Source organism: Ovis aries, chromosome 15, assembly GCF_016772045.2.
Source record: "Ovis aries strain OAR_USU_Benz2616 breed Rambouillet chromosome 15, ARS-UI_Ramb_v3.0, whole genome shotgun sequence".
NCBI classification, from domain to species: Eukaryota; Metazoa; Chordata; class Mammalia; order Artiodactyla; family Bovidae; genus Ovis; species Ovis aries.
In genome coordinates, this window is record NC_056068.1 from 45781095 (window position 1) to 45853183 (window position 72089).

General features: G+C 39.6%; 1 protein-coding gene across 4 annotated transcripts; it reads left to right on the plus strand.

The window, feature by feature from the left end:
* The first annotated feature begins 3018 nt into the window (after window positions 1-3018).
* Window positions 3019-56129, plus strand: LOC101109388 (interferon-induced very large GTPase 1-like). Of its 4 annotated transcripts, XM_060399967.1 has the most exons (4): window positions 3019-3117; window positions 20691-20792; window positions 27294-27474; window positions 48549-56129. In XM_060399967.1, exon 4 carries the CDS (start codon window positions 48857-48859, stop codon window positions 55823-55825), a length of 6969 nt encoding a protein of 2322 aa, XP_060255950.1. In that variant the 5' UTR covers window positions 3019-3117; window positions 20691-20792; window positions 27294-27474; window positions 48549-48856; the 3' UTR covers window positions 55826-56129. The 4 variants fall into 4 exon arrangements, with proteins under 4 accessions (XP_060255950.1, XP_060255951.1, XP_060255949.1 ...); XM_060399968.1 differs by lacking the exon at window positions 27294-27474; XM_060399966.1 differs by lacking the exon at window positions 20691-20792.
* Window positions 56130-72089: the final 15960 nt, after the last annotated feature.

Here is a 72089-nt window from a genome sequence, read left to right on the forward strand (position 1 = left end):
ATTCTGTCCAGATTGACCAGCAAACATTTGTTTAACAAACATTAAATCTCTGTTTTCCTGTGAATTACTTTACTTCCCTTTGAAGTACCAGACTCCTACCTCTTTCTCCTTAGTCCAGTATGATTTATAAATGTACATCACCTTGCCTTACTATCTTTCAAATTTCTTATGCCTATGTTAATTCTCAAGACATATATATTAAACTTGATTTTCTACTGTGGATGTCTTATGTCATTTTAATTATTTGACTAGCCAAAAGAAATAAAAGGGGAAAAAGAAAATACCACCACCCCTTTTTTGTTGACAAGTATCACCCACCTGATTTCAAAAGAAGCCAACAGAGTCCTTTAATGGACATTTTCTCTTAGTCAAAGAAGATCCTATTAGAAGGAAAGAATCAGGGGGAAATGTCAGACAAGAGAGACCCAGTGATCTCATTTGCCCTTTTCTCTGTAATCAGTGGGTTAGAGATGCATTGGTTCATGCCAGGATTTTTAGCTGAAGCTAAAAGAAGGGCTGAAATTAGGGTGAAGCAAGTGAGGCACCCAGACTACAAAATTTAAATCTCTCTCACTCTCAAGTTCCTAAACTCTTTTCTTGTCTCACCCTAGTTGCAGCCCTGCATGCTCTTCTCTCTCTAGTATCACTGTGGAGGACTGGATGATTTCCTTTTTCCTCAGTTTATTCAGAATAAGGCTATAATTTTTCAAAGAGAACTTAAGTTAAAAACTGGCAAAAAAAAAAAAGAAACAAAAAAGCCTGTATAAAACATCTTTCAAAAACATTCACTAGTCATTTAACCAAAGTTCATGTTAAATACAAACATTTCCTGAAATTGAGAGAGAACTGAAAAAGAAAGCAGAAGTCTGTTTCCTGTATTGGGCGTTGACACGGAGTAATGGAAGGTAAAAGTGTGGTGAAATAAACTTGGTTTCAAATCTGATTTTATTCTAAGGGATTGCTTTTACTCCTTCATTAATTTATACATTTACTGAAATCTTACATATACAGAAAGTTTACTCACTCTGTGAGAGAATCTGAGGTGCATCAGACAGACTCTCTGATCTCTAGACCCAAAGCATAGCAATAGAGAAGACACGGGCACTGACACAAAGCCCAGCACAAGAACACAAAAACACACAAGTACACAGAAACACTCAGAGGTGCAGGCTGAGCAGTGGAGGCGACTCTGCCGCTAAAGATGCTTCCCTTGATATTTCTTGCTCTGACAAATTTGATCATCAAACAAATTGTATGCTGGGGAAAAGAATTCATACGTGAACGTCTACTTCAGGCCAAGCACTGGGTGAGATTAACCTACCTCATTTTATCCTCATTAATATTCTGCGAGTGGATGGTGCTACTGACACAAATTCATTCCACTCCTCGACTGCTCGTCATTACTTAGGTCCCCCTCTCCACACTCATAAGCAAATATAGCTAGGAACTGCTGGATCCTGGACTCAAACTGATGGCTGACATTTACACTCTGGCCTACTAGAAAACACTTCCATTCCTATTCTAAAAGTAGGAAAAGCTAAGTGTGATGGAAGGGTACCACTTCAGCCCTTCTTATACCTTCTGTGTGTTTCATGTCACTCACTGAAATGCCTGTTAATATTCTCACGAATTACTGAAGACACAGGCTCAAACAGACCAACCATTTTCATATTCAATCATGAAATTTTGTTCATATGGTTCATGCACTACCTTTGGGATACAAAGATGAATAAGACAGATCCCCCACAACTGGGAAGAACAAAGGGAGGTGGGATGTTTGGTGTTGGGGGATGAGAGAAATGAGGCAGACAGGCAGCAGCTATAGTGCACACACTGTGATGGGGCATCGGCAGGTGGAGTCAGGGCTCTGAGAGCAGCACAGACAGCTCAGTCCAGGCCCGTGTAGGGAAGACGGACAGGGGCACCGGGAGTGGAAAGGGGAAATATGAGATGACCTGGGTAGCATTTCTAGAGGTCCTGGGGAAACTGAGTATGAGGTTCTCCTCCAAGAAGACATGTGCAGACATACACAGCTTGAAACAGAGGAACAATGGAGCAGGTGGTACTGTTTACAAGCAAAATTATAATGAATTAAATCATGGGATAAGATAATAATCTATGAAACAAAATGCTTTACATGAGATGTGTAAGGGAAAACAGATTTTTAACATTACTCAAAAGCTCTGCTTCCCTTGTAGCTCAGTCAAAGAATCCATCTGCAATGCAGGAGACCTGGGTTCAATTCCTTGGTTGGGAAGATCCCCTGGAGAAGGAAATGGCAACCCACTCCAGTATTCTTGCCTGGAGAATCCCACCGACAGAGGAGCCTGGCAGGCTACAGTTCATGGGGTTGCTAGTCCATGGGGTTGCAAAAGTCAGACACGACTTAGCAACTAAACTACTACAAAAGCTCTAATATAAAATTCAGTTCAGTTCAGTTCAGTCACTCAGTCGTTAGAAAACAGTAAAATTCTCTTTCTCACTATAAACACACAGTATGCTTTTAGCTCATGTTAGTGTTGAAGTATCCACATCAGCTAATACAATTTTGAAACTTTGTTATTTTCAAATCAATTACACAGGTAGAACAGTAAAGCAGTTAAAGCAAGTTTCCTGAGGAAGACATTCTAAGGTGCCCTTGTCTCTTTTCTGAAATTCTTTCCCTATCCTGCTTCTCCCATGTTCTTTATATGGTGCTCACCCCAGGCCACCATAAATAAACGTGCACACGCACCGCCCCCCCCCCCCGCCACATTAGTCTTCCATTTGCAATAACCTTAATACCCAGGAATCACAATGTAAACACAATTATAAATCACAATTATATAAATAAATATAAATCACAATTATAAATGAATGATTGAATTAATATAAATAAATAAATAAATGAGTAAGATTCCTTTAAATCAGCTGATTTTTTAAAGGAGGTTAAAAAATAAACCCAAAAGTGAAACCAGTTTTTCACTCCCTGCTTGCCATTTTACCACAGAAGGAGCTGAGGTCTAGGCTGGAGATTTCAGTAAGCAAATTGCCAGACTCAGAGAAGGAACCTACTCTGCTTTCTCGCTCATCTCTCTGGAGCAAACTGAAGACAGGAGCTTGGCCTCGGGGAGACAGGTAAGTGAAGGAAAAGGAGAGAATTGGGTAGACAGAGAGATACAACAACATACTCAGAGACTAAGAAAAAAAAAACACAGAAATTGATGGAAATGGAAATAGGGACAGTCAGAGATCAAGGCAGATTGAGGCACAATGAGAACACAAATATGAATCGAACATTCTCATTGTTCCAATAAACAGCTCCAAATCTGAGGGAAAGGGAGTACATTATCAAAAGAGACAAACAATTTGCTAACTTCTATTGTCAAATAAAAATAAATCTACACTGACATAAAAAGGGACTTCATTTGAAAGGATTATTGCAATCAAGGGAAAGAGACTATTGTAATTGAGAAAACAGTTCAAACAGAACTGCAAGCATCTCAAAGGAAAGGTAGAAAGCAATTTTCTTTTGTAGGGAAGGGTCAACAGGCTAGAATGAACACAGAATAGAAGGTGTGTATAAAAGGAAATATTTTTATTCTTAGGAGGGATCGTTAAGGAGGGGTTGTATGCTGGATCAGAACGAGGATGGGTCAACCTTAAGGGGGCTAAAAGGAAGAGAAGTTTAATTAATGTTTAGTTTCAAACACTTCAGTTGATCAGGGGGACAAACAGCTCAGTGAAAGCTTCATGAGGCAAAGAATGGAATTTAAAGGGTCTTTGTCTGATTTCATATTTAAAACAAGTAGCTGAGAAAGATCTGCAGTATAACAATAAAGAGAGAAAGAAAAGCAGTTAATTTTTAAATCTTGGGTCTGTGTCTGGCCTCCTTATAAGTAACAGGGGAACACACAAATGAGTCCTACCAAAGTCATATGCAAAACGGGGGCTCTTTGCAGTAAGTTAATTCTCAGAACACAAAAGGTTGCATGGAATTCTTTTAACCATCACTGCTTTCCAAGAGCAAAGGACTCATGAAAAGTTTACTTTATTATGACTCATGTAAGTAAGAGGTGCTATCGTAAATACAGAGAAGAGGGGAACTAACTGGACCTGGAAGAATAAAGGAAGGTTTCACAAATAAGGAGAATTGGGTTAGCAGTACAGTATCCTGGGAAATGCTCATCTAATATAATATTTTGCTAATCTAATATTTGAATTGATATAAAACAGATTAACAGGTCAAAGTTAAGTTTACTTACATACTTACAGAATCCCCACCAAGACTCAAAAATGGTCTGGCAATTGAGGCATATATACTATCTCAAGCTAAGGAGAAGGCAGTAGGGGTCTGGGGCTTCAAAGTGGAGGGGGACAGTTAAGCAGATGGGAAGAGCAAATGATTGGTAAGCAAATGTTTGCGATGCCGTGCAAATATGTCTTTTTTATAAAAAAAAAAAAAACCTGTCTCTGGTAATAGCACTTTCTTGTACAGTGTTAGTCACTCAGTCACTCCAGCTCTTTGCGCCCCGACAAACTGTAGCCCACCAGGCTCCTCTGTCCATGGAGTTCTCCAGGCAAGAATACTGGAGTGGGTTGCTATTTCCTTCTCCAAGACTTTCTGGTACAGGCCCTCTATATAATTCTTTTAGGCAGTTCAAGAAGAGGTAAAAAAGCTTTTCCTGAATCTGCTGTGTCTTAATTGCCTTCTGTTCAGAACAATCCACATGTCAAAGTGCCAGATTTGGAGGTGGCATATCCTGCTGCACCTCAACATACAGGGTTAAAAACACTATGAGATTGAGGAAAGATGACAGAGTACAGCTTTTAAGGGAAGAAAGTGAACTAAAAGTTCAGAAAAGGAAAAAGAGTGGTTGTAATAAGAATCGGTTGGGACTTCCCTGGTAGTCCAGTGGTTAAGACTTCGCTTTTTGAGGTTTGATCCCCAGTGGGAGAGCTAAGATGCCAACTGCTTTGCAGCCAGATAACCAAATCATAAGAGAGAAGTAATATTATAACAGGAGGCTCAGACAGTGAAGTGTCAGCCTACAATGCTGGAAACCCGGGTTCAATCCTTAGGTTGGGATGATCCTCTGGAGAAGGAAATGGCGACCCACTCCAGTACTCTTGCCTGGATAATCCCATGGACAGAGGAGCCTGGAAGGCTACAGCCCCTGGAGTCACAAAGAGTTGGACACAACTGAGCGACTTCATTTCACTTCATTTCAAAGAAGAAAAGGGGTGACTGGGTTGAGTGTTCCCAGATTGTGAGAGGGATTGAATGTTAAAACCAAGTAATTTGATCATATCATAAACCAATGAGGATTTTCGAGTTTTGTAAACAAGTTAATGACTTACCTATGAGTTTCAGGATGCACTGTGAAAGGTGGACCATACAAGGAAAGATATACAGATTCGAGAGCTTCTTATACAGAGCAGTCAGATAGCGCAAACTAATGCTCGGCATTTAGTAGGTAACTAACAGGGACATAGTTTAGGTGAAGAAATAGGAAAAAATGGCTTGCAAGAAATAAAAGGTGCCCACATCACCATTTGCCCATCAAAATAGAAAAATACTCCCAAAAGGCCAGAGTTAGGAATTCAAAATAAGTTTCTAACTGGATAAGCCATTCAATACCATAGATCCAAGTCCATGGAGGAGCTACAGAAATAGTAAAATCTACTGTAGGAGGTAGAGATTAAGAGGCAAGCTAACATTTTGTTACTTTTCTCTTTTTTATTAAGATATAATTCACATATAATATTAGTTAAGCTGTACAACATGATTCCATATGTGTATATATTGCAAAATGATAACCCATAGCAAGCCTAGTAAAATCCATTACCACACAGTTATACTTTACTTTTCCTTATGATGAAAAAATTTAAGGTCTTCTTAGAAACTTTCAAATCACAATAGTGTGCTATCCACTACAGTCATCATGCTGCACATAACATCCCCAGGACTCATTCCTTTTATAACTGGAAATTTCAGCCTGTATTCCTCCTTCACCCGTTTTCCATCCTTCTCCCCCACCCTCTGGCAGCCACCCATCTGTTCTCTGTATCATTTAGCTCGTGTTTGGTTATGTCATATTTTATCTTAGCTTCCATATCTAAGTGAGATTATATGGTATTTATCTTTGTCTGACGTTTTACTTAACATAATGCCCTCACGGTCAAAACATGTTGTCACAAATGGCAGGATTTCTCTCTCTCTCTCTCTCTCTCTCTCTCTCTCTCTCTCTCTCTTTTTTTTGCTGAATAATATTCCATTCGAAATGTACCACACTTTCTTTATCCATCCATCCATCAGTGGACATTTATGTTGCTTTCAACTTTGGTTATTGTAAATAATGCTGAAATGAACCTGTTCAGGGAAGGCGAGGATCTTTTCAAATTAGTATTTTCTTTTCCTTTAGATAAATACCCACTGGTGTCACTGGTGGATCATGACATTTGCTAGAAACTGGACAAGGCTAGACACTGCATAAAGAACCTAAAGCAGCTCACGATTAGCAGCAGACTCTTTGCACACATATTCTCTAACTACATGATCAAAAGCAGTCTCAGGTTACTCTCCATCCAGTTATCTGATTGTTTCTTTGCTAACACTTAACCTGAGATTATTTTCCTTCTTCAAATATTTTGAAGTTTATGGTCTGCTTCCCTCAGGTAGAGGTAAACACTGTAGAGGCAGGGATCTAACCTACCTTATTCATTAGTCAATAGTAGTACCTAAAACATTTCCTAGCATGCTGAAAGTCCTCAATAAATCTGTGTGAAATAAATGCTGACATTTAAAAAATATTTTCCAAACTTCCAATCAGCAGTACTTGTATGATCTCATTCACTCAAAGGTACATTATCATGATGGGTACAAGGGAGGAGAGATGGTCAACAAAGAGGAGCTCCCAGGTTTAACGGGATAGAAAGCTGGAAAGGCTCCCTGGACTGGATAATTAGAATGTGAATATCAGGCTTCTAGAGAACTTTTTCTAGAAAAAGGTGAGGGCAGAAGTGAAACTAAATAATAATAAGTGGATAGGATGCATTCAGCAATTTATTTCATCAAGAAATATTTACTGAGCCAGAAGTGCTAAATTTGAAATTCCTTTTAGAGAAATCTGGCAATAAAAGAAATATAAAGAAAAGCTTATGGAGGAGGCAAGATCCACTCTATATTTAAACATAATGGGAAGATGTGTGTTTTCTTATCCAAAGTGAAGCAACCACAAAAGTAAAATATTCAAGATATTTTAGACCCAAGATAAAGAAAAAGAAAGAAAAAGCCCAAGGAAGGTGAGTAGCAGCAGGATTTAGAGGACAGGGTTAGTATTGCAGTGAGGTTAGGGATGCCTCTTCCTTAGGGACCAGAGGGAAGAACACAAGAATGGATAATAGAGTCTTAATTTGAAGGTGACAACCTTTGAAGATGAGGAAGGTCTGACCACATAGCTTCTACACTCTGTAGAAATGCAAAGGGACATCACCAAATGTGAGAAGAGCCTCAACTAATGCTCTCTTTGATGTAATCTTTCCTGCATTCATAGACCCCTCTCAATGCTTCTGGACTGTTGGTTCAAAGGACCTACTCAGCCTTTTTCTTATTTATCTCTCTAACCCCATTGTCTCGAAAAGTGCCTGGCACTTAGGAGTAGACCAGTAAGTGTAAATTATGTGTAAACTTATGAAGATGAGTCATTTGATTGTGGGAAGTGAAGAAGAGAATGAAGAAGAATGAAACTAGACTCTTTTGGGGCCTGAGACGCTGGGAAGATGGCAATAGAATGGATGCGTTGAGAAAACAAAAGGCAGAAAGAGGTTTAAACAAGTTACTGGGTGCAAGCGGGGATGCACTTATGTTCCACCTCAAGGGTCTCACCTGCTGGTAAGAAGTACAGCTCTGACCTAGGCTGTTCCCATGCTGGTTTCACATTCCCTTGGGCCCCCAGGGATTCAACTTTTTTCTTCCATCTCCTCAGTTATCCAAAAACATCCTCTACACACTTGGCTGCTCCTGGCTCAGGTCCCAGTTCAGTTTCTTTCTGTCCTCAAGACAATGCCTCAGGTTTCAACTGTAGCTAGGGCATTTGCTACTAATCGCTAGGTACATGAACACAAAAACGTAAAAACCAAGGAAAGGGAAAAGTTCTTCTCTTGTTTTGTGGTTTTACAATGCTCCCAGAAGCCTCACTAGTCTAAAAGCAAATTAGAATATGGGAATAAAATGGTCTCACGGAAGTCACATCTAAGTGTAAGCATACACTCCCACATAAATGAGCCTGTGTTCTTGCACTTGAAAGGTCTCACAGAAGATGGAAACATGTGGCTTCCTCTATCCTAGTTTAAAATTATTTTCTAATTTTTATGTCAATTTTATTGAGAAATGACCTACGCACAAGAAAATGCATCCATTTCAGGTACACATTTTGATGAATTTTGGCAAGTTGAAACCACTAAATCCTTGAAACCATTCCCATGATCAAAACAGAAAATATTTGCATGATCCCCCAAAATTTACAGTGCCCCTTTGCAGTCTATTCCTCCCCTCTCCTCCAGTCCTGGGCAAGCAGATATGCTTTGGCTAACTATAAATTAGTTTGCATTTTATGTAAATGGAATAATACAATAAGTATTCTTTCGTTGATGCCTTCTTTCACACAGCATAATAAATTTTAAATTCAACCATGTTATTGCTTGTATGAGTAGTTATCCATTTCTATTATTAAGCAGTATTTTATTGTAGAGCATATTTTGTTTAGCTATTGGATTGGCCAGAAAGTTCATCCAGGGGATGTTACAAAAAACCCAAAAGAACTTCTTGGCCAACGCAGTATCTATCTATTTATGGACATTTAAAGTATTTCCAGTTTTTAACTATTATGCAAAAATCTACTATGAACATCTATACACAAATCATTGTGTGGACAAAAATTTTAATTCTCTTGGATAGATATCTAGAAGTGCAATGTCTGTGTCACATGGTGTGTGCATGTTCACAAGTGCCTAACAAGTTTCTGAAATGGTTACTACCAATAGTGAGGCTGTTCTAGCTGCTCTATATCCTCTCTGACACTTGATATTGTCAGTCTTCTTAATTGTAGCCTTTCTAATGAGTTTGTTCTGTTTTGCCATTGCAGTTTTAATTTGAATTTCATAATGACTAATGATGTTGACCATCTTTTCATGCACTTACTGACCACTCAACATCTTCTTTTATGAAATCAGCTATTCAAACACTTTGCCCTATTCTTACTACATTCTCTTACATATTATTGAACTGTAAGAGTCTTTATATAATTTGGATACAAGTTTTTTTGTCAGATATATTCATTGAAAATATCTCTTCCATTCTTTAGTTAGACTTTTAATTGTCTTAATGTAATTTTCATAGGGCCAAATTTTTCATTTTGATTCTCAAGTTGATCAGTTTTTTTATGGCTCATGATTTTAGTGTCCTAAGAAAGTTTTGCCCACTGTAAGGCCATGAATATTAATATTTTCACTCTTCTTTCATTCAGAAGTTTAATAGGTTAATTTTTACATTTAAGTTTTGGTCTATTTTGAGTTATTTTGGGTGCAGTGTGATGAGCTATTTTGGGGGTGGTATAAAGCAGGGTCGATCGATGATCAGGTTTTTTCCACATGGATGTCCAATTGTCCCAGCACAATTTGTTGAATAAATTTTCCATTCCTCTTTGCAAATCGGTGTAGCATATATGTATGAGTGTATTTCTAGATCCATTTCCATTGACCTATATCTGTCTTCATTAATACCATCTTGTTCTTGGTACCTATATGCAAGTCTAAAATGAGACAATGTAATGACCTCTTTCTTTTTATATATACACCCAAACCACAAACACATGTGCAATTTACTTAGGACAAAAGAGTCAAAAAAAATTCCTAGTTCTGAGAGAAGACATCTTGAGTTTGAATAGCTCAAAGCTTCTTGACAACCTCAGCATGTTGGAATTAATAGTATTCATGAACTTTAACAAGCTAGAGATCAATATAGATTAGAAAAATGAACAAATATCTGAACTTTTATAATATCTGTGTCATCAACTATATCCCTTCTACTGAATTTCTTCTAAATATGGCTGAGAGGCCTATTCTCCACAGTCTTCCTCTTTAGAACCTGAGGTGTGATAGAAAGGAAACTTTCAGTTAGGGGATGTCACAGAAGATCTTGGAATACAAGTTATCTGATGTTATTTTTCTGTCACATAGATGTCCAGAAAACTTTATCTGTGTTTTTCTTAGACAACAGGAAATTAAACAAAGCATTACGCTCTCCTTTTTTACAGGGGACAAGTCATTTAATAATAACCCTAAGTTTACCTGCTAGTCTCTGAAAATCACCATTTCCCAGTGGCCTGAACCTTACCCTAAAGAACTACCAGTCTTCCTCTAGTCCTGTCCAACTGTACCCTCAAATCTGTCTCAGACCGACCATGTTCAGGCTTTTTAGCTCAGGAAATAACAAACAGGTTCTCAGGGGATTTTCCATAGAAGGTCTGAGACTCTCTGCTTTCTGTTTATGCGACTATGAAAGATTTGAGCCCAATAACCATAAAACATATGCCTGTGACTTTACCCTAATTAGGAACAACACAGATTAACTTGACAGTCCTCCTGGCATGGAACAAAGACTGCTTTGGTCTTTTCTCCTGGTCTCTTTGATCCTTCCTCCACTGACCAATGACTTCTCAAACCATACAGAAGATGATGCCATGAGATTAGAGTCTACCAGTATCTATAGTTTAATGAAGTATCCCAAATTGACCACATAAGCATGGCCAGATGGAGTATTAGAACACTGCCCATATTCCAGAACAATCTCTCATACTCTTAGCTACTTCTTATCATTAATCTCTCTACTTCCTAACAGTTTACACTAGTCATTACTCAGACTTGTGATATTACAAATTCGTTTGGCAGGTACTTATCTTTCTGTATATGGAACCATATTATACGTATTCTTTTGTATTTGGCTTGTTTCAAAACTTAAAATTGTGAGATTTACCCATATTGTTGCGTATCACCATGATATCATTTTTATTATTGTATCAATAAGTCACTTTTTATTTACCATGTGACTGTGAAAGGACATCAGGATTGTTTCCAAGTTTTTACTTTTATGAATAGTGGTGCTATGAACATTCTGGTGGATATGTCTTGATGTATGTTTACACACAGTTCTACTGGCATATACATAAGGATGAAAAACTTGACTTATTCCTGTCACTTAGTTATATGTACCTATAATTTCTTCTTTTGAATTTTTTTCTTGTCTACTTTTGTGATACCAATTGAGATTTCTTTATTTCATTTTATGATTTCATTAGTTAGGATGATGGACAGAGAAGCCTGGGGGACTACATTCCATGTGGTCACAAAAAGTGGGACATGACTGAGCATGCACACACACAGAGAGAGAAAGGAATCACCCTTTTATGTCATTACTAACTTTCATTTTTATATGTCACATTCAAAAGTAAATTTTTACCAGCTTGGTACATTTTCACTCTCATTACCACCAAACACACACACACACACAGTATCCTCACCTATACCACCTCGTGCTTTACTGAGCTAGGTGGAATTTTTAAAGTTTTTATTGAAGTATAGTTGCTTTATAATATTGTGTTAGTTGCTACTCTACAGCAAAGTGAATCAGCTCTACAAATACATATATCCTCTCTTTTTTAGATTTCCTTCCAATTCAGGTTACCACAGAGCACTGAGTACAGTCTCCTGTGCTATACAGTAGGCTCTCATTTGTTATCTATTTTATACATAGTATGTATATGTCTGTCCCAACCTCCCAATTCATCCCATCCTCCTTTCCCCCTTGATACCTATCTATGTTTTTTTCCTCTACATCTGTGTCACTATTTCTGCTTTATAAAGAAGATCATCTATGGCAATTCTTTCTAATTCCACATATATGCATTAATATATGATATTTGTTTTTCTTTTTTTTTAACTTAATTCACTCTGTATAAAAGTCTCTAGGTCCATCCACATCTCTACAAATAACCCAATTTCATTCCTTTTTATGACTGAGTAATGTTCCGTTGTATATATGTACCACTTGTTCTTTATCCATTTCTCTGTTGATGGACATTTAGTTTGTTTTCATATCCTGATTATTGTAAATGGTGCTGCAATGAACACACGGATGCATGTGTCTTTTTGAAATATGATTTTCTTTGGGTAATTGCCCAGTAGTGGGACTGCTGGGTCACATTTTAGATCTCTTTTTAGTTTTTTAAGGAATCTGTATACTGTTCTCCTTAATGGCTATATCAATTTACATTCCCACCAACAGTGCTAGGGATTTCCCTTTTCTCCATACCCTCTCAAGCATTCATTGCTTGTATGAATCAGCTAGAATTTTCATTAGAACTGTTTTTAATTTTTACCTTATACAATAAAAATCATTTACACTAGTAGCTTTACTTTTTCCTTTGCTAATTTGGTTGACAGATAATCTTAGGATCCAAATCATATACCTTAAGAATATTGAAAATAGTGCTATAATATCATGTAGCAATACCATGCTTATACTGGGAACTCTGACATCAGACTGCTTTTATTAATAACATATCTGTAAATAACCAAGATTGTTCATTTGCTTAATATTCAAACTCCTTACTATCTATTCTACAAATAGAAGAGTATTTCCATGATATAGTAAACAGAGTTGTTTCTGTTGTTGTTAACTTCATACAACATTTGATCTAAATTTTCATTATGGACAATCAGGCCTACTACAGCTCTGGGAAATATCTATTTTTTTCTTTGATAATTTCTGAAATTATCAGAAATTTCAGGTAATTTTTCTGACCATATTAGACTCAGTCACATGTCAGCAGCATTTTGTATCTAGCCTCTGCACAGGCCTTTCCATTTCTTTATCCTTTGAAGTTAAACTCTTAAAAAATTTAACTCAGTTGAACATTCTACCAAGGTAGTTGAATTTTAGTGTGTATTCATTCAAATGCTGAGATAGAAACAGTACTTCAACTGGAAACTAAGAAGTAAAGAGAGTTAAATGATACATCATCATGTTCAGGCCAACAGAAATGGAAAATTTATTTTTTACACTCCCACCTTTTCTCCACTAAAAAATGTTTTCCTAGAAGAGAGTTGTTTTTTTTTTAATGTGATTTATCACTTGGCAGCATTTGTAAAATGAAAGTTGAGGTGTTTATAAAAACCATAGTTCCTGAGCAATAAGCTAGACTCTCCATGTCAGATTCTCTGTGAGTGGGGCTGGGAATCCACATTTTTCAGATGTCCTCAGGTAATCATTATGCAATATAAAGTCTGAGGACAACTTCTTTGAAAGATTAATTCATGTTTTAAACTTTAAATTGGTTTAAAACCAAGTCAAATTCAATCAGTCAGAAGAGTGCTGCTGCTGCTGCTAGGTCATTTCAGTCATGTCCAACTCTGTGCGACCCCAGAGATGGCAGCCCACCAGGCTCCCCAGTCTGTGGGATTCTCCAGGCAAGAACACTGGAGTGGGTTGCCATCTCTTTCTCCATAGCATGAAAGTGAGAAGTGAAAGTGAAGTTCCTCAGTCGCATCCAACTCTCAGTGACCCCATGGACTGCAGCCTACCAGGCTCCTCCATCCATGGATTCTCGAGGCAAATGTACTGGAGTGGGTTGCCATTACCTTCTCCAACTCAGAAGAGTGAGGACATTACAATCCTTAACACCTGCATTAATTTGCTGCAATTTCTGCCTTTTGCTGAAGAGTCCTGCCTTCTTTAAATCTATCTCTATAATTTGGCATGCAAATAGACCAAAACTATACACGTCCCTGGTGACTCAGATGGTAAAGAAACTGCCTGAAATGCAGGAGACCTGGGTTTGATCTCTGGGTTTGGAAGACTTCCTGGAGAAGGGAACAGAAACCCACTCCAGTATTCTTGCCTGGAGAATTCCAAGGACAGAGGAGCCTGGCAGGTTACAGCCCACAGTGTCGCTAAGAGTGGGACAAAACTGAGAGACTAACATTTCACTTCATTTTCATATGATAAGCAAGGTAGAGAAACCATTGATAAAATCTTTCCAGCACTACAAAGAATGGGTAAATAATCTACCTCTAGCACAAAAGTGATTCACTGTAGGCAAAAGCAAATTAGACAAGAATTAAAAGAATCTTTTCTTCTCCTCATCCTTCTTCCTACTATACATACCTCTACTTCTCTTTCATTGACACAACACCAGTATCAGCTCTGACGCACACAAAGCTACAAAGAATAACTCTTTGACATTGGAAACTATTAGAACAAGTGCCTTGTACACAAGTGCTCAAATATACACACTATTTTATTGTATTTTTCTTAGAGAATAAGTCAGTGAAAGACAAAGTGGGATCTTCAAAAATGTTATTGTTCTATGACTATTACTATTACTAGATCCCTGCTGGAACTGACAAACGTGATTTTTATGTGACTTCAGACGATTTCTTCCCAGACATTCTAGTTGGAGGTGGAAAGAAGGGATCCTGGTATACAACTTAACTGTAAAACTGATTTACTCTTGAGGAAAATACTAGTGTTTTCTGGACCTACATATACCTAGTAAAGGCCTCTGCATTCATCTTCAGCAGAGATCATTTTGTTAGGTTACAATAGATACCAAGGATTCAGTCTTTAGCAAGAATTGAACATATGGATTGATTTCCACATTACACTTTCTGTAGTCAGTATAAAATCTTACTTTTACCATGCTGCTTGATGATCAAAGGTTGTGTCCATTGGGGTATAAACCAATGCTTTCAAATCACAGGCAGATCATCTCCTAATGTGGGGATATATGCAAAGTGTGCCAGTTCCCTTCAGGGAAGGTAATCTTGAAAAATGTCTTCTGACACATTCAACTCATACCCAACACTCAGCTCAGTTACTCATGCAGAATGAAGAATGACAGGAGCCTGACAGTGTAACAGGACAGACAGACTCTCCAGCTTTCCAGTGTCACAACAATATCTGTCCAAATCTGAACCAGACCATCCAGTGGAGACAGTCATCGAGAAGTCTACCCTCCTCCCTATGTGTCTTTGTGCTCTCGAACTGACAACTCTGAGAATTCTAGGTCAGTAGGCTTAGTCTTAGAGTCTTAGAAGGAAAAAGCAGCTACAGCTACTGTTCTACACTTTTTCTTCTTTCCTAACCTATATGGAGGTCAATGACTATGGGATTTTAAATGCTGAAGAGGCCTTCTTTGGGTTACAGTTTCCCACATCTCCTAAAGGAAAGCATCTCCTCATTTTGAGACAACAAGAAAATAATAGAATTGCTAAAACATTAGCAGAAAAGACAAACAGCATCTCCATTAACTTTCAGTCTATACCAAAATTTTGAAAATTACTTTCCATGTTCCAATATTCATATAGCTATTTCCTATTATTTCCTAACTGGAAATTGGAAATTTCCAAATGGCTATTTCCTAATATTTCCTATTATCTCATGGCTGAAGCTTCAGGGGATGGGAAGTCCCTTGTGAAAGAAAACCTACAGGATCAGTGTTCCTGACTTCAGTTGTGGTATGTAGTTTCTAGTTAAAGTAAAGATCAAATGAACAAAAAACCTTGGCCTTAATTTAGAACCTTAAGTCTTGATCTTTCCTTTCATTCTCCACTGTATGTAAGCTTCCCAATCTTTATTGGACTTGACATATTATCATTAAACCCTATATTTATTCTCCCTGGAGTGGTGTGGGTCTGACATTCTACTTTCTGTCTTCATGGTCTCCTGGAGATTGGAACCTGCTTCTACCTTGGGGAGCTTCTCTTTTTCCTACATTTCCATTCTTGGTCCCATAAGGATTCTCTAGTCCTTGAAATTTACTCATTCCATTTAAACAGCCTTTGTCTCTTTTCATGATGTTTTCCCTGATACACTTGCCACTTTTCAGGTTACTGTAGTTCATAGGCCAATCTTAACTGAATATCATCTCTTAAAATTTGCCTATACTACCTGAAATAGGTATAGGCACCAAATGAATTCCATGTACAGAATAGCTCAGTTATAATCCTAAACCACCTAAACTCCAAGTCCCTTTGGTCAACTAAAAGGGTATCTTGAAGGTTATATGTATCTCCATATAACAGCCATTTTACTTGTTTGGATGGCATACACTCCCTAGGCTATGCTTCTCTCTTAATTCCTTTCTATACTTTACCTTGATGCACTGAAAAATTTCCTGGAACCTGATGTAAATGAATTCCTTCCAAGTTCTCTGGTTTAGATCTTCAAGTCTCCACTAACAGTTCCTTTCTCCAGATTTTCCTAAACTGTGAAGCATGATCTTATAAGTCAGAGAATCTGATTCTCCTTTGGCTAAGTGGTGGCAAACTCCTTTATATCCTCCTCCTCTTCAGTGGGATTTACCTCATTGAGTCCCACATCCCTCTGGGCACTGAGACTGTGATTCCAACAGAGACTTTAGAAAAATCAAAAGATAAGAGGTGTTAACATTTATTGAGCTCTTAGTAAATGTCAAATACTGGACTGAAGACTTCACATACTTTACCATTTGGCACCCAGATGAGGGTAGCTCCATGATTCAAGGCCTACCTAATTACTTCCCTTTGCTGCTAAACAATAGAATGTAGCAGAGATGAAGAAATTTTCAGATAAAATTAAGGACCCATACCAACTGATTCTGCTTTAACCAAAAGGAAGATTATCCTGGATAGGCTCACCTTAATCAGGCAAAAGGCCTTAAAGAGAGACTCAGCCCTTCTCTAGAGATAATTTTCCTTCCTGCTGACTTACAGAAGTAAGCTATCATGTAGAAGGAAGACCTATGGAAAAGATAATGTGGCCAGGAACTGTGAACAGTCCTAAAATCACAAGAAAATTAATTCTGTCAATATGTGTAAGCTAAGAGCAGCTTTTCTAGTTGAAACTCTAGATGAAAATACAGCTCAGTCAACACCTGGAGTGCTGCCTTATTAACCTTGAATACAGCACCCAGCTAACTCATGCCAGACTCCTGACAGACTCCTAACTGGGATATATCTGTGTTTCGAGATACTAAGTTTGTAGTAATCCATTATAAAACAATATAAAAATAATACAGATTTTAATGCCTAGAAATGGTACCTAAAAACTTGGAAATAGCTTTGATATTGGGAATCCCTCAGAAGAAATGGAGTAGCCATCATGGTCAACAAAAGAGTCCGAAATGCAGTACTTGGATGCAATCTCAAAAAAGACAGAATGATCTCTGTTCATCTCCAAGGCAAACCATTCAATATCACAGTTATCCAAGTCTATGCCCCAACCAGTAATGCTGAAGAAGCTGAAGTTGAACGGTTTTATGAAGACCTACAAGACCTTTTAGAACTAACACCCAAAAAAGATGTCCTTTTCATTATACGGGACTGGAATGCAAAAAGGAAGTCAAGAAACACCGGGAGTAATGGCAAACTTGGCCTTGGAATGCAGAATGAAGCAGGGCAAAGACTAATAGAGTTTTGTCAAGAAAATACACTGGTCATAGCAAACACCCTCTTCCAACAACACAAGAGAAGACTCTACACATGGACATCACCAGATGGTCAACACCGAAATCAGATTGATTATATTCTATGCAGCCAAAGATGGAGAAGCTGTATACAGTCAACAAAAACAAGACCAGGAGCTGACTGTGGTTCAGATCATGAACTCCTTATTACCAAATTCAGACTTCAATTGATGAAAGTAGGGAAAATTGCTAGACCATTCAGGTATGACCTAAATCAAATCCCTTATGATTATACAGTGGAAGTGAGAAATAGATTTAAGGGCCTAGATCTGATAGATAGAGTGCCTAATGCACTTGGAATGAGGTTCCTGACATTGTACAGGAGACAGGGATCAAGACCGTTCCCATGGAAAAGAAATGCAAAAAAAGCAAAATGGCTGTCTGGGGAGGCCTAACAAATAGCTGTGAAAAGAAGAGAGGCGAAAAGCAAAGGAGAAAAGGAAAGATATAAGCATCTGAATGCAGAATTACAAAGAATAGCAAGAAGAGATAAGAAAGATGTCTTTAGCGATCAATGTAAAGAAATAGAGGAAAACAACAGAATGGGAAAGACTAGAGATCTCTTCAAGAAAATTAGAGATACCAAGGGAAAATTTCATGCAAAAATGGGCTCGATAAAGGACAGAAATTGTATGGACCTAACAGAAGAGAAGATATTAAGAAGAGGTGGCAAGAATACGGAAGAACTGTACAAAAAGATCTTCACAACCCAGGTAATCATGATGATGTGTTCACAAATCTAGAGCCAGACATCCTGGAATGTGAAGTCAAGTGGGCCTTAGAAAGCATCACTACGAACAAAGCTAGTGGAGGTGATGAAATTCCAGTCGAGCTATTTCAAATCCTGAAAGATGATTCTGTGAAAGTGCTGCACTCAATATGCCAGCAAATGTGGAAAACTCAGCAGTGGCCACAGGACTGGAAAAGGTCAGTTTTCATTCCAATCCCAAAGAAAGGCAATGCCAAAGAATGCTCAAGCTACTGCACAACTGCACTCATTTCACATGCTAGTAAAGTAATGCTTAAAATTCTCCAAGCCAGGCTTCAGCAATATGTAAACCATGAACTCCCTGACGTTCAAGCTGGTTTTAGAAAAGGGAAAGGAACCAGAGATCAAATTGCCAACATCCGCTGGATCATGGAAAAGCAAGAGTTCCAGAAAAATATCTATTTCTGCTTTATTGACTATGCCAAAGCCTTTGACTGTGTGGATCACAATAAACTGTGGAAAATTCTGACAGGGATGGGAATACCAGACCACCTAACCTGCCTCTTGAGAAATCTGTGTGCAGGTCAGGAAGCAACAGTTAGAACTGGACATGGAACAACAGACTGGTTCCAAATAGGAAAAGGTGTGTGTCCAGGCTTTATATTGTCACCCTGCTTATTTAACTTATATGTAGGATACATAATGAGAAACACTGGACTGGAAGAAACACAAGCTGGAATCAAGAATGCCAGGAGAAATATCAATAACCTCAGATATGCAGATGACAACACCCTTATGGCAGAAAGTGAAGAGGATCTAAAAATCCTCTTGATGAAAGTGAAAGAGGAGAGCGAAAAAGTTGGCTTAAAGCTCAACATTCAGAAAACGAAGATCACGGCATCCGGTCCCATCACTTCATGGGAAATAAATGGGGAAACAGTGGAAACAGTGTCAGACTTTATTTTTTTGGTCTCCAAAATCAGTGCAGATGGTGACTGCAGCCATGAAATTAAAAGACACTTACTCCTTGGAAGAAAAGTTATGACCAACCTAGATAGTATATTCAAAAGCAGAGACATTACTCTGCTGACTAAGGTCCGTCTAGTCAAGGCTATGTTTTTTGCTATGGTCATGTATGGATGTGAGAGTTGGACTGTGAAGAAGGCTGAGCGCCGAAGAATTGATGCTTTTGAACTGTGGTGTTGGAGAAGACTCTTGAGAGTCCCTTGGACTGCAAGGAGATCCATTCAGTCCATTCTGAAGGTAATCAACCCTGGGATTTCTTTGGAAGGAATGATGCTAAAGCTGAAACTCCAGTACTTTGGCCACCTCATGCGAAGAGCTGACTCATTGGAAAAGACTCTGATGCTGGGAGGGATTGGGGGCAGGAGGAGAAGGGGACGACAGAGGATGAGATGGCTGGATGGCATCACTGACTTGATGGACGTGAGTCTGAGTGAACTCCGGGAGATGGTGATGGACAGGGAGGCCTGGCGTGCTGCGATTCATGGGGTCACAAAGAGTCGGACACGACTGAGCGACTGAACTGAACTGAACTGAGCAGAGACTAGAAGAACTTTGAGAGAAAGCCTATATGTTTTCAACAGACTGTTGATAAAAATCTAATCTTTAAGTATGCCACAGTAAGAGTTCAGAAGAAATTGAGAAACGTTATTAGAAACAGAAGGAGGAAGATTCTTGTTACAAAGTGATAAAAAACTTAGCAAAATTATATCCTGAAATTATGTTCAAGAAAATACTTAAAAGCTGGTTTTATACTTAGGGAGACTTCCAAGGAAAGGGTTAAAAGTGACTCTTGAATTATTTTTTCTATTTATGATAGTATGTGAGAGGAGAATGATAAATTGAGGAAAGAACTGTTAAAAAGAAATCAAGACCTTATGATTTTGAAACTTCTCACCATCTGTAAGAATTAAGAGATTCACAGTCTCAATCTCTGTTTAGTATGATTGTACAACTTTTCCCTAAATCTTCAGAAAGATTAAAAGGTAAAGGATTCAGGCACTAAAATAGGCCTTCCTATTATTTTAAGGAGAAAGATTCCTTATAAAACTAGAAATAAAACTACCATATGAGCCAACAATCCTTCTAGTTGGCTATATATACCCTGAGAAAACTGTATTTAGAAGAGACACCCATACCCCAATATTCACTGCACCACTATTTATAATGGCTAGGACATGGAAGCAAACTAGATGTCTATTGACAGATGAATGGATAGAGAAGCTGTGGTATATATATGTAACAGAATATTACTCAGCCATTAAAAGAAATGCATTTGAGCTAGTTCTAATGAGGTGGGTGAACTTAGAGACTATTATACAGAGTTAAGTAAGTCAGAAAGGTAAAAACAAATATGGTATATTAACACATATATATGGAATCTAGAAAGATAGTATTGATGAATCTATTTACAGGGCAGCAGTGGAAACAATCCTAAAAGTTGATGCTGTGAAAGTGCTTCACTCAGTATGCCAGCAAATTTGGAAAACTCAGCAGTGGCCACAGGAATGAAAAAGGTCAGTTTTCATTCCAATCCCAAAGAAAGGTAGTGCCAAAGAATCCTCAAACTACCACACAATTGCACTCATCTCACATGTTAGCAAAGTAATGCTCAAAATTCTCCAAGCTAGGCTTCAACAGTACATGAACCATGAACTTCCAGATGTTCAGGCTGGTTTTAGAAAAGGCAAGGGACCAAAGATCAAATCGCCAACAACCGTTGGATCATCAATAACAGCAAGAGAGTTCCAGAAAAATATCTACTTCTGCTTCATTGACTATGCCAAAGCCTTTGACTGTGTGGATGACAATAACTGTGAAAACTGTGAAAGAGATGGGAATACCAGACCATCTGATCTGCCTCCTGAGAAACCTGTATGCAGGTCAAGAAGCAACAGTTAGAAATGGACATTGACAATGGACTGGTTCAAAACTGGCAAAGGAGTACATCAGGGCTGTATACTGTCACCCTGCATATTTAACTTATATGCAGAGTACATCATGCAAAATTCCAGGCTGGATGAAGCACAAGCTGGAATCAAGATTGCCGGGAGAAATATCATAACCTCAGTTATGCATATGACACCACCCTTATAGCAGAAAGCGAGGAAGAACTAAAGAGCCTTTTGATGAAAGTGAAAAAGTTGAGGAGAGTGAAAAAGTTGGCTTAAAACTCAACATTCAGAAAGCTAACATTATGCCATCTGGTCTTATCACTTCATGGCAAATATATGGGGAAACAGTGACAGACTTTTATTTGGGGGGGGGGGGCTCCAAAAATCATTGCAGATGGTGATTGCAGCCATGAAATAAAAAGAGGCTTATTCCTTGGAAGAAAAGTTACGACCAAACTAGGCAGCATATTAAAAAGAAGAGACATTACTTTGCCAACAAATGTCCACCTAGTCAAGGCTATGGTTTTCCCAGTAGTCACGTATGGATGTGAGAGTTGGATTATCAAGAAAGCTGAGTGCTGAAGGACTGATGTTTTGAGCTGTGTTGTTAGAGAAGACCCTTGAGGATCTCTTGGACTGCAAGGAGATCCAACCAGTCCATCGTAAAGGAGATCAGTCCTGAATATTCATTAGAAGGGCTGATGCTGAAGCTGAAACTCCAATACTTTGGCCACCTGATGCGAAGAGTCAACTCATTGGAAAAGACCCTGATGCTGGGAAAGATTGAAGGCAGGAGGAGAAGGGGACGACAGAGGATGAGATGGTTGGATGGCATCACCGACTTGATGGACATGAGTTTGAGTGGACTCCAGGAGTTGGTGATGGACAGGGAGGCCTGGCATGCTTCAGTCCATGGGGTTGCAGAGTTGGAGACGTCTGAGCAACTGTACTGAACTGAATGGAAACACAGAGAGCAGATTTGTGGACACAGTAGGGGAAGGAGAAGCTGAGATGAATTCAGAGAGTTTGCTATATGATGCAGGGAGCTCAACCCACTGCTCTGTGACAACCTAGAGGGGTGGGATGGTAAATTGGAGGGAGGTTCAAGAGGGAGGAGACATATGTATACTTGGCTGATTCATGTTGATGTATGGCAGAAACCAAGCAATACTGTAAAGCAATTATCTTCCAATTAAAAATAATAAATAAATAAAAATCATTTTAACCACACCTCCCCAAAAAAGAGGGTAAGGGTTTGCCTCACAGATATCAACCAAATTAGAAGTCCTCTAGGAAGCTTAAAGGTACTGTTTCCTACTATTTCAGCAGGAGGGCAAAGCTTAGAAGGGTTTGTCTGGAAAAGATCTATAAATCTGTCTTTTGCCTAGAGAAGTGAATCCCACTGACATTAACAGAAGATCCACTAAGTTCTTGAGAAAATCTGTTCTGCAGAAACACTACTAAGCTGATGTTGGAGAGGTTGTCTGTTTATGTCTGTCAGATATAGCTGGTTTAGAGTATCATTCAACTTCTCTATTTGCCACTGATCTTCTAATTGTTTCTCCATATGGAAAGTACAGCATTGAAATCTCCAACTATTGTTTTAGAACTGTATATTTCTGCTTTCACTTCTCAATTTTTGCTTCCTATGTTTCAGAGTTCTCTTTTTAGGTTCCTAGGTTTATATCTTCCTGATGGGTTCACATTTTAATCAATATTTAGTGTTCCTCCTTGCCTCTTGTAACAATTTTTATATAAATTTATTTATTTTAATTGGAAGCTAATTACTTTACCATATTGTATTGGTTTTGCCATACATCAATATGAATCCGCCATGAGTGTACACTTATGCCCCGTCCTGAAACCTCTCCCACCTCCCTCCTTATGCTGTCCCTCTGGGTCATCCCAGCACCCCAGTCCTGAGCATCCTGTATCATGCATTGAACCTGGACTGGCGCTTCGTTTCACATATGATATTATACATGTTTCAATGCCATTCTCCCAAATCATCCCATCTTTGCCCTCTCCCACAGAGTCCAAAAGACTGTTCTTTACATCTGTGTTTCTTTTTCTATCTTGCATACAAGGTTATCATTACCATCTTTCTAAATTCCATATATATGTGTTACTAAAAGAAGATCAGTCCTGGGTGTTCTTTGGAAGGACTGATGCTAAAGCTGAAACTCCAATACTTTGACCACCTCATGCGAAGAGTTGACTCATTGGAAAAGACTCTGAAGCTGGGAGGGATTGGGGACAGGAGGAGAAGGGGACGACAGAGGATGAGATGGCTGGATGGCATCACTGACTCGATGGACATGAATTTGAGTGAACTCCGGGAGCTGGTGATGGACGAGGAGGCCTGGCGTGCTGCAATTCATGCGGTCGCAAAGAGTCAGACACAACTGAGGGACTGAATTGAACTGAACTGATACTGTATTGGTGTTTTTGTTTCTGGCTTACTTCACTCTGTATAATAGGCTCCAGTTTCATCCACTTCATTAGAACTGATTCAAATATATTTTTTAAATGGCTGAGTAATATCCTATTGTGTATATGTACCAGAGCTTTCTTATTCATTCGTCTGCTGATGGACATCTAGGTTGATTCCATGTCCTGGCTATTGTAAAAAGTGCTGTGATGAACATTGGGGTCCACGTGTCTCTTTCAACTCTGGTTACCTCGGTGTGTATGCCCAGCAGTGGGATTGCTGGGTTGTATGGCAGTTCTATTTCCAGGTTTTTCAGGAATCTCCACACTGTTGTCCATAGTGACTGTACTAGTTTGCATTCCCACCAACAGTGTAAGAGGGTTCCCTTTTCTCCACACCCTCTCCAGCGTTTATTGCTTGTAGACTTTTGCATAGCAGCCATTCTGACTGGCATGAAATGGTATTTCATTGTGGTTTTGATTTGCATTTCTCTAATAATGAGTGATGTTAAGCATCTTTTCATGTGTTTGTTAGCCATTTGTATGTCTTCTTTGGAGAAATATCTGTTTAGTTCTTTCGCCCATTTTTTTGATTGGGTCGTTTATTTTTCTGGAATTGAGCTGCGTGCATTGCTTGCATATTTTTGAGATTAATTCTTTGTCAGTTGCTTCATTTGCTATTATTTTCTCCCATTCAGAAGGCTGTCTTTTCACCTTGCTTATAGTTTCCTTTGTTGTGCAGACACTTTTAATTTAATTAGGTCCCATTTGTTTATTTTTGCTTTTATTTCCAATATTCTGGGAAGTGGGTCATAGAGGATCCTGCTGTGATTTATGTCGGAGAGTGTTTTGCCTATGTTCTCTTCTAGGAGTTTTGTAGTTTCTGGTCTTAATGTTTAGTTCTTTAATCCATTTTGAGTTTACTTTTGTGTATGGTGTTAGAAAGTGTTCTAGTTTCATTCTTTTACAAGTGGTTGACCAGTTTTCCCAGCACCACTTGTTAAAGAGACTGTCTTTAATCCATTGTATATTCTTGCCTCCTTTGTCAAAGATAAGGTGTCCATAGGTGTGTGGATTTATCTCTGGGCTTTCTATTTTGTTCCATTGATCTATATTTCTGTCTTTGTGCCAGTACCATACTGTCTTGATGACTGTGGCTTTGTAGTAGAGCCTGAAGTCAGGCAGGTTGATTCCTCCAGTTCCATTCTTCTTTCTCAAGATTGCTTTGGCTATTCGAGGTTTTTTGTATTTCCATCAAATTGTGAAATTATTTGTTCTAGCTCTGTGAAAAATACCATTGGTAGCTTGATGGGGATTGCATTAAATCTATAGATTGCTTTTGGTAGTATACTCTTTTTCACTATATTGATTCTTCCAATCCATTAACATGGTCTATTTCTCCATCTATTAGTGTCGTCTTTGATTTCTTTCACCAGTGTTTTATAGTTTTCTATATATAGGTCTTTTGTTTCTTTAGGTAGATATAGTCCTAAATATTTTATTCTTTTCAGTGCAATGGTGAATGGAATTGTTTCCTTAATTTCTCTTTCTATTTTCCCATTATTAGTGTATAGGAATGCAAGGGATTTCTGTGTGTTGATTTTATATCCTGCCACTTTACTATATTCATTGATTAGCTCTAGTAATTTTCTGGTGGTGTCTTTAGGGTTTTCTATGTAGAGGATCATGTCATCTGCAAGTAGTGAGAGTTTTACTTCTTCTTTTCCAATTTGGATTCCTTTTATTTCTTTTTCTGCTCTGATTGCTGTGGCCAAAACTTCCAGAACTATGTTGAATAGTAGTGGTGAGAGTGGGCACCTTGTCTTGTTCCTGACTTTAGGGGAAATGCCTTCAATTTTTCACCATTGAGGATAATGTTTGCTGTGGGTTTGCCATATATAGCTTTTATCATGTTGAGGTATGCTCCTTCCATTCCTGTTTTCTGGAGGGCTTTTATCATAAATGGATGTTGAATTTTGTCAAAGGCTTTCTCTGCATCTATTGAGATAATCATATGGCTTTTATTTTCAATTTGTTAATGTGGTGTATTACATTGATTGATTTTCTGTTATTGAGGAATCCTTGTATTCCTGGGATAAAGCCCACTTGGTCATGGTGTATGATCTTTTTAATGTGTTGTTGGATTCTGATTGCTAGAATATTGTTAAGGATTTTTACATCTATGTTCATCAGTGATATTGGCCTGTAGTTTTCTTTTTGTGTGGCATCTTTGTCAGGTTTTGGTATTAGGGTGATGGTGGCCGCATAGAATGAGTTTGGAAGTTTACCTTCCTCTGCAATTTTCTCGAAGAGTTTGAGTAGGATAGGTTTTAGTGTTTCTCTAAATATTTGGTAGAATTCAGCTGTGAAATCGTCTGGACCTGGGCTTTTGTTTGCTGGAAGATTTCTGATTACAGTTTCAATTTCCGTGCTTGTGATGGGTCTGTTAAGATTTTCTATTTCTTCCTGGTTCAGTTTTGGAAAGTTGTGCTTTTCTAAGAATTTGTCCATTTCTTCCACGTTGTCCATTTTATTGGCATATAATTGCTGATAGTAGTCTCTTATGATCCTTTGTATTTCTGTGTTTTCCGTTGTGATCTCTCCATTTTCATTTCTAATTTTATTGATTTGATTTTTCTCCCTTTGTTTCTTGATGAGTCTGGTTAATGGTTTGTCAATTTTATTTATCCTTTCAAAAAACCAGCTTTTGGCTTTGTGGATTTTGCTATGGTCTCTTTTGTTTCTTTTGCATTTATTTCTGCCTTAATTTTTAAGATTTCTTTTCTTCTACTAACCTCGGTGTTCTCCAATTCTTCCTTTTCTAGTTCCTTTAGGTGTAGGGTTAGGTTATTTGACTTTTTTCTTGTTTCTTGAGGTATGCCTGTATTGCTATGAACTTTCCCCTTAGCACTGCTTTTCCAGTGTCCCACAGGTTTTGTGTTGTTGTGTTCTCATTTTCATTCACTTCTATGCATATTTTGATTTCTTCTGTGATTTGTTGGTTATTCAGAAGTGTGTTGTTCAGCTTCCATATGTTGAGATTTTTAATAGTTTTTCTCCTGTAATTGAGATCTAATCTTACTGCATTGTGGTCAGAAAAGATGCTTGGAATGATTTCAATTATTTTTGAATTTACCAAGGCTAGATTTATGGCTCAGGATGTGATCTAACCTGGAGAAGTTTCCGTGTGCACTTGAGAAAAAGGTGAAATTCATTGTTTAGGGGTGAAATGTCCTATACATATCAATTAGGTCTAACTGGTCTATTGTATCATTTAAAGTTTGTGTTTCCTTGTTAATTTTCTGTTTAGTTGATCTATCCATAGGTGTGAGTGGGGTATTAAAGTCTCCCACTATTATTGTGTTATTGTTACTTTCCCCTTTCATACTTGTTAGCATTTGTCTTACATGCTGCGGTGCTCCTATGTTGGGTGCATATATATTTATAATCGTTATGTCATCTTCTTGGATTGACCCTTTGATCATTATGTAGTGTCCTTCTTTGTCTCTTTTCACAGCCTTAGTTTTAAAGTCTATTTTATCTGATTCGAGTATTGCTACTCCTGCTTTTTTGGTCTCTATTTGCATGGAATATCCTTTTCCAGCTCTTCACTTTCAGTCTGTACGTGTCCCTTGTTTTGAGGTGGGTCTCTTGTAGACAACATATATAGGGGTCTTGCTTTTATATCTGCAGGGGGCACTCCGCAGAAAGAGAGAGGCAGTGGAACTTCCCTCAGCAAAGCCGAGGGGTCCCGAGGAGAGGTGAGCCTGCTGTCCGCCAACCGAGCCCCTCGGCGAGTGAGAGACAATAAGATGCGACTGGGGTTCTGTCTAAGCAGTTCTGCTTTATTGCCGCAAGTTCTAAACTTATAAAGGCAAGTGGGGCCGGGGGGGGGGGGGGGGGGTTGCAAGGGACTTTCCATAGTTGCACCAATCATGTTAAAGATCAAATCGTCATGTGCCATCATTATAACAGGAGTCTATGGTGATCACGCACTGTCCACATGCACAGAAATCAAGAGAGCCAATCAAAAGTTTTGACAAACAACTTAGGCCACGCCCTCATCTCTTCTGCCAGGCACCATCTTAGCTCCAAACTGCAAAGCTAGCCCTTCTTTTTAAGGTTTCCCATTTAGGGCCCCACAGTATTCATTCACCCTGCCTGTGTCTTTTGGTTGGGACATTCAACCCATTTACCTTTAAGGTAATTATTGATAAGTATGATCCCATTGCCATTTACTTTAGTGTTTTGCGTTCGAGTTTATACACACTTTCTGTGTTTCCTGTCTAGAGAAGATCCTTTAGCATTTGTTGGAGAGCTGGTTTGGTGGTGCTGAATTCTCTCAGCTTTTGCTTGTCTGTAAAGCTTTTGATTTATCCTTCATATTTGAATGAGATCCTTGCTGGGTACAGTAATCTGGGCTGTAGGTTACTTTCTTTCATCACTTTAAGTATGTCCTGCCATTCCCTCCTGGCCTGAAGGGTTTCTATTGAAAGATCAGCTGCTATCCTTATGGGAATCCCCTTGTGTATTATTTGTTGTTTTTCCCTTGCTGCTTTTAATATTTGTTCTTTGTGTTTGATCTTTGTTAATTTGATTAGTATGTGTCTTGGGGTGTTTTGCCTTGGGTTATCCTGTTTGGGACTCTCTGGGTTTCTTGGACTTGGGTGATTATTTCCTTCCCCATTTTAGGGAAGTTTTCAACTATTATCCCCTCAAGGATTTTCTCATGGTCTTTCTTTTGGTCTTCTTCTTCTGGGACTCCTATGATTCTAATGTTGGGGCGTTTAACACTGTCCCAGAGGTCTCTGAGATTGTCCCCATTTCTTTTAATTCATTTTTCTTTTTCCTTTCTGTTTCATTTATTTCTACCATTCTATTTTCTACCTCACTTATCCTATCTTTTGCCTCCATTATTCTACTGTTGGTTCCCTCCAGAGTGTTTTTGATCTCATTTATTGCATTATTCATTATGTATTGACTGTTTTTTATTTCTTCTAGGTCCTTGTTAAACCTTTCTTGCATCTTCTCAATCTTTGTCTCCAGGCTATTTATCTATAACTTCATTTTGTTTTCAAGATTTTGGATCATTTTCACTATCATTATTTGGAATTGTTTATCAGGTAGACTCCTATCTCTTCCTCTTTTGTTTGGTTTGGTGGGCATTTATCCTGTTTCTTAACCTGCTGTGTACTCCTCTCCTCTTCATCTTATTTATATTGCTTTGATTGGGGTGGCCTTTCCGTATTCTGGCAGTTTGTGGAGTTCTCTTTATTGTGGAGGTTCCTCGCTGTGGGTGGGGTTGGACGGGTGGCTTGTCAAGGTTTCCTGGTTAGGGCAGCTTGTGTCGGTGTTCTGGTGGGTGGAGCTGGATTTCTTCTGTCACTTCCAAAGCGGTTCCCGCTGTTTTAGTTTCCTCTATGTGCTGGTCTCTTCAGTGTCTAATTTCTGCCCTGACACAAGGGGGCAGTGGTGGACACTTTCTTAGGCTCACTTGTTCAGTTGTGCTGTGGGGTGGGAGGGACACTTCAAAGAAATAACAGTGGTGTGTGTTTGCAGTGTCTCAGCCACACTGGGTTTGCCCCTGCTCATGGCATCTGTGCTTTCCCTGTCTACACTGCTTAGGTTCTAGGTTGCTCTGCCAGGAACTGTCTGAGGCCAGCCCTGGGTTTTATGTATGCACTTCCCAGGTCTAAGCTGCTCAGGTTCAGGTATTCGGGTAGTCCTCAGAGGAGCAGACTCGGTTGCGCCTGCGTTTCGTGCCCTTCCCAGGTCTGAGCAGCTCAGGTGACTAGGTTTTTGGTGAGCACGGTCACTGAAACTTATCGCCTCCCCCATCCCTGCTGCTCGGTTTTCTGGGTGTACAACCAGTGCACCTTCTCAGGTGGAATTTGACCATCCAGAATTCCAAGAAGTCTTGATTAGCAATGAAGCCTGCTTGCAGTTTGGTTGATAATGCCTCTCTGGGGCCATGATTGCCCCCTTCCAGCTCAGGCTGCCCTCGCCTGCCTGTCTCCAGTAAGGGATGGGCCAATCTGCAGCCAGCTAGCTCTGCTCAGTCCTTTGTTGTGTGAGTGGTCCTGGTGGTGTCTTAGGTTAGGGCTTTTCACATGGTAGCTATCCCACAGTCTGGTTTGCTATCTCAAGTTAGTTACCTCAGATTGCCCTCAGGGCATTCAGGCCTGGTCCTTACTCTAAGCAATGCAGCCCCTGCCTCCCTCACAGCCCCCACTTGCTAGTGGCAGATGCAGGTGTCTGCACTGCTTCTCTGATGGGATTTACTGTTGGGCACATAATCTGTGGGTTTTAGTTATTTATTTATTTTTCCTCCCAGTTATGTTGCCCTCTGAGGTTCCGAGGCTCACAACAGACTTGCCAGTGAGAGTGTTTCTTGGTGTTTAGAAACTTCTCTCTTTTTTTAAGACTCCCTTCCTGGGACGGAGCTCCATCCCTACCTCTTTTGTCTCTCTTTTTATCTTTTATATTTTTTCCTACCTCCTTTTGAAGACAATGGGCTGCTTTTGGGTGCCTGTTGTCCTCTGCCAGCATTCAGAAATTGTTTTGTGGAATTTACTCAGCGTTCAAATGTTCTTTCGATGAATTTGTGGGGGAGAAAGTGGTCTCCCTGTCCTATTCCTCTGCTATCTTAGTACCATCCTCAATTTTTGACTGAGTCTATTTTATCGGATCTTAGCACTGATATCTCAGTTCTCTTTTAGTAACTGTTTGCCTGGAATGTCCTTTTCCATTCTTTTACTTTGACCTATTTGTCTTGGATATAAAATGAGTCTTTTCTAGACAGTATATAGTAGCATTTTGCTTTTTAATCTATTATGAAAATATTTACTTTCTAGTAGAAGAGTTTAATCAATTTATAATTACAGATAATGAAACATTTATTTCTTCAATTTTGCTTTTTCTTTCATTTGTTTCATATCTTGTTTGTTCCTCAATGTCACGATTAACTGCCTTCTTTTGTGTCTGGTATTTATGTAGCGTATGATTTTGATTCCTTTCTAATTTATTTTTCTGTATATTTAAAAGTTATTTTAGCATTGGTTGTGCTGCAGCTAACAATTAACCTCACAAACATGTAACAATCTATTTTCAATTAATATCATATTAACTTTCATAGGTATGTAAAAATTCTGATCCTACATTGCTCCATCCCTCCCCCCTTTATGTTACTGTGTCACAAATTACATCTTTCTACTTTGTACGCCCATTTAACATAGGCTTATCATTATCATTTTATGATTTGTCTTTTTGATCAAACTGGGAAAGAAAAAGGAGCCACAAATGAAAAATACACTAATACTAGCTTATATATTCCTTTACCTGTGTTATTTCTTCACGTGGCTTCAAGCTTACTGTCTAGTATCCTTTCATTTCAACCTGAAGGACTCGTTAGCATTTCCTATAGGACACATCTAGCATCACCAACTCAATGAACATGAATTTGAGCAAATTCCAGGAAATAGTGAAGGACAAAGAAGCCTAACATGCCACAGTCCACAGGGTCACAGAGTTTGATGCAACTCAGAGACTGAACAAATAGGACACATCTACTAGTGATGAATTCCCTCAGCATTTGTTAATCTGGGAATGTCTTAACTTCTTTATTTTTGAATGCTAGTTTTGCCAGGTATAGAGTTATGGGCTTTCTCTTTCTTTTGGTGCTTTAAATATATCATCTCACTGCCTTCTGGCCTCCATGGTTTCTGCTAAGATGTCCAGTCTTTTTCTTAATGAGTCTCCCTTAAATAGGACATTCAGTTCTCTTTTGCTGCTTTCAAGGTTCTTCCTTTGTCTCTGCCTTTAAAAGTTTTATTATAACATGTCCTAGTGTGGATCTCTTGTGTTTTTCCTTTCTAAAGTTCGTTGAGCTTCTTGAATGTGTATGTTCATGTATTTAATCAAAGTATGACTTGTTGGTTATAGTTTTCCAAAATTCTTTTACATCCCTTTCTCTCGGTTCTCTCCTTAATGAAACTTCCATTCTTTTTATGTTCTATTATTGATGGTGTCTCACAGATCTCATAGACTCTCTTCATTTTTGTTCATTCCCTTGTATTTATGTTCCTCAGACTGGATAATTTTAAATGACTTGTTTTCAAGTTCTCTGATTTTCAACTCTGACTGCTCAAATCTGATGTTGAAATTCTTAGTGAATTCATTTCCGATATTGCAATTTTTAACCTAGAATTAGTTTGGTCCCTTTTTATATCCTGCATCTCTTTAGAGATGTACACTGTTTGAGGAATATCACTCCCCTGGAGTTATACAATTTTTGTCCATGATTTCCTTTAGTATTTTGAGCATATTTAAGCCAGTTGAATTAAAGGCCTTGCTGAATAACTTCTATGGCTTGATTCCTCATTGATAGTTTCTATTAATTTTTCTGTGAGTGGGTCATATTTTCTTGTTTCTTTGCAAGTTTTAAAATTTTTTTTGTGGAAAACTCGACATTTTGAATTTTAGAAGATAATTCTTAAAATCATAACCTTTCTCATGCTCAGGGCTTGTTTTGGTTGGTTCCTGTGGGTTTTGGTTATACGTCTAGCATTTTTCTACCTTTTTATGTAAAAATATTAGTGGTATGTGCTCTCAGAAATGTGTCCTTTGTCTTATGGTAAGTTTATACATTGTTTGAGTTTTTTTGCCTGGAGACAAAACAAAAACATACCCAAACAAACAACAGCAAGGAAAAAAAAAAAAAACTCTCTTTGCATACTGGCACAGTGTTTAGCATGCCTTGAATACTTTGTTGTCCAGTCACTCAGTCGTGTCCAACTCTTAAGGACCTCATGGCCTTCAGGACACCAGGCTTTCCTGTCCATCATCATCTCTCAGAGATTGCTCAAACTCATGTCCATTGAGTTGGTGATGCCATCCAACCATCTCTTCCTCTGTCATCCCCTTCTCCTCCTATCTTCAATCCTTCCCAGAATCAGGTCTTTTCTAATGAGTCAGCTCTTCACATCAGGTGGCCCAAGTATTGGAGCTTCAGCTTCAGCATCAGCCCTTCTAATGAATATTCAAGACTGATTTCCCTTAGAATTGGCTGGTTTGATCTCCTGGCAGTCTGAGGGACTCTCAAGAGTCTTTTCCAACACCATAGTTCAAAAGCATAAATTCTTTGGAGTTCATCCTTCTTTATGGTCCAACTCTCACACCCATTCTTTGACATTACCTATCTTTGGGATTGGAATGAAAACTGACCTTTCCCAGTCCTGTGGCCAATGCTGAGTTTTCCAAACTTGCTGGCATATTGAGGGCAGCACTTTCACAGCATCATCTTTCAGGATTTGAAATAGCTCAACTGGAATTCCATCACCTCCACTAGCTTTGTTTGTAGTGATGCTTCCTAAGGCCCACTTGACTTCACATTCCAGGATGTCTGGCTCTAGGTGAGTGATCACACCATCGTGATTATCTGGGTCATGAAGATCTTGGTATAGTTCTTCCATGTATTCTTCCACCTCTTCTTAATATCTTCTGCTTCTGTTAGGTCCATGTCATTTCTGTCCTTTATTGTGCCCACCTTGACTCCAGCTTGTGCTTCACCCAGCCTGGCATGTCGCATGATGTACTCTGCATATAAGTTAAATAAGCAAGATGACAATACACAGCCTTGACATACTCCTTTCCCAATTTGGAACCAGTCCATTGTTCCATGTCAGTTCTAACTATTGCTTCCTGATCTGCATACAAGTTTCTCAGGAGACAGGTAAGATTTTCTGGTATTCCCATCTCTTTAAGAGTTTTCCACAGTTAGTTGCAATTCATACAAAGGCTTTAGTGTAGTTAGTGAAGGGGAAGTAGCTATTTTTCTGGAATTCTCTTGCTTTTTCATGATCCAACGGATCTTGGCAATTTGATCTCTGCTTCCTGTGCCTTTCCTAAATCCTTCAATGCTTAACCAGGCCCTTTACAATTCTGCCTTAGCCTTTAGTTTCTGCTTCTGTTGAACCTAAAGATCATTTAGAGATATAAATCCTACACATAGGGAATTTTTACTGTTCCACTTCCCCACAAAATGTCTCTTCTCAGTCTTTCTTACCAAGTTTTCAACATGTCTATTGTTTACTGCAACCTTAACATCTTCCCCCAGATAGGAGGGGTTGTCTATTTACCTTTCTTGTTTGCAAGGAATGCCCTCCACTTGGCTGCATTCTAATGAAGCTCTATGCTGCACAAAACAAAAACCAAACTGCCTTTCTTCAATCTTTCAGATAATCCCCAGAGGGCTCCAAGTAGATAAACAGAATCTTTGAGATCAGGGTCTGCTCCTTTCCCTTTGAAAGCAGGGACAAAGGTCTCACAATGGGAATGTGGCCTATATCTTCATGACTCTCTCAAGCAGGGGAGGAAGGTGGCCCAAAGGCAAGTAAAAGTGCCACAACACTCCCCTCCCATTTGTAAGTTGCATTTGTTGATCAGCACACATAAACCTTTAATTGTTTTCCAGATTTTCAACAAAGTAGATTCTGATTTTTTTCCTCATTTATTGTTTCAGTAGAAGGATGGACCCCTGGAGTTACTTATCCCTTCATATTGGCAGATGTGCTCCCATGTAATTAACTTTTCATAATGGTTGTGCTTAATAACTCTTACAAAATCCTGAACATTTAACAATTTTCTCATGAGACACTATAGGCTGGTTCCAGGATACCATGAAATAGGGTCACTGAAGGCATACAGATATTTACAGAGGTTTCTGAGAAGGAACCAAGAGGGAATCTATAAGAAAAGTTTCCCAAATCAGTCAAGAATTGAAGGCTCATGACTGAGATTTTATTCCTCCCTGAAAATGCTCTTGTATGATTTTCTAATCTTGTCCCCTACACATATCCCACTTCTAATCTCAATGAGAATTTCTCACAACATAGACCCTTACCCGCTCTAGCTCTCAGTTATCAGAACTGCTGAAGATTTTAGGCTCCGTTCAGCAGGAAACGTGATAAAATATTGCAGTATCGTAAGATAAATGTCAGACAATATTCTAAATTAAGCCTTTGTAGCGGAAAATGTATGAACCAAAATTTCATAGGCTGTGTTATTATTTTAAACATTATAGTTATAACTAGGGTCATAGGATACAAAAACAGTACTGAAACGTTTATTTAGAAACTAAACTTCTGTTGCAAGAATGAATTGAGACAGAATCTATAGTACACGACAATATTTCCTTATGTGGAATAGTTTTCTATCCTTGCCAAGGAACTGCTAAATTAAACAAAAAAGAAAAACTATTTTTTCTGGAAAAGGAGAGAAAGAGAAATAAAACTGAAAGCATTTCCATAGCAGTGGGTAGAAGCAAAGGAGGGGCTCACCTTGACATCTGGGTGATGAATAAGGCCTATATGTGTGATATTCCACCCAGGGGCACTCACACACATACACACACAAGATAATCCCCCTTATAATCAGTAGTCCTCTTCTTATATTATATTTATTATAACATTGTAAGAGTATTATACTTAATATCATATTGTTATTATTTATTATGTTATATCAGTTTGTGTATGAATTATCTGTCTCCACACCCTGGCTGAGCAAGGACATCTCTGTCTTCTTCAGCAAGCTATCTATAGAACCTAGAACATTACTGGCAAAAGACCAGTATTGGTAAACATTGAAATAAATATGGGGCATCTTTGGTTTGCATTTCCCTGGTGGCTCAGATGGTAAAGAATCTGCCTGCAATGTGGGAGACCTGGGTTCAATCACTCTGTTGGGAGGATCCCCTGAAGGAGGGCATGGCAACCCACTCCAGTATTCTTTGCCTGGAGAATCCCCATGGAAAGAGCCTGAAAGGCTATAGTCTACACTGTCCAAGGGATCACAAAGAGTTGGACACAGCTGCACAGCACAGCACAGCACAACCTTGGTTTATTTTTGCTTACTCTGGTCTATAATATTTACTGGATTAAACTAGATTACATAAACACAAGAAACAAGAAAAAGGTTTTATAGATTTTAACAATCAGTAAGATGAAGGTTCAGTTCAGTTCAGTTCAGTCACTCAGTCGTGTCTCACTCTTTGTGACCCAAGAATCACAGCACGCCAGGACTCCCTGTCCATCACCAACTCCTGGAGTTCACTCAGACTCACATCCATCATGTCAGTGATGCCATCCAGCCATCTCATCCTCTGCCATCCCCTTCTCCTCCTGCCCCCAAACCCTCCCAGCATCAGAGTCTTTTCCAATGAGTCAACCCTTCACATGAGGTGGCCAAAGTACTGGAGTTTCAGCTTTAGCATCATTCCCTCCGAAGAAATTCCAGGGCTGATCTCCTTTAGAATGGACTGGTTGGATCTCCTTGCAGTCCAAGGGACTCTCAAGAGTCTTCTCCAACACCACAGTTCAAACGCATCAATTCCTCGGCTCTCAGCTTTCTTCACAGTCCAACTCTCACATCATACATGACCACTGGAAAAACCATAGCCTTGACTAGATGAACTTTTGTTGGCAAAGTAATGTCTCTGCTTTTCAATATGCTATCTAGGTTGGTCATAACATTTCTTCCAAGGAGTAAGCGTCTTTTAATTTCATGGCTGCAGCCACCATCTGCAGTGAATTTGGAGCCCCCAAAATAAAGTCTGACACTGTTTCCACTGTTTCCCCATCTACTTCCCATGAAGTGATGGGACCAGATGGCATGATCTTCGTTTTCTGAATGTTGAGCTTTAAGCCAACTTGTTCACTCTCCTTTTCACTTTCATCAAGAGGCTTTTGAGTTCCTCTTCACTTTCTGCCATAAGGGTGGTGTCATCTGCATATCTGAGGTTATTGATATTTCTCCTGGCATTCTTGATTCCAGCTTGTGCTTCTTCCAGCCCAGCGTTTCTCATGATGTATTCTGCATATAAGTTAAATAAGCAGGGTGAGAATATACAGCCTTGACGTACTCCTTTTCCTATTTGGAACCAGTCTGTTGTTCCATGTCCAGTTCTAACTGTTGCTTCCTGACCTGCATATAGGTTTCTCAAGAGGCAGGTCAGGTGGTCTGGTATTCCCATCTCTTCAAGAATTTTCCACAGTTTATTGTGATCCACACAGTCAAAGGCTTTGGCATACTCAATAAAGCAGAAATAGATATTTTTCTGTAACTCTCTTGCTTTTTTGATTATCCAGTGAATGTTGGCAATTTGATCTCTCTTCTGTCTTTTCTAAAACCAGCTTGAACATCTGGGAGTTCATGGTTCACGTAGTGCTGAGGCCTGGCTTGGAGAATTTTGAGCATTACTCTACTAGCGTGTGAGATGACTGTAATTGTGCGGTAGTTTGAACATTCTTTGCCATTGCCTTTCTTTGGGATTGGAGTGAAAACTGACCTTTTAAAGTCCTGTGGCCACTGCTGAGTTTTCCAAAGTTGCTGGCATATTGAGTGTAGCACTTTCACAGCATCATCTTTCAGGATTTGAAATAGCTCAACTGGAATTCCATCACCTCCACTAGCTTTGTTCGTAGTTGTGCTTTCTAAGATGAAGGTAGAGTACTAAAGTATGTTATTTAACTTAGCAACCAGAGACTGAAGGACAGGATTATGTTTTTAAAAGTCATATGGCACAACCTAAGCTTATGAAGAAATAGTAACCTGAATGTTCATTAGTTCATTTACCCATCATATATGCATATTTGAGGACTTCCCTGGTGGCTCAGATGGTAAAGAATCTGCCTTCAGTGTGGAAGACTAGGGTTCAGTCTCTGGGTTGGGAAGATCCTCTGGAGGAGGGCATGGCAACCCTCCTCCAGTATTCTTGCCTAGAGAATCCCCATGGACAAAGGAGCCTGGTTGGCTACAGGCCATGGGGTCACAAAGAGTCGGGAGTAGCTAAAAGCATTCATATTTGATGTCTCAGAGAGTAAAGTATCCACCTGCAGTGTAGGAAATCCAGATTCCATCCCTGGGTTGTGAAGATCCATGGAGAAGGAAATGACTACCCACTGGAGAACTGCCTGGAGAATTCCATGGACAGAGTACCTAAGGGACTACAGTCCATGGGGTTGCAAAGAGTCAGACATGACTGAACAACTAAGCACAGCACAGCACACATAGTCACACTTACTAAGATAATATTTCAGTTTTTGGAAATATTATAATGAAAGGAATAAAGAGACTGAGAACTTAAAGAGGAGACAAACTCCAACCTGTATTTATTTAGAATAGGAATGCCTGAGCATGTCTCGGGGCTAATATGAAACAATCAGAGGAACAATACAGATGCAAAGTATGAATTAAAGGATAAGTGAGAGAGCAAAACTCAAAGAAGTTGGACAAACCTTATGCCTCCCCTTGAGAAGGGAATGGCAAACTACTTCAGTATTCTTGCTTTGGGAATCCCGTGAACAGTATGAAAAGGCAAAAGATATGACACTGAAAGATGAACTCCCAAGGCCGGTAGGTGCCCAATAAGCTACTGGAGAAGAATGAGGAAATAACTACAGAAAGAATGAAGAGATGGAGCCAAAGTAAAAACAACTCCCAGTAGTGGATGTGACTGGTGATGGAAGTAAACTCCGATGCTGTAAAGAGCAATATTGCATAGGAACCTGGCATGTTGGGTCCATGAATCAAGGTAAACTAGAAGTGGTCAAGCAGGAGGTGGCAAGAGTGAACATCAACATTTTAAGAATCAGAGAACTAAAATGGACTGGAATGCGCAAATTTAATTCAGATGACCATTCTATCCACAACTGTAGGGAAGGATCCCTTAGAAGAAATGGAGTAGCCCTCATAGTCAAGAAGAGTCTGAAATGCAATACGTAGGAGAAATCTCAAAAATGACAGAATGATTTCTGTTCGTTTCCAAGGCAAACCATTCAATATCACAGTAATCCAAGTCTATGCCCTAACCAGTAATACTAAAGAAGCTGAAATTGAACAGTTCTATGAAGACCTACAAGACCTTCTAGAACTAACACACCCTAAAAGATGTTCTTTTCATCTTAGGGGACTGGAATGCAAAAATAGGAAGTCATGAGATACCTGGAGTAACAGGCAAATATGGCCTTGGAGTACAAAATAAAGCAGGACAAAGGCTAACAGAGTTTTTCCAAGAATAAGCCCTGGTCATAACAAACACCCTCTTCCAACAATGCAAGAGAAGACTCTACACATGAACATCACCAGATGGTCAGTACCAAAATCAGGTTGGTTATATTCATTGCAACCAAAGATGGAGAAGCTCTATACAGTCAGCAAAAACAAGACCAGGAGCTGACTGTGGCTCAGATCATGAACTCCTTATTGCTAAATTCAGGCTTCAATTGAAGAAAGTAGGGAAAACCACTAGACCATTTAGGTATGACCTAAATCAAATCCTTTATGATTATACAGTGGAAATAACAAATAGAGTCAAGGGATTAGAACTGATTGATAGATAGTGTCTGAAGAACTATGGACGGAGGTTCATGACACTGTACAGGAGACAGTGATCAAGGCCATCCCCAAGAAGAAATGCAAAAAGGCAAAATGGCTTTCTGAGGAAGCCTTCCAAATAGCTGAGGAAAGAAAAGAAGCTAAAGGCAAAGGAGAAAAGGAAAGATATACCCTTTGAATGCAGAGTTCCTAATAGCAAGGAGAGATAAGAAAGCCTTCCTCAGTGATCAGTACAAAGAAATAGAGGAAAACAATACAATGGGAAAGACTAGAGATCTCTTCAAGAAAATTAAAGATACCAAGGGAACATTTCATGAAAAAATGGGCAAAATAAAGGACAGAAATGGTATGTACCTAAAAGAAGCAGAAGATATTAAGAGGTGGTAGGAATACACAGAAAAATTATACAAAAAAAGATCAACATGACCCAGACAACCATGATGGTGTGATCACTAACCTAGAGCCAGACATCTTTCAATACAAAGTTAAGTGGGCCTTAGGAAGCATCACTAGGAACAAAGCTAGAGGAGGTGATGGAGTTCCAGTTGAGCTATTTCAAATCCTGAAAGATGATGCTGCACTCAATATGCCAGCAAATTTGGAAAACTCAGCAGTGGCCACAGAACTGGGAAAGGTCAGTTTTCATAACAATCCCAAAGAAGGGCAATGGCAAAGAATGTTCAAATTACCACACAATTGCAGTCATCTCACATACTAGTAAAGTAATGCTCAAAACTCTCCAAGCCAGACTTCTACAGTACATGAACTGTGAACTTTCAGATGTTCAAGTTAGATTCAAAAAAGGCAGAGGAACCAGAGACCAAATTGCCAAATCCACTGGATCATAGAAAAGGCAGGAGAATTCCAGAAAAAATAGCTACTTCTGCTTCACTGACCACACTAAAGCCTTTGCGACCCCATGAATCACAGCACGCCAGGACTCCCTGTCCATCACCAATTCACTGACCACACTAAAGCCTTTGTGTGAATTGAAACAAAGTTTGGAAAATTCTTCAAGAGATGGGAATACCAGACCACCTTACCTGCCTCCTGAGAAATCTGTATGCGGGTCAAGAAGCAACAGGTAGAACTGGACATGGAACAACAGACTGGTTCCAAGTTGGGAAAGGAGTACATCAAGACTGCATATTGTCACCCTCTTATTTAACTTATATGCAGGTACATCATGCATAATGCCAGGCTGGATGAAGCACAAGCTGGAATCAAGACTGCTGGGAGAGAAATATCAATTATCTCAGACATGCAGATGACACCACTCTTATGGGAGAAAGTGAAGAGGAACTGAAGAGCCCCTTGATGAAAGTGAAATAGGAGAGTGAAACAGCTGGTTAAAACTCAACATTCAACAAATGAAGATCATGGCATCCAGTCCCATCATTTCATGGCAAATAGACTGAGAAACAATGGAAACAGTGAGAGACTATTTTGGGGGGCTACAAAATCACTGCAGATGGTGACTGCATCCATGAAATTAAAAGATACTTGCTTTTTAAAAGAAAAGTTATGACCAACCTAGACAGCATATTAAAAACCAGAGACATTACTTTGCCAACAAATGTTCATCTAGTCAGAGCTATAGTTTTTTCAGTAGTCATGTATGGATATGAGAGTTGGACTATAAAGAAAGCTGAGAGCCAAAATATTTATGCTTTTGAACTGTGGTGTTGGAGAAGACTCTTGAGAAGTCCCTTGGACTGCAAGGAGATCCAACTATTCAATCCTAATGAAATCAGTCTTGAATATTCATTGGAACGACTGATGCTGAAGCTGAAACTCCAATACTTTGGTCACCTTATGTGAAGAACTGACTCATTGGAAAAGACCCTGATGCTGGGAAAGACTGAAGGCAGAAGGAGAAGGAGACGACAGAGGATGAAATGATTGGATGGCATCACCAACTCAATTAACATGAGTTTGAGCAAGCTCCAGGAGATGGTAATGGACAGGGAAGCCTGGTATGCTGCAGTCCATGGGGTCACAAAGAGTTGGACACGACTGAGTGACTGAACTGAACTGAACTGAGAGAGCAGGCTCAAAGAAGGTGGACGAACCTTATGCATTCTCTAGAGAATCAAGAACTAAAGTTAGTCTAGTGAGGATTAGAGGAGCTCCCATTAAAGCTCCGTTTCTCCTTCCTCCTAGACTACTCATGTTTTTCTTTCCTCCTAGACTGATGCAGAACCTTCTCTGATCATGACTTATTCATACCTATAATAACCCCATTTTCAATCAGAACACCTGATACATAGTTTATGATATGTATGATATCATACAAATGAAAGGTTGTTGTTGAATTACGACTCCGGGATTCTTGGCCCCTGGTGGCGAAGTATTCAATCCGGGGCCAGAGACGAGGCTTGATTGCTCAGAGCTTTTGTGTATCAAAGTTTATTAAAGTATAAAGCAGATAGAGAAAGCTTCTGACATAGGCATCAGAAGGGGGCAGAAAGAGTACCCCCCTGCTAGTCTTCAGCTGGATGTTATATGGTCACCAGCAGTCTGTTAATGAAAGAAAGGAATGTCTCAAAACTTAGAATGGCACCAGGCCCCTCACCCATAAGATGAATTTTGGGATAATCTTGGCACCAAATGGTTTATCTTGGGCCATAAAAGGATTAACTTGAATCTTGAAGAAGGGCAGAGCACCATACAAATAGTGTCATTTACATAGATTAGAGAAACAATATGGGAGTATAAAATACTGGTTTATCAAGTAGGTTTTGAACCCAAAGGGTGGAACCGACTTGAAGACAGAGTTTGGGGTAAATGCATAGTACATTAGCATAGCTTAAGATAAACATTTCCATAAGAAAAAGGCAATGGTTAACTTCAAGTGAAACCAGGTGTCATTATGGCAATACAGAATTTTAAGAGAAACCTCCTTTTAAATTTGTATAGAGAAGGAAAAAATATCACTAGTTTGTTTCCTCCTGCCACTTAAGAGAGATAAAATGTCTGACACTTGCAGGCTAGTTCCTCCATTTGGAGACCCCTGGCCTTCCTGCCTGTTACCCTATCACAAACCTGTATGGGTTTGTATGATAAACCTGTTCATGGGTTTGAACAGGATGGAAAAATTTGAGAATATGATGTCTGATTGAGGTGAGCTAAAGAGACACAGAAGTCAGACAGAACTATTGGGAACCTGAGACACTGGAAAAATTAGAGTGGGATAAATGCGACAGGAAAACAAAAGGAGGAGAAAGTCTGGATATCTGGTGAGAAGTGCAAATTGGGACATCGTTTTTTGATCCACCTTCATGGGGAGTCCTGACTGCTGAAGACCACATCTCTGTCTTAGGCAGATCTCTAGATCGGCTCTCCAAATACATATCTTCATGCCCTCACCCCAGGTATTCAACTTCCTTTTCTCATTTCCACTGTCCACAAACAATACCCAGTTACACGGCTGTTCTCTGCCCAGATGAACAGTTTGTTTGGGCTGAGCCTAGAGGTTTCCCACAAGTCATTAGAGACACAATGCAAACATGTGACCAGTTCTAAATGAGGACATTAGGTTGAGTTGTTAATCATATTGTTTGAGTGCTCTTTGTATTTACTGATTTTTTCTTGGTTTGTTTGATCAGGTACAAAATATACAGTAATACTAAATCTTTCATAAAGTAGTTGTAGATTCAATTTCACCAAATCTGTAAACTTTGCTTTACTTTTATTGAATTAATGTTTTAGAGCAGTTTTAGGTTTACACAAAAATGAGAAGAAGTTACAGAGCTTTCCCGTATACCTCTCGGCCCCACAAACATGTGATCTCCTGCATTATCAATATCCCCCAACAAAGTGGCACATTTGTTACAGTGATGAACCCACACTGAAATGTCAATATCACCATGAGCACACAGTTTGTATACGTCTTGCATATTGTATGGGTTTTGAAAAATGTCTAATGAAGTGTAACAAACTTTTAAATATACAGAATAGGTTCATTGCCCTAAAACTCCTCTGTGCTCCTCTTTCTCATCCTTTCCTTGTAACCACTCATCTTCGTGCTTTCACTATAATTTTGTTTATTCCAGAATATATTACAATTGGAATCACAGTATATAGCCTTTTGATCTGGTTTATACGCTTCAGTTCAGTTCAGTTCAGTTCAGTCGCTCAGTCGTGTCTCACTCTTTGCAACCCCATAAATCGCAACACGTCAGGCCTCCCTGTCCATCACCAACTCCTGGAGTTCACTCAGACTCACGTCCATCAAGTCAGTGATGCCATCAAGCCATTTCATCCTCTGTCGTCCCCTTCTTCTCCTGCCCCCAATCCCTCCCAGCATCAGAGTCTTTTCCAATGAGTCAACTCTTCACATGGGATGGCCAAAGTACTGGAGTTTCAACTTTAGCATCATTCCTTCCAAAGAAATCCCAGGGCTGATCTCCTTCAGTATGGACTGGTTGGATCTCCTTGCAGTCCAGGGGACTCTCAAGAGTCTTCTCCAACACCACAGTTCAAAAGGATCAATTCTTCGGCGCTCAGCCTTCTTCACAGTCCAACTCTCACATCCATACATGACCACAGGAAAAACCATAGCCTTGACTAGACGGACCTTAGTCGGCAAAGTAATGTCTCTGCTTTTGAATATACTATCTAGGTTGGTCATAACTTTTCTTCCAAGGAGTAAGTGTCTTTCAATTTCATGGCTGCAGTCACCATCTGCAGTGATTTTGGAGCCCCCCAAAATAAAGTCTGACGCTGTTTCCACTGTTTCCCCATCTATGTCCCATGAAGTGATGGGACCAGATGCCATGATCTTCGTTTTCTGAATGTTGAGCTTTAAACCAACTTTTTCACTCTCCTCTTTTAGTAATATACATTTACATTTCCTCCATGTCTTCTCATTTTGTTTCATTTAATTCTTTCCATTTTTTTTAGATAGAACTGAATAATATTCCATTGTCTAGAAGTATCACAGTTTATTTATCCACTCACCTACTGAAGGATATCTTGGTTGTCTCCAGGTTTTTGAAATTATAAATAAGGTTGCTATAGACATCTTTGTATTAGTTTTTGTGAGTATGATTTAGGTATAAATACCAAGGAGCATGATTGCTAGTCTTATGGAAAAAGAACATTTAGCTTTGTAAGAATGAAACAAACTATTTGTAAGAATGAAACAAAGTATCTTTCAAAGTAGCTATTCTATTTGCATTCCCAGAAGCAATGAATCAGAGTTGCTTTCATACCACACCCTTGCCAGCAACTGTGTTGCTAGTGATCTGAATTTTAGCCATTCTAATAGGTATACCAATGCCAATCTATTAAATTCCTTGAGACTTCAAAGAATTTGTCTTAAAATTTTATCTACATATTTTAGATAACTCAGTTGGAAAAGTTGTTCTCTTTTGTAATTAATTTATGTTTTGGCTGCACTGGGTCCTTACTGCTGTGCACAGGCTTTCTCTAGTTGCAGTAAGTGGGGGCTACTCTAGTTGCCGTATGCATATGCACACTGCCTATATCTCATCCATATCCTGTCTTCACTTCCTTTGCATATACACCCAGGGCTTCTCATTGTGGTGGCTTCTTTTATGGTGGAGCACAGCCCCAAGGGCACGCTGGTTTTAGTAGCAGCAGCACATGGGCTCAGTAGTTGTGGCTTGTGGGCTCTAAGCACAGGCACAGATGTCGTGGTGCACGGTCTCAGTTTCTCCATGGCATGTGGGATCTTTCTGGATCAGGGATCGAACCAGTGTTCCCTGTATTGCTAAGCAGATTCCTAACCACTGTCCACCAGAGAAGCCCAGAAAAGCTGTTTTTTGAATTACTGAGTCTGCCATTAAATTTAGATTCAAATTTTAGTGACACTGGAGAAGATAGAAAGCACAAAATCAAAATGACTGTAAGATGAGATGACAATAATATGATTCAATAAAGACAAAATGAAGGGGAAATCTGAGGGAGAGCTGGTAGGGGATTAAAAAGAACTGAGATTTATGAGAGATTGAAAAGGATAATTTGAAAGACAGGAAACTACATTCACATTAGGAGGAAGAAGGATGCGTAGGATTATAATAGTGACATTCAGTAGGACAGGAAATACAAGAAGAGAGGAAACCTGAATTATGTGTGAAGTTGAAACGTGTGAAATCTCATCTCATATAAAATGTCTCAAAGATAGTGGGGTTAAAAACCTAACATTGAGAAAACACTGAATATAAGAGTATTTGGTTCTACATGCACGCATTAAGATGGCATCAGTAGATAAAGAGAATTTGATGATACATATATAGTTTATAATATAAAATAGATATATATAATATAATGATATTAACTAGTGTCAGAGGAAGAGTGAAAAGAGGGTGACAAGTATAAATCAGCTAAGAAGTGCATTTTATTTGTTGAGATAAATTAACATATAACCTTGCATAAGTCTAAGGTATACAATGTGCTGATATAATACATTTTTATATTGCCATATGACCAAGATAGAGTTAGCGAACACCTCTATCACATCACAGTAGCATTTCTTTATTGTGGTGAGAACAATTAAGATTAAGTCCCTTGGCAACTTTGAGGTTTATAATACAGTATATTCTTTATAATCATTATGTGTGCTATGTGCTATGCTTAGTCGCTCAGTCGTATTCAACTCTTTGCAACCCCATGGACTGTAGCCCACCAGGCTCCTGTGCCCATAAGGATTCTCCAGGAAAAAATACTGGAGTGGGTTGCCATGCCCTCTTCCAGGGGATCTTCCCAACCTAGGGATCAAACCCAGGTCTCCTGCATTGCAGGTGGATTCTTTACCGTCTGAGCCACAAGGGAAGCCTAGATGTCTAGGACTTATTCATCTACTGATGGCACATTTGTACCTTTAAACAGTATCTCTCTAATTCCTACACCTTCCAACCCCTGGTAACCACCATACTACTCTGGTTTTACAAGTGTGGCTTTTTTAGATTCCACATGTAAGTGATATTATACATAATTTCTCTTGCTTGGTCTGACTTATCTCATTTAGCATAATGCACTCAAGGTCCATCTGTGTTGTCACACACAAATGGCAGGACTTCCCTCTTTCTCGTGACTGTATAATATTCCGCTGTGTGTCTGTGTCTGTGCACATGTGTGCATGCTGTATCACATACCCTTTATCCATTAAGCCATGGGCTGACACTTAGGCTGTCTCCATATCTTGGCTATTGTGAATAACAATCCAGTAAACATGGGGGTGCATATATCTCTTCAATATCCTGTCTTCACTTCCTTTGCATGCATACCCAGGAGTGGAATTGTGGGTAATATTGTGATCCTATTTTTCATTTTTGAGGAAACTCTACAATCCTCTCCATAGTGGTTAAGCCAACTTAAATTCTCAGAAACCATACACAAGGGTTCCTTTTTTTCTATACCTTCTCTAGCATTTATTATTTGGAGAATATATGATGATGGCCATTATGATTGGCTTGAGCTGATACCTCATTAAGGTTTTGATTTGCATTTCCCTAACAATTAACTGCTTTTGAACTGTGGTGTTGGAGAAGACTCTTGAGAGTCCCTTGGACTGCAGGGAGATCCACCCAGTCCATTGCCAGAGTCCAACTCCAGCAGCCAGGGATTCAATTTGAAGAGCTGAACGGTGTCGGCGATGAGACAGCCTCTCATTTTTCTATGGAATTCCTGTTTATTTCAAGTTTAGGGTTCTCTTTTATACTTTTACAAAAGCATTAGGTCAGAGGTTTGACATTTTCAGATCCCCCTCTCCCAGATTTTTTATCTCCATAAATCATTGTTGCTCTTCAAACAGAGTTCCTGCTTCAGTGATTCTCTCGAAATCAGCCTTATCATCTATAATCTACCTCTTCTAATGTGTCTTATAGTTGGCTTGTGATTACATTGTAACTCGTGCTACATTCCTCAGTTTACTACTTATCTTCTTAAATCCTGTTTGCACCTAACATCCTGAGCTCGCTATCTGTTAAAAAGGCTTCTAGGTATAGTGTCTCTAGAAATTCCTAACTCTTATAAGCTATAGTAAAATATGGTAAGTTTACAACATTCCTTAAATCTTTAACTTCTAACAGTTTTAATTATTTCTAAGCCCTAAATTCAGTAAACTCCTTTGCCATAAAATTTTCCTCACAAATAGGCTTTAAATATCAATCCCTCCCATGGCCTCAAGCTAGGGCCTATGTCCTCATCCTGGAACACTCTTTTGTAAAAGTCCTTGAACAAATGTCAATGATGAACTTTATGAATTATTTTCTGAGCAATGCTGCAGAAGGCTTTGTGCCTTCTCATGCTCCTCTCAAGAACAATAAGCACCTTAATATTTCTTTTCAGTCAACTCAGCTGAGGAGAGAAAAAGACAAGTCAGAATTACAAGGCCTAACTCCTTCATCCTGGGATCCGTGCCTGCGGAATGAGGAGAAAGGGCTGGGGACCATGCCTCCATTTTGTCAGTAATGCCTAATGCGGCTCCCAACAGTCCATCCTAAAGGAGATCAGTCCTGGGTGTTCATTGGAAGGACTGATGCTAAAGCTGAAACTCCAATACTTTGGCCACCTCATGTGAAGAGTTGACTCATTGGCAAAGACCCTGATGCTGGGCGGGACTGGGAGCAGGAGGAGAAGGGGGCGACAGAGGATGAGATGGTTGGATGATTTCACTGACTCGATGGACATGAGTTTGAGTGAACTCCAGGAGCTGGTGATGGACAGGGAGGCCTGGCATGCTGTGATTCATGGGGCTACAAAGAGTCGGGAAAACTGAGCGACTGAACTGAACTGAATGGAACAATTAACAATGTTGAGTGACTTTTCCTGTGCCTGTTGGTCATCTGTATGTCTTCTTTGGAGAAACATCTATTTATTCTTTGTCTATTTTTCCCTAATATTCCTTTAATGTAGCTATCCAGTTTTCCCACCACCACTTATTAGAATTATCTTTTTTCCCATTGTTTTCTCACCTCTCTTGTCATAGATTGTTGACCATAAGTGTGTAGGTTTATTTCTGGGGTCTCTACTCTTTTCCATTGATCTATATGTTTGATTTTATGCCAATATCATGCTCTTTTGATTAATGTAGCTTTAGAGTATAGTCTGAATAGGGAACATGATATATCCAGCTATTTTTTTCTCCAGTCAGCTTTGGCAATTGAGTCCTTTGTGATTCCAAAAATTTATTTAGAATAATTTTGTCCTACTTTTGTGAAAGTGTCCTGGGTATTTTGATAGATTGAATTAAATCTATAGATTGCTTTGGATAATATGGCCATTTTAAACAACATTAATCCTTCTAATCAAGGAACACAGGATATCTTTCCATTCCTTTTTATCATTTTCAAATTCTTTCATCAGTGTTTATAGTTTTCAGAATATAGGCCTTTCACCTTCTTGCTGTAGTTTATTCCATGGTATTTCATTCTTTTTAGTCTGATCATAAATGGGATTGTTCCCTGAATTTTTTTTTTGAACTGATAGTTCATTATTGGTGTATACAAAAGCAATAGACTTATGCAATTAATCACAGAATTCTGCATATTAACATGCCACAGGCTAACTGAGTGTCTTTTCTTCTTACAGCCGTGGACACAGCAGTGTCTATGCCCAATGAAACCCTGCTCAGAGGCAAAAATAGGCAAGATCTCCAAGAGATGCTCAGAGAAGTAGCACTGGCAGTTGAGTACTAGTTGTCAAAGCTGCAGGAACACCTGGGTGTGACTTCTGCCCATTCCTTACAACACCTAGAAGAAAAAAACATCCAGAAACTGAAGTGCCAGGTACAACATTCCTGGGAGAAAAGGGCCCTGGAGAAACTGCTTAACCTGTCACATTCAAATACTCTTTCAGAGTTACAGGAGTCTTGGGTGGAATCATTAAAGAAAAGGAAGATGGAGGCAGAACAGGCACTGCAGGAACAAAGAGAAATGCTGTCAGAACACAATCAACAACAGGAAGGGGCAGTGAGGAAAAAGGAAGCAGAGCTGAAGCAAACAATGGAGATCCCCAAAGAGTTCTGGCCATCTCCTGAAAAGCCCATAAGAGAAGTCACGAAAGATATGCAGAGACAACTAAACCTCATGGAAGGGGCCTTTTTTCACAGGAAAATTCTTTCAGATAGAGAACTGGTGAGACATGCATCTGGAGGACTAGCCCTACAGGGAATTTACAAAACCAGTGACCAAAAGTGTCTTATAGAGAAGAAAGAAGAGCTACTCTGTGTCCCCAAGGAGTTTGTACTCCGTGGCCCTATTCAGGGTACACGGACAGAAAAGAAGGAATTTGCATCTTCTCAAGAAGAATCCATGTTCACTCAGACTGTAGAGAAGCTGGGCTTCTCTGCCTTAGCAAAGGGTGGAGGTTGGGGAATTAGCCTGGAAGCTGGTATGGATCCAAGCATGCATTCCGAATTCAAGAAAATACAACAGTCACAATCTACACACTCTTATTTCTGCTCAACCAAGTTCATCTATATCCCACTGGCCTCCTGCATCTTTCCCATTGACCAGCTCCAACTTTCCAATGCTGCTCTCCAGGATTTAAAAGACATTGAAGACCTTTTGGGTCAGTCAGAAGACCCAGAGAAACTACTCTTGCTGAGGCAAAGGACTGAAGCCTTCTTCCAGAGGTTTGGGTCTCATGCTGATCAGGGTCCTCTGCACCTGGGGGGAATCTACTGGTGGAAAGCCATTTCAGAGGGTTTCCAAAAGGAACGGCTGGCTGAAGTGAAACAGCAAGCAGCAGAGGCCCTGGATATTTACATGAGGGGCAGTTACAGTGGCTTTGGCATGAACATAGCTACAGGTGGGGATATATCAGACCCTCATTCGAAAAAAGCCTCTCAGAGAACAAACTTCCAAAATCTCCAAACCAAAGTCCAGTTATCTGTGGCCCAGACAGGTGGCCCACCAGAAGCAAATGGCTTTTTTGACTGGAAAGCTGGTCTAGTTGCCAATAATCAAACCTGGTATGTCATTGACCGTGGACTTCAGCTGGTACCTGTTTGGGACATTGTCCTCTATGGCCACAGAGATGATTTTAAGGATCCTCGTAAAGTAGCTAACTGCCTGAAAGACAACTATACTGTTCTGACTGAACTCACTGCCCAGATCCAGGAGGGAAACAAATTCTTGAGTATTGAGGAGGCTAGGATTTTCCTAGAGGATGTGAAATCCTGGGATGTTTTTGATCCTGAAGGACAGCTTAAAAGGCTGATAAATTTCATGCAAAGATTGAGTCAAAAAACTGAAAGTTATACCATTTGGACTAATATATGCCTCAAAGACAGGGGACTGCAGAATTTTCTGGTAAACATGGTCGACTTTTGCAAAAAAGCTTCCATTTTTGAAACTAAATTTATTAAATCTCAGTTGAGCCATCTTTTAGTTCCTCACATCCATACACTAACAAACTTTCCTCAGGCTCATTCCATTATGCAGTGGATATTTCAGTCAGAACCAAAGGAAGACAATATCCATATCACCAAATTTTCTGAATTAATTGAAATGTTCCAAAAAACACAGAATGAACTTATGGAAGTAAAGACCAACACTGAATCCACAGAGTTGGTGGAGGAAGCTCAAAGAAAGCTGACTTATGAGGTCAGCTTGTCTCTTGGCTGCTTCTTGAAATACCTCCGAGAAACAGGGAAACTGGACACATACATCTTGCTACTATTTATTGCAGCTGGTGCAGGATATCATGTGGTTGACAATATATTTCAATATCTCCTGGGGCATGATGAGTTACACTTCCTATTGGATAAAATGCAAACTGCACAAAATAAATACCAAGAGCTCAAAAATATTTGCAACTACAGGGCTCAGGCATTCCTTGTGCTCACAGGTCTGACAGCAACAACGGGCATGAAAGCTGTTTCTCCAGAGGAGAAAACACAATGCTTGGCATTGATCAAGCATCACATGGGACGATCTTTGAATAAAGAAGTTGTATATGTCCTCACCAAAGCTGGAGATCATGATTGGGAAAACCTAGAAAAAGACTTGAGACTGCTCATTGATGGGAATTATGAAGCTACTGTCTCTTCATTGCAAGAGGACGAGGTGATAAAAGAATTGCAAAGTGTCTTCCATGAAAAGAAAGAGCCCCATGAACCACACGATAATGAAAAGAAAAAGGAGGAAGTCACAGAAAATGGAGCCTTCCAAGACTTACTCCAGCGTCTAGGCCTAGAACATTACTACCCAAGGAAAATGAGCAGAGCTAACTTCCATCTGATCCACAAGACTTCTGTGTACAACACCCAGCCCTGCTCTGAAAGACAACTTCCCTTCTACTTCCTACAGAAGCTATTGATGCTGGATTATGGGCTGAGATACCTGATCATCAAACATGAAGAATATACAGAGAACCAAGTCTATTCAAGCACCTTGAATCAAGAAAGGGAGGCTTTTGATCCATATGAAGATCTACCTGAAGAAAGTGTTCATCCTACTAAGCCTTCAGCAGCCACTAATGTCAGACCCTATGTTCACCCTATGGATATTCAGATGGCAATTCTTCACTGTGCAGATGATTTTGCCAGACAGTATATTTTGGACAAACTTGCCATTTGTCAGTTTGCCCTCCCCCTTCTCATACCTAATCCTTGCAATGGTCAAATTGAATTCTCTCTCTGGTCTCTCAGACAAATTCGAAGGAGCTGGCAGCAAGTAGGGAAATCACTAAAAGAGAAGAACAATTACATGAATCAACAGATGTGTTGTTTCTCTGCCCCCATTGTGTCCTTTATTAGAGTTGGAACTGGCTTCTCTGCCTCCAAATCTCAGATCATGAACTGTCTTCTCAGTGAACGCAAACATGATGTCTTCTTTCACCGACATTGCAAAGGCAGCAGCAGAGACTGTCTCTTGATGGGAGGAGTGGTGGAAGTCGCCTGGTTCTGTCCTGGGGGGGAAGAGCAGGACAGATTTGACAACTGCTTGACCTTTACCAATCTTCACGGAGATGCAAAGGAACATGAGAAGCAACTCGCCTTTTTGCAGGAAGTCTCTTCCATAATTATGGTCCTCATGTCAACTTCTGATGACAATAAAGGAAACCGAACAATAGTCCATGATATGTGTCAGTCATCAAAACCTTTAATCCTTTTGCTTGATGATAAAGGAAAAATCACAGTCAATAAATCTAGCTCAAGAGTGAGAATTGGAATCAGGAACAGAAATGAGGCAGAATTAATAGAGGAGCTAACAACTGCAATCAGACATTTGCTGGAGCTCTCTAACACTGCACTCAGCTTGGAGCACTGTGCCCACATTGCTCGCAAGCAAGGACTGCTTATTGATGAAGACCAGAGAGATTGCAAGGAAGCCAAAGAAAAGGCAGAGGCTCTAATGACCCTACTGAGAGAAATGGAAATACCTCAGGTCAAGGAAAACTTACTACCTCTTCAGGGAAAACTCTGGCAGCTTTGGTGTAAAAAGGACAAAGAACTCTATCACCTGAGAGAAAAGGGGAATCGCAGTATTGAACAACACAAAAGTGAGACTGAGACAGAAAAAAAAGAGATAAGACATGAACAGTTTAGAAAAGCCTTCCCTCTCAATGATTTGATGCATGTTGTCCTTGAAATTCTCCAAAATCATTCAGAAACTCACACCAAACTCTACTTCCTCCAATGGCTGAATGTAGCTTTGGGCAACCTGACTGCAGGACACTTGGAAAATCTAAATGAGAAGAAAAAGGCATTGGTTCAAAAAGAAAAGCAAGAGGCCACAAAGAGTAGCTCTCTGAAAGACTGCCAACATGAGATAGAAGCTATTTCCAGAGAGATTAATGACTGTACCTTGGGAATTGAGCACATTCTCAGAGAAGTGGGTCAGATCTATGAAGCTCTAGATGAAGCTTCCCCCATGAAAGATACGCTATTTCTCTCCCTTCCCCACATTGCTGCAGATCTGATGATATCTGGTGTTCCCATTGAGCTGATGGATGGGGATGTTTCATATGTGCCCCTGAGGTGGGTGGCAGCTGTTTTTGACAAGCTCTCTGAGAAACTTGGAAACAAGCGGCTCTTTGTTCTCTCTGTCCTTGGCCTGCAGAGTTCAGGGAAGTCCACCCTGCTGAATGCCCTTTTTGGGCTGCAGTTCACTGTCAGTGCTGGGAGGTGTACCCGGGGGGCCTACATGCAGCTTCTGAAAGTGGAGGACACATTCACAGCTGAACTAGGCTTTGACTTTGTGCTTGTTGTGGACACAGAGGGACTTCGAGCCCCAGAACTCAGCAACAAGTCCCAGAATCATGACAATGAGTTGGCAACCTTTGTCATCGGACTTGGAAACTTGACGCTGATCAATATTTTTGGGGAAAATCCATCAGAAATACAAGATATTCTACAAATAGTTGTCCAAGCTTTTCTGAGAATGAAACAAGTAAAAATCTCTCCCAGTTGCCTGTTTGTCCATCAGAATGTGGGGGAAGTTACAGCTAAAGACCAAAATATGGAAGGAAGAAGGAGGTTTGAGGAGAAATTGGATAAAACGGCAGCAATAGCAGCTGAAGAAGAGCAGTGCTCTGATGTAACCTGCTTTAGTGATGTCATTAAGTTTAACGCCAACACCCACGTCTACTACTTTGCTCACCTCTGGGATGGCAATCCCCCTATGTCCCCACCCAATCCTCGCTACAGCCACAATGTTCAGGAACTCAAAAGCCAAATTCTTGTGACTGCCCAACAGGAATCTAGGGGAAGCATCATGAAGATATCAGATGTAAAATTCCGAGTTCAAGATTTGTGGAGAGCCCTACTGAATGAGAACTTTATCTTCAGCTTCAGGAACACTCAAGAAGTCATGGCCATGAGCAAACTGGAAACCATGTATAACTCCTGGACATGGGAGCTGAGGAGTCATGTGCAGAGATTACAGGACCAGCTGCTCAACCAGATTCAGAATGGAAAACTCCAGACACTCAAAATATATACCTTTGAGGCTCAAGTTACAGAGATTTATGAACCCATCAAGCAAAAACTTGAAAAATATTTTAATGAAGACCCGGAAAGTGAAGTACTGGTTCAGTGGAAAGGAAATTTTGAAAATAAACTCATAACCCTTAAAGAGGCACTAATTTTAGATGTCCAAAGAAAAGCCAAAGAACTTTTTAGTTTTAAAAAAAGTCAAGAAAAACTGGATAACAAAAAGTCAGGTTATGAAAAGGAATTATTGGGAAAAAGCCAGAATTTGGCTTTATTGCTGAATGACACCGAATTGAGCGAGGAAGAGCTCCATGAGAAATTCAGCCCACTTTGGGAAAAATGGGTCTCTGATGTGTCCTCAAGTCTCCCCCCAGCAGTAGAGCCGGAAATTGAAGCAGATTCTGAAAACACGCTTTTAGAGTATTTCAAAAAGGAAAAAGACATCAGAAGCCTACTGGAGAACTATTCTGGAGAAAAGTTTGAAATCAACTATGACAAACATGTTAAAATGAACAGGAAACCTTTTATACTCTTTACAATGACAATAGAGCCCCAAGATATACACTCCATAAATATGACTACTGACTGCATCATTTCAAAAGTTAATGAAACTGTTAACAAAATATCTCAACGAAAGCATGATTACAATCCAACTTACTTCCATGAAATCCTGAGAATAATAGAAGAGGAGGTGAAGTCTGCAACCACTCAGAAAAGATACATATTTACAAGAAAATATGAAATAGACTTATCATTGTGTTTATTCCAAAGAGCATCAGTGAAGTTTAAGGAGATGCATGAGGCATTCATAAAGGCAAATGATCCTGTAAATTATCTGCAAAGCAAGAAAGATGATTTCTTCATGAGCTTTAAGATCTCTTGTCAAGGAGCAACTTCAATTAAAACATTTATTGATTTTCTGTGGAAGAAACTCACACCTGCTGTCTCCAGCACCATAAAGAAAAACATGGTCCTCAAAATTGCTGGGGACATTCGAACCACCTGCCGGGCATTCAATGAAAACAGAGCTAACCTGGAGAAACACATTCTCATCTCTCTGGCAGAAGAGGAAAATTTTGATGACTACTGGCAGTACCTTCATAATCCAGAATCATTTTTTGAGAATTACATTGAAAACCATGTTAAAAGATATTTTTCTGACACAGGAAGTGAAAAAATAAAGACTTTTCTACAAATCAGTTTAGATGACATCAAGAATGCCATCCTCTCAGCTGTACATGCATCTACAGCAATAGCTAAAGATAAAAGCAGCACAGTGTCTGGGTGGTTAGATTTGTTCTGTGATCAGCTGGGGAGTACCTTGGTCTTTCCACGAAAAGACTTGATAAGCATTGAACACCAGGAGATAAAAGATACTGAGTTTATCAAAGAGGCCATGAGTAAAGCTTTGGATCCTGAAATGAAGAAGGTAGAACAGAACTATTTGTCTGAACCTGTAGAAGAAATGATTCCTGAAATCCAGAAAATGCTCTCTGAACATCTCTGTGGCTGCTGGAAACAGTGCCCCTTCTGTAAAGCAATTTGTACAAATACAATCCCTGCCCATGATGGAGACCACAGTGTTCCCTTCCATCGTCCACAGGCTCTCGGTGGATGGAGGTGGCATCAAACAGACCATTTTGTCATTGATTACTGTACTAGTCTGGTAGCAAGTGATTTGAAGTTTATTTTGAATGATGACAGGAGAATCCCATACAAGACCTATCGAGAAGCAGGAGGGGAATATGCCACATGGAGCATCACCCCAGACACATCCACCCAGCCATACTGGAAATGGTTTGTCTGTCACTTCAGATCAAAGCTAGAAGAAAAATATCACCAAAGATTTATCAATAAAGGTGAAATTCCTGATGCCTGGAAGAAAATCACAAAGCAGGAGGTGCTTGATGACTTGAAAAAACATTAATACTCAATGACCAGATAAGAGTTCCAGTATCTAAACAAAGAAGGCACATTACCAGAACAAGCCTAAAATACCACCCACTCAGAATGAAATCTTCCTTGTATCAATTTTTTTTTCAAATGAAACATCTAAAACTAAATCAATCCTAGCAAGAGTTAAAGATTTCCTAAAAAAAAAAAAAAAAAAAGAGTTAAAGATTTCTTGATTAGAACCTTATTTTTCTTTGCCTCAATTCCTTCTTCTTTAAAAACAGATAAATGATATATATGAGTACATGATAAAATCGAATAAAGTGCATTTAATAGACCGACTGCATATTTTATATTATTATTCTGAATGTTTTTATTTTTAAATATGTAATATTATATAAAGCTTCAAGAAAGTCATTTTCATAGAGGGAAATTAAAATCATTGTAGACTGCTACAAAATCTATAGAATAACTATATGAATATTTTTATAAATATACAGTTATTGACTGGAAGTTACAAATTCTTTTCATTTCTAAGTTTATTTTTTTCACTCTCTGAAATTGGGAGGAATAGTTATTAATGCTTGAATGCAAAAACACTCATGGGAAATTCAAGATTTCCAATTCTCAATTTTAATGCCATTTAGAGCTATTTTATTATAGGAATAAATAAAGAAAAGAAACTTGGCCAGGACAGATTCTGCATCAATTCAGGAAACAGCATTAAACAAATATGAAAAATAGAAGTTAAATAACTTTTTGTAATTTAACCATTTTTCTCTTCTTCCTGGGCACTTTGGCACTTGCCTAAGCATGTTTTTTTAAAAAGGTAAAGAAAAAATTCACAGGAGTTTAGGTATTCAAAGCCTAGATTTCTGTACAAGTGTGAGAAGGACCCAGTTTTGGAACAAGATTTATGACCAGGGAAAAACGGCCATTTTAATTAAGGCTGTGGACCAAGTCAGGGCTTCCCTCGTAACTCAATCGGTAAAGAGTCTGCCTGCAGTGCAGGAGACCTCAGTTCAATTCCAGGGTCGGGAGATCCCCTTGAGAAGGAAATAGCTACCCACTCCAGTATTCTTGCCTGGAGAATCCCACGGGTAGAGCATGGCTAGCTACAGTACATGGGGGCAAAAGAGCTGGACACGTCTTAGTGTCTATAAGTGATAATTCAAAACCATAGCGATAATTCAATAAGAAATGTTTCTGTATATTAAAATGTAAGAAAATGCCTATCTCCAATCAAGCACTTTTGTGACTTTTCACATTATTTGAGCCATAGAGTCATGATCAGAAATAAAAAAGAACATGCTGAAGCCAACCAAGGACCTGAGAGGGGAGGAAATCTCCACTCTGCAAACCTATACCTTCTGAAACAACGACTTATGCTAGGTTCTCAAAGCTGATGATCTGAAGGAATCCTGATGCAAAGAAAAAAGTCACTCATTTCTGACACAGGGCCATTCACTGGCTTCCCTTTAAGAGTACACTCTCTACCCCTCCACAGCCTGTATGAAAACATACAGTACAAAGAAGAACAATCAAAGGACTTGGATCTTCAGAGCTGGGAGACGGGAGTGCTCACTCTGCTGTCTTCGTGCCAAGTTCAAAAGAACAAATTTAATCAGAAAAGTGAGAAAATACAGAAACAAAGGGAAAAAGTTAAGTAAGACAAAATAATAATAGTTCAGTCATACAACCAAGTCAAGGACTTCAGTTCCTCTCAAAGGCTATATTGAATATTCTCAAATGTATCTTTGAGCTGTCTTGCAGATATTGAAAACCCCATCAGATAGAAGTTAACTGCATGCTGACCACAAGCACATAGACCCCAGAACTGTTGGTACTAAGGTTGATAATATTGACTGTTAATTATGTACCTCACCACCAACTAATTAGAATGCCCATAAGTTGATCAGGAACCCTATAACCCTCTCACTCACATGGGAAAGTGTCTTTAAAAACACTTCCATCAAATCTACCAGGGAGTTCTGGTCTTTTCAGCATTAGTAGCCCATACTCCTTGCTTGGCCTTGCAATAAATGCTGCACTTCTCTTCACCACAGTTAGAGGTCAGCATATTGACTTTACTGTGCATGAACAGGCAGACCCAAGGTGGTCTCATATCACCAGTCCTCCTGGAGAGTCTAAATTCCTATGCCTCAACACTGTTGGAGACGCTGTTGGTCCGTTGACACAAAGATAGCCTTAATGAATCAATATTGGTGGGAAAGCATTAACAAGGTTGCAAAGAGTGCTTACCTCACTTGTTCTACTTTTCCAAAGCACAACAGAAACAAGCCTGTTTGTACTGTTCCTTAACAATTTAAACTGGTCATTGGAATATGGCCAATATATTTCATAAAATTTCATCTGTCTAATAAATATAAATATATTTTAATCATGATTTGATCTGTGCGGTTTCACACTGAACTGAAGCCTCCCCTTGCAAGAGGCCTGTCTGTGGCCAAAGTCCTTCTGGAGAAGATAATCCATACCTATAAAACGCCTCTCAATCTCAATAATGATGAAGAAATTCTTTTTACTGGCCAGATACTTTAACAGCTATGCTGGTTTTACAATACATCCACTGTGCTTACCACCCTCATTCCTCTGGTTTAGTCAAACATACTAACAGGATTTTTAAGATTTAATTTGCAAAACTTGTACAGGCTCTCCAAACGCATTGGCGAATATCATTGCCATTAGTTCTTCTATATCTTGGATCCACCTTTTTCAGAACTTACAAGCTCTCACTTTTTTGGATAGTGATTGGATGCCCAGTGCACTTGGGTCCTGCTTCTTTTGACTCAAAACTGATAAAAGGAGAGATATTCTAATACTGCAAAGACCTAATTATTTCTATTAAAAGTAACCATATTTTGGTAGATCAATCGTTTCACAGTGCACTTTCAAGAAATGAAGACCTTAAACATCACAGCTTGCAACCTAGAGATTTCACTATTGGAAAAATACCTCCAGTAGAGGTCTCCTCAACCTATGTGGAAAGGCCTGTTTCAGGCACTGCTAACCAACACTTGTGCCATGAAACTCCTAGGAATAGACAGACTTTGGATTCACATAACATACCTAAAGAAAGCACCAAATCTTGACCAGACTGCACATCATCTGGTGACCTGATAGTAAAAATTTCCCAGAACTGAAGCAGGAGACATTGGATGAGACAGTTTTCCCAAGATATCCAGATTAGGTTTGTCGGGAGTTTGTCACATAAAGTTTTGTGACATAAAACTTTGATGATGATATAAAGCTTCAGATGACCCCCAATGTCCATGATCTTGATAACATACGGACTTCAGATAAAAAGTTCCTGAACACTGTCCGTCCTACCCCTCATTACTCAAATGTGACTCCAACAGGTTTCCAATCTGCACCTTCCCTCCAATGTGAGATACTATGTTCACACTACGCTTATAGGAAGAAAGGTCCTTCCTGGCACTGATGGACCATAAAAACACTGAAATCTGAAAATCTAACTCTTGATCAGCAATGCTTTCCAAGAAAAATCCTGATAATAAGGGGGTAAAAAATAATAAATAGAAACCTTAATTAAATAGAGTCAACAGACCAGAGAGGAAGCTCACAAACACTCTGGGACAATAGCAGAGTCCAACAGGAAGAAGAAATATGCCTTCTGTTCCTGTCAGGACTCAGACATGAAAAGCCATGGATTCCTTTTTTCACTATGACCTTTGCAATGTCCTTCTTCCTTCTATACAAGCATTCTCCTTCCCTTGCTGTGTGGGTGGGGACTTGCATGTGGCTTGTCAAGATGGCAGCCCCGAGGCTGTAGTTCTCTGCTGACCATGAGTAAACCCATGCTTGCTAGAGAAATGTCTTGCTGTCTATTTGTTTCAGCAACATTTAATAATCATTTACATTATTATTAGGTGCTTATATCAATTTTATATCTTATTGAATTTTCCTTCCAAGAAGAATAAATAAATTACGTTATATTACATACTGAAATCATATTTCATGGTGAAAAGTATAAGGTAAAAGAACAGCAGGGATGAAAAGGATAAGGGATTAAGAGATGCAAACTACTATGTATAAAATAAATAAGCAAAATGGATATACCATACAGCACGGGGGGAAATGGTTATTATTTTATAATAAGTTTAAATAACCTATAAAGATATTGAATCACTATATTGTACACCTGAAACTAATATGATATTGTAAATCAGCTATACGTTTAAAAAACGTATCAGGGAAGGGTAGTAGAAAAGGGAATAGCAAACATAGGATGTCAACTTCACATAAAGCGATTAGAAAGGCCTTCCCATGGCTTTCCTGGTGGCTTAGTGACAGATAAAGAATGCCAATGCAGGACACATGGAAGATCCCACATGCCTAGAGCAACTAAGCCCACGCACCACAACTACTGAGTCAGTGCTCTAGAGCAAAGGAGCTGCAATTACTGAAGCCCAAGTGCCCTAGAGCCAGTGCTCTGCAACAAGAGAAGCCACGTCAAGGAGAGGCCTGTGCACTGCAGCTAGAGAGTGGCCCCTGGTCGCTGCAGCTAGAGACAAAGCCCACACAGCAACAAAGACCCAGCACAGCCACAAACAAATAAATAAACAAAATTATTTTTAAAAAACAAAAGACTTTTCTAAGGAAGTTATTTTGAATTAAAGGCCTAAAGGAATGGAAAGAGGGAGTAATTTAGTTATCTGAGGAACAAGCATTCTGGAGAAAGCTAACAGCAAGTTTAAAATTCCTTAGAAAGGAATGTAGCAGATGTGTTTGAGATGTTAGTACAGGAAGCTTTGACTTTTCAGGAAAGCCTGGTTTCATTTTGCTGTCTGACCATATTCTACAGGACACAAGAAAAGGATTTGAAGGGCGTAAGATATAGTTAAATGAAGGCTGTTTAAACTGTATGAGAATTAACATGCAGAGGTATGTGCTGCACTGTACGTCATGGGTTTCCTGTAACAAGCATAAATAAAGATAAAGGGTGTAAGGATATACTGTGTACATTAGTTGCCTAGGGTTTCATTAACAAAGTACCACAGACTGGTTGGCTTAAAATAACAGAAATTCATTGCCTCTAGTTCCTGGAGGCTAGAAGTTAAAAATCAAGGCATTAGCAGAACCATCCTTCATCTGAAACCTGTAGGGAAGAATCTTCATTTGCCTCTTCAAGTTATTTTGGTGATCTGCTGACAAATTTTAGCATTCCTGAACTTGCAGTTACAACAACTCAGTCTCTGCCTCCATCATCATGTGGTATTCCCATTGTGGGTCTCTTTCTCCTCTTCTTACAAGGATTCCGGTTATATTCAATTAAGGGCCACCCTGCCCAAATATGACCACATCTCACCTAATTACATCTGGAATCACCCTATTTCCAAATAAGGTCACATTCTGAGCAACAGGGAGTGAAAATTTATTAACATATCTTTTAGGGGACAGAATACAACCCATTAAGCTGGGCTTAACCATTAAGGCTCAAGGAAGATAGTGACAGCAAATTTGTGAGTTTGCGGATATACTGAGAAGTAAAGGGAACTTGCTAAGATAACCAGAGTTCTGGGACTCCTTCTCCACCTACACAGGTAAAAGCATTGAAGGTAGGAGGACAAAAAGTTTTTCTTGACATATTTGGTAAGCCTGATCACTCCCAGATCACCTGACCACTTCTAGACTTCATGATCTAGTCTGCAGGAACACTGTTGCTAATAAATATTTATCATATTTGTCATTATAATAATGTATACTTCCCAAGGTAGCCAGAAATGATATTTATAACAATTTAAAGTGGCTATTTCTCAACACTATTTAAAGACATCATTTCCTCTTATTTCAAACATGTCTCTGAATCATACTGAATAGGTTGCTTTTTGGATATGTTCCTGTATGTGTTGATTTCATGCATAGGATACAGATTCCACTGTTTTCTACTTCATATCATGGCTCAATTTACACTAGTCTGTTCCTGACCTGGTTTCCTGTTCTTGTTTTTTTCCTCCAAGTCTCTGTGTATACATATTTCTTAAATAATCAGTATAAACATAAAGCAGTCATTTGAGATAAACTTTTTAGCATTCAGCCATGAATCTTTGCTTTCCTATGTGACTTTTAATTCCTGTTTAAATTTCTCTTATTTTCCTGAGAATGATGAAATATCATCAAAGAGAACTTCTTGAAGAGAGAGGATAATCTTGTTTAACGAAGGAAAGATCCACTGAACTCAGGAATTTCCAGTCACCCATCTCTGTTATGAATAGTCATTTAGAGTTGGATGTTCCCCTGAGATCAACAATTAAAAACTTTCAAATGTGAATTTTTAAAAAGTTAAGCTTTTAGTAACCAAATAAATTGATGTAGTTTAGATAAATGGGAGAAATATCAACAACCTCAGATATACAATGATATCACCCTAATGAAAGAAAGTGAAGAGGAACTAAAGAGCCTCTTGATGACAGTAAAAAAGGAGAGTGAAAAAGCTGGCTTAAAATTCAACATTCAAAAAACTAGGATCATGGCATTCAGTCCTATCACTTCATGGCAAATAGATGGGAAAAAATGGAAACAATGACAGATTTTATTTTCTTGGGCTCCAAAATCACTGCAGATGGTGACCGTAGCCATGAAATTAAAAGACGCTTGCTCCTTGGAAGAAAAGCTATGGCAAACCTAGATAGCATATTCAAAAGCAGTGACATACTTGCCAACAAATATCCATATAGTCAAAGCTATGGTTTTTCCAGTAGTCACGTATGGATGTGAGAGTTGGACCATAAAGAAGGCTGAGCACCAAAGAACTAATGCCTTCAAATCGAGATGTGGGAGAAGACTCTTGAGAGTCCCTTGGACTGCAAGGACATCAAACCAGTCAATCCTAATGGAAATCAATTCCGAATATTCATTGGAAGGACTGATGTTGAAACTGAAGCTCCAATACTTTGGTAACCTGATGCAAAGAGCCGACTCATTGGAAAAGACCCTGATGCTGGAAAAGACTGAGGGTAGGAGGAGAAGGGAGTGATAGAGGATGAGATGATTAGATAGCATCACTGACTCAGTGGACATGAGTTTGAGCAAGCTCTGGGAGATGATGAAGGACAGGGAAGCCTGGCATGCTGTAGCCCATGGGGTTGCACAGTCAGACATGACTTAGCAACTGAACAATGACAAGATAAACTCCAGAAATTATGGTAGGTTAGTAGATAGCCCCCATTTAAGTAGATACACTAAGGCCAGTAGTAGATATATGAAGCCCATATACTGATTTAAAGAAAAAGAAGCAAAAGTTTTTCATTTTGTTATGTTGTTTTTAATTTTTGGCTGTGCTGTTTCTTAATTACTATGTAAGGGCTTTCTCTAGCTTTCTCTAATTGTGGCGAGTGGGAGCTACTCTTCCTTTTGGTGCCTGGGCTTCCCATTGCAGTGGTTTCTCTTGTTGCAGAGCATAACCTCTAGGCACATGATCTTTAGTAGCTGCAGCTCAGTTGTAGCTGGTGAGAGTAGTTGTCCTGAGACATGTGGCATCTTTCCAGACCAGGGACAGAATCCATGTTCCCTGCTCCAGCATGCAGATTCTTAACCATTGGACCACCGGGGAAGTCCTGAAGCCAAAGTTTAAAACTCACTTAAACTGAGAAGATTCCGTGGAAGAAAAAAGCAGAAGTAAATGGAAAACAGGAAACCAATATATTTAGAGCTCATTATTATAGAGACCTGGAGGAAGGCATAGCAACCCACTCCAGTATTCTTACCTGGAGAATCCCCATGGACTGAGGAGCCTGGCAAGCTACCATCCACAGAGCCACAAAGAATTGGACACAACTTAATGACTAAGAACAGACACATTATAGACACCACCACGGCAGAAGACTGTAAGGGGCAGGGAAGAAATTTTGGTTGCCACAGGAATGTGTCTCTTTAATACAATTTAGCATGATGCTAAGAATAAACTTGACTAGCATCAGAAACCGAACTTGGAGGAAATAATACAAGAGGTCTACTTTAAAGCAGACAATTTGCAGATTTAGAGTCTATGTTCTAAATAGATGGCCTGGATTGCTGTGAGGATTTTAGCATTTGCCCCATCATCTTTCACTCTCTAAACTGCCCCATTTTAAAAGCAAAGTATGTGGTCACCATAGTTTCATGGGGCTGAAAATCAAGAGTGTAGTGGAGCTGTCCTGTGTCTACTTAGTTAAATTGAAACTACATTCTCTAGAACTTCCTTCCTTGTGTTATTAATAGTTCAGTTCCGTTCAGTTCAGTTCAGTCACTCAGTCATGTCTGACTCTCTGAGACCCCATGGACTGCTGCACGCCAGGCCTTCTTGTCCATCACCAACTCCTGGAGCTTACTCAAATTCATGGTCATTGAGTTGGTGATGCCATACAACCATCTCATCCTCTGTCGTCCCCTTCTCTTCACGCCCCCAATCCTTCCCAGCATCCAGGTCTTTTCAAATGAGTCAGTTCTTTGCATCAGGTGGCCAAAGTATTGGAGTTTCATCTTCATCATCTGTCCTTCCAAATGAATATTCAGGACTGATTTCCTTTAGAATGGACTGGTTGGATCTCCTTGCAGTCGAAGGGACTCTCAAGAGTCTTCTCCAAAATCACAGTTCAAAGGCATTTATTTTTTGGCAATCAGCTTTCTTTATAGTCCAACTCTCACATCCATACATGACTACTGGAAAAATCATACCTTTGACTAGACGGACCTTTGTTGGCATAGTAATGTCTCTGCTTTTTAGTAAACTGTCTAGGTTGGTTATAGCTTTTCTTCCAATGAGCAAGCACCTTTTAATTTCATGGCTGCAGTCACCATCTTCATTAATAGTTCAAGGTTAGTGTAAACCACAGAGATATTTTGTGTGAGATTTAGAAGGCAGAGCTGAAGTAGTAGGTATATTCTTTGTATTCTTCTTCCATGTAGGAAGTTGATTAGGGACACTTTCTCAACTCACAGACATCACTGACTCACCTTGTAGATGTGGGGCAGTGGTTCAGTTGACAACTCCATTAGTTCCCATTCAGATCCCTTGATTCATCTTCACTGACTCACGAGGCAGGTAGAAGTTTAATAGTGTGACCATGGGCACCAGATTCTTTTGTGGATTCCCTGAATTATCAAAGTTATGTAATGGGATGATTGGAGGCTGTAAGAGACCAAAACAGTCTATAGCTCATCCTCACGGATTCCAGTTTATCATTATCCTCCCCCATGTCATATTTATCTTTCCTCCCCAAGTGCCTGTCTCCATGACCTAGGCATGCCACTAATCACAGAGGGAATAGTCATACTGCTTCATGAAATCAAACCCCTATAATAAATCCCATATGCCAAATTATTCAAAGTAACAGTTTGCTTTTACATAGAACTCTGACACCGTGCTGGGTAAACAAAACAATAATTTACATGTAAATGGACCAGTGAAGCCAAGGGGTCATTTCGAGAGAGACAATGAAGTAGATGAGGAAGGTTGTACAACAATGCCAAAAGGAATTACAGTACGCATGTCTGCATAAGGTTTGATGAGCCTGCAAAGCCAGCAGGTTTGCAAAGGAGGGAAACTAGAAAAGTGCTCTGTCATGAATGTCAAGAAGCAAGAACACTGTCACAGGCTCTGTTAAAAACAAGACAGTAGGCCCCAAATTGAGTCATTCATGCTAATCCTACACAGCAAACTGAGACAATTATAGTTTTGACTTTCCCAAAAGTTAGTCTAATACTAGTCAATCAGGAGTTGCCTGATCAGCATGGGTTAGGCAATCTGCCTGACAAATTCTACCCATTCCCTATAAGGAAATTAACCTTTTAATAACCGATCTGCTTTTTTTTACCTGGTTCAGCTTTCTCTTTCCTTTTCTCCTCTGTCTATGAAACTACTTCACTGTATAGCTCTTCAGAGACCCTTCTGTCTACTAGATTGGACTCTGACTGGTACATGATTCATTCAGTAAAGCTAAAGAGATCTTTAAAATTTACTCAGTTGAATTTTGTTTTTAACACTCTTAAGGCTAGTGTAAAATGAAAGTGTTAGTTGCTCAGTTGTGTCTGACTTTTTGTAACCCCATTGACTAGCCTGCCAGGTTCCTCTGTCCAGTGCGATTTCCCAGGCAAGAATACTGGAGTGGTTGCTATTTCCTTCTCCAGGGGATCTTCCCAACCCAGGGATCGAACCCTGGTCTCCCGTACAGCAGGTGGATTCTACCAGACCGAGGGATCAAACACAGAATCGAGTGGGTTTGACACATGTGACTAGAATGATATGGTATATCATCTAGAAAAAATATTTGTTACATAATTACACATGCTGCTGCTGCTAAGTCAGTTCAGTCACGTCCGACTCTGTGTGACCCCATAGACGGCAGCCCACCAGGCTCCCCCATCCCTGGGATTCTCCAGGCAAGAACACTGGAGTGGGTTGCCATTTCCTTCTCCAATGCATGAAAGTGAAAAGTGAAAGTGAAATTGCTCAGTCATGTCTGACCTTTAGTGACCCCATGGACTGCAGCCTACCAAGCTCCTCGTCCACAGGATTTTCCAGGCAAGAGTACTGCAGTGGGGTGCCATTGATAAAATAAAAATATAAGTGTACAAAAATCCCATAGAAGTGACAACTATTCTGAGTAACTTACACTATTTCAGTCAGCAAAAACAAGACTGGGAGCTGACTGTGGCTCAGAGCATGAGCTCCTTATAGCCAAATTCAGACTTAAATTGAAGAAAGTAGGGAAAAACACTAGACCATTCAGGTATGACCTAAATCAAATCCTTTATGATTATACGGAGGAAATGAGAAATAGATTTAAGGGACTAGATCTGATAGATAGAGTACCTGATTAAATATGGATGGAGGTTTGTGACATTGTACAGGAGACAGGGATCAAGACCATCCCCATGGAAAAGAATGCAAAAAAGAAAAATGGCTGTCTGGGGAGGCCTTCCAAATAGCTGTGAAAAGAAAAGAAGAAAAAGGTAAAGGAGAAAAGGAAAGATATAAGCATCTGAATGCAGAGTTCCAAAGAATAGCAAGGAGAGATAAGAAAGCCTTCCTCAGCAATCAATGCAAAAAAATAGAGGAAAACAACAGAATGAGAAGGGCTACAGATCTCCTCAAGAAAATTAGAGATACCAAGGGAACATTTCATGCAAAGATGGGCTCGATAAAGGACAGAAATGGTATGGCCCTAACAGAAGCAGCAGATATTAAGAAGAGATGGCAAGAATACACAGAAGAACTGTACAAAAAAGATCTTCATGACCTGGATAATCACGATGTTGTGATCACTCAGCTAGGCCAGGCATCCTGGAATGTGAAGTGAAGTGGCCCTTAGAAAGCATCACTATGAACAAAGCTAGTGGAGGTGATGGAATTCCAGTTGAGCTGTTTAAAATCCTGAAAGATGATGCTGTGAAAGTGCTACCCTCAATGTGGCAGCAAATTTGGAAAACTCAGCAGTGGCCACAGGACTAGAAAAGGTCAGTTTTCATTCCAATCCCAAAGAAGGCAATGCCAAAGAATGCTCTAACTACCACACAATTGCACTCATCTCACATGCTAGTAAAGTAATGCTCAAAATTCTGCAAGCCTGGCTTCAGCAATACATGAACTGTGAAATTCCAGATGTTCAAGCTGGTTTTAGAAAAGGCAGAGGAACGAGAGATCAAATTGCCAACATCCACAGGATCAAGAAAAAAGGAAGAGAGTTCCAGAAAAACATCTATTTCTGCTTTATTGACTATGCCAAAGCCTTTGACTGTGTGGATCACAATGAACTGTGGAAAATTCTTGAAGAGATGGGAATACAGACCACCTGACCTGCCTCTTGAGAAACCTATATGCAGGTCAGGAAGCAACAGTTAGAACTGGACATGGAACAACAGACTGGTTCCAAATAGGAAAAGGAGTATGTCAAGGCTGTATATTGTCCCCTGCTTATTTAACTTCTATGCAGAGTACATCATGAGAAACGCTGGGCTGGAAGAAGCACAAGCTGGAATCAAGATTGCTGGGAGAAATATCAATAACCTCAGATAAGCAGATGACACCACCCTTATGGCAGAAAGTGAAGAGGAACTAAAAGCCTCTTGATGAAAGTGAAACAGGAGAGTGAACAAGTTGGCTTAAAGCTCAACATTCAGAAAATGAAGATCATGGCATTTGGTCCCATCACTTCATGGGAAATAGATGGGGAAACAGTGGAAACAGTGTTGGACTTTATTTTTTAGGTCTCCAAAATCAGTGCAGATGGTGACTGCAGCCATGAAATTAAAAGACACTTACTCCTTGGAAGAAAAGCTATGACCAACCTAGATAGCATATTCAAAAGGGCAGAGACGTTACATTGCCTACAAAGGTCCATCTAGTCAAGGCTATGGTTTTTCCTGTGGTCATGTATGGATGTGAGAGTTGGACTGTGAAGAAGGCTGAGCGCCGAAGAATTGATGCTTTTGAACTGTGGTGTTGAAGACTCTTGGGAGTCCCTTGGACTGCAAGGAGATCCAACCAGTCCATTCTAAAGGAGATCAGCCCTGGGTGTCCTTTGGAAGGAATGATGCTAAAGCAGAAACTCCAGTACTTTGGCCACCTCATGAGAAGAGTTGACTCATTGGAAAAGACTCTGATGCTAGTATGATTGGGGGCAGGGGGAGAAGGGGACGACAGTGGATGAGATGGCTGGATGGCATCACCGACTCAATGGACATGAGTCTGAGTGAACTCCAGGACCTGGAGGCCTGGCCTACTGCAATTCATGGGGTCGCAAAGAGTTGGACACGACTGAGCAACTGAACTGAACTGAACTGAACACTATTTCAATGAGAAAGACCTTTTAATAAAACAAAAGCAGACAATATTAAGGAAAATATTAACAGATCTGATATCATATCAATTTAAAACTTTTACATGTTTTCCTAGTGGCTCAGATGGTAAAGAGTCTGCCTGCAATACAGGAGACCTGGGTTCATTCCCTGGGTCAGGAAGATCCCCTGGAAAGTGAAGGCTACCACTCCAATATTCTTGCCCAGAAAATTCAATGGACAGAGGAGCCTGGCAGGCTACAGTCCATGTTCCCAAAGAGTCAGACACTACTAAGTGACTAACACTTTTCCTTAAATTTAAAAAATTTTATGTAGCAAAAACAACATGAGTTTCAGCAGGCTCTGGTAGATGGGAAGGACAGGGAGGCCTGATGTGCTGCAGTCCATGGAGTCACAAAGAGTTGGACACGACTGAGCAACTGATCAACAAAGCAAAAATAAAGCATAACAAAAACGATTACATTTTAAGATACAACAAAAAGAAAAAAAAATTACTGCAATATATAATAAAGACAGAAATTTTACATCTTTAATGTATAGTTTATTTAAAATATATAAGTAAACATGACAAAATAGACATATCAAAAGGAAAATAAGTAGAATTTAAAATGCATATCCAAACAACTGAAATAAATATCTCTGCTGGTAGAAATATAAACTAGCACACTAGTTTCATGAAGGTAATTTCATTAGGTGTATCAAAAGCCTTAATAAATGACATGCCCTAACAATTTTACTTCTAGGAATTTATTCTAAGAGGGGCGGCCATGTGGAGATACTCTTCATCCAAGGTAGGAGGTATGCTTTGCTGGAGCAGCCGTGAAGAGATACCCCACGTTAAGGTAAGAGAAACCCAAGTAAGACGGTAGATGTTGTGAGAGGGCATCAGAGGGCAGACACACTGAAACCGTAATCACAGAAAACTAGCCAATCTGATCACACGGACCATAGCCTTGTCTAACTCAGTGAAACTAAGCCATGCTGAGAGGGGCCACCCAAGACGGACAGGTCATGGTAGAGAGGTCTGACAGAATGTGGTCCACTGGAGAAGGGACTGGCAAACCACTTCAGTATTCTTGCCTTGAGAACTCCATGAAGATTATGAAAAGGCAAAAAGATAGGACACTGAAAGATGAACTCTCCAGGTCGATAGGTACCCGCTATGCTACTGGAGATCAGTGGAGAAATAACTCCAGAAAGAATGAAGGGATGGAACCAAAGCAAAAACAATACCCAGTTGTGGATGTGACTGGTGATAGAAGCAAGGTCCGATGCTGTAAAGAGCAATATTGCATAGGAGGCTGGCATGTCAGGTCCATGAATCAGGCATATTGGAAGTGGTCTACACATGGACATCACCAGATGGTCAACATCGAAATCAGATTGATTATATTCTTTGGAGCCAAAGATAGAGAAGCTCTATACAGTCAGCAAAATCAAGACAGAGAGCTGACTGTGGCTCAGATCACAAACTCCTTATTGCCAAATTCAGACTTAAATTGAATAAAGTAGGGAAAAACACTAGACCATTCAGGTATGACCTAAATCAAATCCCTTATGATTATACAGTGGAAGTGAGAAATAGTTTTAAGGCACTAGATCTGATAGACAGAGTACCTGATGAACTATGGATGGAGGTTCATGACATTGTACAAAAGACAGGGATTAAGAATACAAAAAAGCAAAATGGCTGTTTGAGGAGGCCTTACATATAGCTGTGAAAAGAAGAGAAGTGAAAAGCAAATAAGAAAAGGAAAGATATTCCCATGTGAATGCAGAGTTCAAAAGAATAGCAAGGAGAGATTAAAAAAAGAAAAAAAAAAAACCTTCCTCAGGGATCAGTGCAAAGAAATAGAGGAAAACAACACAATGGGAAAGACTAGAGATCTCCTCAAGAAAATAAAGATGGGCTCGATAAAGAACAGAAATGGTATGGACCTAACAGAAGCAGAGATATTAAGAAGAGGTGACAAGAATACACAGAAGAACTTTACAAAAGAGATCTTCATGACCCAGATAATCACAATGGTGTGATCACTCACCTAGAGCCAGACATCCTGGAATGTGAAGTCAAGTGGGCCTTAGAAATCATCACTACGAACAAAGCTAGTGGAGGTGATGGAATTCCAGTTGAGCTATTTCAAATCCTGAAAGATGATGCTGTGAAAGTGCTGCACTCAATATGCCAGCAAGTTTGGAAAACTCAGCAGTGGCCACAGGACTGGAAAAGGTCAGTTTTCATTCCAATCCCAAAGAAAGGCAATGCCAAAGAATGCTCAAACTACCGCACAATTGCGCTCATTATCACACGAAGTAATGCTCAAAATTCTCCAAGCCAGGCTTCAGTAAATTGTGAACTGTGAACTTCCAGATGTTCAAGCTGGTTTTAGAAAAGGCAGAGGAACCAGAGATCAAATTGCCAACATCCGCTGGAACATCAAAAAAACAAGAGAGATCCAGAAAAACATCTATTTCTGCTTTATTGACTATGCCAAAGCCTTTGACGGTGTGGATCACAATAAACTATGGAAAATTCTTGAAGAGATGGAAATACCAGACCATCTGACTCGTCTCTTGAGAAACCTGTATGCAGGTCAAGAAGCAACAGTTAGAACTGGACATGGGACAACAGACTGATTCCAAATAGGAAAAGAAGTATGTCAAGGCCATATATTGTCACTCTGCTTATTTAACTTATATGCAGAGTACATCATGTGAAACGCTGGGCTGGATGAAACAAAGTTCGAATCAAGGTTGCTGGGAGAAATCAATAACTTCAGATATGCAGATGACACCACCCTTATGGCAGAAAGTGAAGAGGAACTAAAAAGCCTCTTGACGAACCTGAAGGGGGAGAGTGAAAAAGTTCGTTTGAAGTTCAACATTCAGAAAACTAAGATCATGGCATCTGGTCCCATCACTTCATGGGAAATATTTGGCGAAAGAGTTGAAATGGGTCAGACTTTATTTCTGGGGGCTCCAAAATCACTGCAGATGGTGACTGCAGCCATGAAATTAAAAGACACTTACTCCTTGGAAGGAAAGTTAGGACCAACCTAGATAGCATATTTAAAAGCAGAGAGTTACTTTGCCAACAAAGGTCCATCTAGTCAAGGCTATGGTTTTCCCAGTGGTCATGTATGGGTGTGAGAGTTGGACTGTGAAGAAAGCTGAACGCTGAAGAATTGATGCTTTTGAACTGTGGTATTGGAGAAGACTCTTGAGAGTCCCTTGGACTGCAAGGAGATCCAACCTGTCCATCCTAAAGGAGATCAGTCCTGGGCATTCATTGGAAGGACTGATGTTGAAGCTGAAACTCCAATACTTTGGCCACCTCATGCAAAGTGTTGACTCATTGGGAAAGACCCTAATGCTGGGAAGGATTAGGGGCAGGAGGAGAAGGAGACAACAGAGGATGAGATGGCTGAATGGCATCACCAACTCAATGGACATGGGTTTGGGTGAACTCCGGGAGTTGA

Bases quoted from the DNA above. Each gene is read 5' to 3' on its own strand.
- LOC101109388 (XM_060399967.1), top strand. From the start codon at position 48,857: ATGGAGGCAGAACAGGCACTGCAGGAACAAAGAGAAATGCTGTCAGAA.